General features: G+C 36.0%; 5 protein-coding genes and 1 long non-coding RNA gene across 10 annotated transcripts; 3 read left to right on the forward strand and 3 right to left on the reverse strand.

Moving 5' to 3' along the window:
- Positions 1-4,227: 4,227 nt before the first annotated feature.
- Positions 4,228-5,869, reverse strand: LOC126695293 (uncharacterized). Its single transcript, XR_007646007.1, has 2 exons — positions 5,307-5,869; positions 4,228-4,696 (listed from the first exon to the last, which is right to left on the reverse strand). It is a non-coding gene; the product is annotated as an uncharacterized LOC126695293 (long non-coding RNA).
- Positions 5,870-13,427: 7,558 nt separating this feature from the next.
- LOC126695294 (chromatin remodeling protein EBS-like) lies at positions 13,428-19,597 on the forward strand. 2 transcript variants are annotated; one of them, XR_007646008.1, is made up of 6 exons: positions 13,428-13,770; positions 14,099-14,441; positions 14,558-14,626; positions 16,830-16,963; positions 17,306-17,444; positions 18,606-19,597. XR_007646008.1 is itself a non-coding variant. In XM_050391984.1 (5 exons), the coding sequence occupies exons 1-5, from the start codon at positions 13,698-13,700 to the stop codon at positions 18,630-18,632; spliced, it is 651 nt and encodes a 216-aa protein (XP_050247941.1). In that variant the 5' UTR covers positions 13,430-13,697; the 3' UTR covers positions 18,633-19,597. The 2 variants fall into 2 exon arrangements, 1 of the variants encoding a protein (XP_050247941.1); XM_050391984.1 differs by lacking the exon at positions 16,830-16,963 and having other exon boundaries at positions 13,430-13,770.
- Positions 19,598-26,566: 6,969 nt separating this feature from the next.
- LOC126695297 (serine/threonine protein phosphatase 2A 59 kDa regulatory subunit B' gamma isoform-like) lies at positions 26,567-32,680 on the forward strand. Its single transcript, XM_050391987.1, has 2 exons — positions 26,567-28,297; positions 31,968-32,680. The coding sequence occupies exons 1-2, from the start codon at positions 27,044-27,046 to the stop codon at positions 32,355-32,357; spliced, it is 1,644 nt and encodes a 547-aa protein (XP_050247944.1). The 5' UTR covers positions 26,567-27,043; the 3' UTR covers positions 32,358-32,680.
- Positions 32,681-33,164: 484 nt separating this feature from the next.
- Positions 33,165-36,348, reverse strand: LOC126695299 (uncharacterized). Its single transcript, XM_050391990.1, has 2 exons — positions 36,197-36,348; positions 33,165-33,849 (listed from the first exon to the last, which is right to left on the reverse strand). Exon 2 carries the CDS (start codon positions 33,812-33,814, stop codon positions 33,383-33,385), a length of 432 nt encoding a protein of 143 aa, XP_050247947.1. The 5' UTR covers positions 33,815-33,849; positions 36,197-36,348; the 3' UTR covers positions 33,165-33,382.
- Positions 36,349-36,469: 121 nt separating this feature from the next.
- On the forward strand, positions 36,470-44,440 carry LOC126695295 (uncharacterized). 3 transcript variants are annotated; one of them, XM_050391985.1, is made up of 18 exons: positions 36,473-36,735; positions 36,849-36,966; positions 37,082-37,260; positions 37,363-37,470; positions 38,699-38,763; positions 39,084-39,189; positions 39,614-39,697; positions 40,124-40,270; positions 40,351-40,479; positions 41,205-41,272; positions 42,018-42,051; positions 42,141-42,225; positions 42,563-42,630; positions 42,714-42,827; positions 42,922-42,957; positions 43,089-43,175; positions 43,779-43,870; positions 44,040-44,440. In XM_050391985.1, exons 1-18 carry the CDS (start codon positions 36,601-36,603, stop codon positions 44,134-44,136), a joined length of 1,752 nt encoding a protein of 583 aa, XP_050247942.1. In that variant the 5' UTR covers positions 36,473-36,600; the 3' UTR covers positions 44,137-44,440. The 3 variants fall into 3 exon arrangements, 2 of the variants coding, with proteins under 2 accessions (XP_050247943.1, XP_050247942.1); XM_050391986.1 differs by lacking the exons at positions 38,699-38,763; positions 39,084-39,189 and having other exon boundaries at positions 36,472-36,735; XR_007646009.1 differs by lacking the exons at positions 42,922-42,957; positions 43,089-43,175; positions 43,779-43,870; positions 44,040-44,440 and adding an exon at positions 42,368-42,438 and having other exon boundaries at positions 36,470-36,735; positions 42,714-42,788.
- Positions 44,441-46,205: 1,765 nt separating this feature from the next.
- Positions 46,206-50,457, reverse strand: LOC126695298 (uncharacterized). Of its 2 annotated transcripts, XM_050391988.1 has the most exons (5): positions 49,975-50,452; positions 49,159-49,280; positions 48,185-48,276; positions 46,784-46,870; positions 46,206-46,703 (listed from the first exon to the last, which is right to left on the reverse strand). In XM_050391988.1, exons 1-5 carry the CDS (start codon positions 50,337-50,339, stop codon positions 46,596-46,598), a joined length of 774 nt encoding a protein of 257 aa, XP_050247945.1. In that variant the 5' UTR covers positions 50,340-50,452; the 3' UTR covers positions 46,206-46,595. The 2 variants fall into 2 exon arrangements, with proteins under 2 accessions (XP_050247945.1, XP_050247946.1); XM_050391989.1 differs by lacking the exon at positions 46,784-46,870 and having other exon boundaries at positions 49,975-50,457.
- Positions 50,458-71,145: the final 20,688 nt, after the last annotated feature.

A 71,145-nucleotide genomic window follows, 5' to 3' on the forward strand; every position in this document is an offset into this window, starting at 1 on the left:
CGAGGTTGAAAAGCCCCTTGGTCGCTACAACTCTGCTTCCAATGTTGAAAAGTCCTTTGGTTCCCTTTCTTCAAGATCGAGGTTGAAAAGCCCCTTGGACGCTACAGCTCCGGTTCCAAGGTTGAAAAGCCCCTTGGTTACCTTTCTTTAAGATCGAGGTTGAAATTCCCTTGGTTGCCACAGTTCAAGATCGAGGTTGAAAAGCCCCTTGGTCACTACAAATCCGGTTCCAAGGTTGAAAAGCCCTTTGATTACCTTTCTTCAAGATCGAGGTTGAAAAGCCCCTTGGTCACTACAAATTCAATTCTGAGGTTGAAAAGCCCCTTGTTCCCTTTCTTCAAGATCGAGGTTGAAAAGCCCCTTGGTCGCTACAGCTCCAATTTTGAGGTTAAAAAGCCCCTTGGTTCCCTTTTGTCAAGATTGAGGTTGAAAAGCCCCTTGATCACCACAAATCAGATTGAGGTTGAAAAGCCCCTTGGTCGCCACAGCTCCGGTTTCGAGGTTGAAAAGTCCCTTGGTTCCCTTTTTTCAAGATCGAGGTTGAAAAGCCCGTTGGTCGCTATGAATCCGATTCCAAGGTTGAAAAGCCCCTTAGTTACATTTCTTCAAGATCGAGGTTGAAAAGCCCTTTGGTCGCCATAATTCAAGATCGAGGTTGAAAAGCCCCTTGGTCGTTACAGCTCCGGTTCCAAGGTTGAAAAGCCCCTTGGTTCCCTTTCTTCAAGATCGAGGTTAAAAAGCCCCTTGGTCGTCACAGCTCCGGTTCTAAGGTTGAAAAGCCCCTTGGTTCCCTTTCTTCAAGATTGAGGTTAAAAAGCCCTTTGGTCACTACAAATCTAGTTCCAAGGTTGAAAAGCCCCTTGGTTACCTTTTTTCAAGATCGAGGTTGAAAAGCCCCTTGGTCGCCACAGCTCCAGTTCCGAGGTTGAAAAGTCCTTTGGTTCCCTTTCTTTAAGATCGAGGTTGAAAAGCCCCTTGGTCGCCACAGCTCCGATTCCGAGGTTGAAAAGCCCCTCGGTTCCCTTTCTTCAAGATCGAGGCTGAAAAGCACCTTGGTCACTACAAATCCAGTTCCAAGGTTGAAAAGCCCCTTGGTCACCACAACTTTGGTTCCAAGGTTGAAAAGCCCCTTGGTTGCCCTTTCTTCAAGATCGAGGTTGAAAAGCCCCTTGGTCGCTACAAATTCGGTTCCAAGGTTAAAAAGCCCCTTGGTCATCACAGCTCCGATTCCAAGGTTGAAAAACCCCTTGGTTGCCCTTTCTTCAATATCGAGATTGAAAAGCCCCTTGGTCGTCACAGTTCAAGATCGAGGTTGAAAAGCCTCTTGGTCATATAGCTCTAGTTCCAAGGTTGAAAAGCCCTTTGGTTCCCTTTCTTCAAGATCAAGGTTGAAAAGCCCTTTGGTTACCATCCACATTCAAGATCGAGATTGAAAAGCCTCTTGGTCACCTCAGTTATCAAGAATCATTTCAAAGATCATCAGCTATCAAATAGGTCAAGTATTTACAATTTTCATTTTTCTCAAAAGGTAAAGCATTAGTTCTATGTTCCAAAGTTTTAGGTTCGAGGGCTAGGTAATCTTTGAAAATTCAAACTCAATTAAATCATGGCCACTAAAATCAGTGTCTTTGTTTTACATTGTCTTTGTTTTACATTGACATTCGCTTTCCAAGCTCTATCAATGAGGGGCATTTTGTAGACACTTGATTTTGCATTCATGATTTAATCAAGAAAGATGATTGGGGTGACCAATCATATACCAAAATTCATGATTGCATTATATGTATTAATTCATTCATTGTATATCATAAAAATGATCTTGAGGTTCTAACGGTCACGACGGTATGCTCGATTTCCAAATCGGACCGTCAAATCGAAAGATATCGCAGGATCAAGTTTGCACGGTCAGCATGCATTGTATCTAGGTAGAGTCGACCACACATGATTAATTTAAATTAATTCTAATTGGTTAAAAAATTAAAATTAATTAAATAATTTTGTGATTGGTTGATAGTTAGTGTCAAAAATAGGATTGCTTGCATGAGAATAAAAGGGTAATTGGATAACGATAAAATTGTGGATAATCTAGACTTTATCAAGATCTATTTTAGAGTATTTATCTACAAAATAATTGTTGCTGAAAATACCTGAATTATCCAAAAAATAGTTTAAATTTTAGAATATGGATTAAAAGTGCGTCTAATTGCAAGTCCCGACTTAAGAAACACTAAAAAAGGAGTCCAAAATGCATTCGAACTCGAAAGCAAGATTGGCACCCATTTGGCACTTTTGGAGTGTCGATCGGCACTTTCAAAGTGCCTAATGGCACACATTAGGGTTTTGGACCGAAGGCATTCGGGTGACATTAAAACACATCCTTTTCGATTTTTTAGTGATAAGGACACGTCCTGGTTCGTATTCTAATCATCTAAGCTATTTTTTCGAGTCTCCCAGCCTCTATTTAGACTGGATCTCAAAATTCAACACACTTTTTGATGCTCTCAGATTTCCTCTCTTTCTGACTCCCCTTTCTGATACTCTCTCTTATGTTAAAGAAGTTCTGGAGGCTTTAGTCTTAAGAATTTCTTTTTTTGTAAGCAAGGATTTTTAGGTTTCAAAGATAATTGCATAAATTTCTTTGAACCCTAAAATATTCTCTTAAGAAAAAGAGTACGTCCATGCAAGAGGTAGTTTTTTCTTTACTTTTTCTTCTTCTATCTCTTTCAATTTGGTGATGCATGAATAAATGTTTGTTTAGTTTTGATTTTTAAATGCTCATATCATGTGTTGTCAATATTTTCTCTATTAGAATATGTTTTTGTTGTCAAGATCTATTTTTTTTTTTTGTTTCAAAAATCTGCTTGTTATCATATCTTTTCTCAATCAAAAAACTGATTTGCATCTTCATTATATGCAGATCTTGATTTTTCTCAATCAAAAACTGATTTGCATCTTCATTAGATGCATATTTGAATTTTTCTAAAATAAAAATTTTATTTGCATCTTCATTAGATGCAAATTTGAATTTTTTTTTTTTAAAAAAAAAAAAAAAAAAAAAAAACTAATTTGCATCTTCATTAGATGCAAATCTGAATTTTTCAAAATTAAAAACTGATTTGCATCTTCATTAGATGCAAATCTGAATTTTTTTCAAAACAAAAACTAATTTGTATCTTCCTTATATGCAAATCTAAATTTTTTAAATTAAAAAAACTGATTTACATCTTCTTTAGATATAGATCTGAATTTTTGTTAACATAGCAGATTTTGAAATAAATAAAAAAAGTCATGAATAGTTTTGTTTGTTTTGTCTAATGCATGTAGCATAGGTTTATTTCATGAATATAGTTCTCTTCTAAAAAATCTTTTTCTTAATTTATTTTACATAAAAACATAGATTTGATTTTTTTCTAACTCTCTACAAATCTAAATTTTTTGTTATAAAATATATCTGATTCTTTTTAATACAAACCAAAAACCAATTTTTCTAGTTTTCAAAAACAGATTTTAAAAAACCAAAAGACTTTGTTTTATTTAATAAACACAGATCTGACATTCCTATGCCAAAAACTATTTTTTTTACATGTACAAAAACAGATCTGATTTTTCTAAACCAAATCAATTTATTTTTTATTTTTTATTTTTTTATATCATAACACAGATCTGAATTTTTTAACAAAGAAGAGGATGCATTCATAAATAGACTTATGTGATTAGTTTTTCATGTGTGCAACATACCATTCATGTCATGCATAAAATGGGTACATTGGTCATGAGAGTCTAGAAGACCAGACTCTGTCTAGGCGAAATGGGGGCCTAACACCTTCTCATTCCATAACCTAGCCTCCAAATTTAGTGTCTTTGGATAGGTAAACCTAGGCTTTATCTTTATTTTTATTTTTGGTAGTTTGTAACTAGGACCCAAAGCCATGTAATATTCAATTTACCAGATGTATACTTTTCTATTCAATTAATGAGAATGGAACAATTCAGTCATGTAAATTTGTATTTAATTTTTTCTTTTTTTTATGTATAAAAATAAGTGGCAACTCCACATCACTTACCCAAAAACAGAGGTGCCCTAAAAAAGTACCCAAATCTCTTTTTTGAGAGGCACCTAATTTTCCCAGTCCCTCACAGACTTGTCAAAATAATATAACTTTCCCTAAATCAGCAATATTTTTTTTATTCCATCTACAAGTACGAAATCCATAAATTCACAATTCATTAGCAGAAAGTTGAACACCATATTAGTAACACAAGAAAAACATAGAGTTAGTAAAATACACAACTATATCTATTGGAACTTTGAAAATATGACCATTGTCGACTTTATAAGACTAGCCATAATTGTTGCTGAATATAAGCCATGAGTGTGACAAGGTGACTACAACAGGAAGCAATAAAGATTCCAAATTAAGTTCTCTAGCTCAACCAAACATTAGGCAAAAGTTGTGTTTCCTGCACAATCTCTTGTACCAAATGACCATAGAATGAGCCCCTATCCTCCCCCGTCATGATAGAGTAAATAACGATATTGGAATCACCTTCCTCTATTAGTCGCCTGAAGCTTGGTTCTCTTGCGAACACCAGCCTTGCTTACATCACCATTTCTTCCACCTAAAATATGCCATCTATTATATTGCAAACCAACTTATTTGGAGCTCTAGCCTCCATGGCTGCAGTGCTCCATTGCCTGCATATAGATGATTAAAAATGAAATACACAGACATTAGTTGATGAAACTATATCACCTATTCACCTTTAATGGCTGCCTTATATCAAAATTTCCATAAAGACCAAATAATAGCTATAAAGATTATAGAAAAATATCCAAAGCACATCTTTTAGCAAATTACTAGTTAACCAAGTAGAGACCCAAGCTTTAATGAGTTTAGGAATCAAGTTATCTACTAAGATAATACAGAACAAAACCACACAATATCCTACAATGTATGTTCCCTCTCCAGTTGTTTATATGTTTGCTTTAGCAGATTATACTTAATTTAGTGTTCATTTTGAATGCAGAGGCAAACTTTCTCACTAGTAAAGCAAATCAGTGCTACATAGAACCTGCCTCAACAATTGTTTGTACCTCACCCTCAAATTTTTTTAGGTCTATTGAGTAAACAACCTTTTGTAATATTAGAAGAAAATCATGATATTTGTATCACCTAATGTAAAACTCTAATTTATGTTTGTCTATGTTCTATAAGTGTTATTTGGCTAAAAATGATTTTGATCATGCATGAGTGGTAATAGCAAATGTTTAAATAGTGCATTGGTCAGCTTGTATAAAGGCATACCAAAATTCAGTAGTGGTTTCATTCTTGTAGTTTGTCCCCTTTTCCTTTTGAGAAGTGACTATCTTGTTTGATTTTTTGAGGGGTGCTTCAACACTATACCACGGGCCATTGAGAATATGTATTGTGAAATTGATTAAAATAGGAAAAAAATAATTAATAGAGGAAAAGAGTGGGTTCCATTATGCATAATCTGCAATTTCAGGAGGATGATGAAGGCAGTTTGAAGCTAGTTGCAACACCATCTCATGACTGCTTCTCCTAGTACACAATACCCATCTCATGAAAAATGAAGACAATATCAAATAGAGAGAGAGAGAGCAGTGATGTGATATCCCAATTAAAAGATTTCACAATTTGAAATGAATTAGGGTTTGTCATTTTCATCTTTACCTTCAAGGCTTCAACCACAGGCGAAACAGTTTTTTATCTTTCTCAAAAACCTTTCACCAGTGACTAATGTGACAGGATGCTGAAATGAAATTCATCGAACATAGAAAAACCAAGATGGAAAGCAAGAGAGAGATTATCAGACTTTCGAGAATGGAACGCGAGAGAGAAGAGAAGACTGTTGTGGGCCAGAAAATTCAAGGCCCAAGGCCTGATCTGAGGAGACCTACTGTCAAGAAAGAGTTTAATGCACAGATAGGATAAGTGAAAAGACTACTCATACTGTAAGAGAGAACTCTGTGCCTGACAAGCCCCTATTCTGGACCAAGCTATTCAACCTTTACGTCTACTCCCAGCCACTGGAGATATGGGCTGATAGGACAAGTCTTCTGCCCGAAGAAAAAGCTCACACGTGGACCCTAAAGCGAGGGAGGAATACGGGTATAAAAGGGAACGAAAGCCAGAAGAAAAAGGGGGGGGGGGGGGACGAAGAAGGAGAGCCTCCCATCCCACCTCCAGGAGAAAGACTCCATGGGTGAAAACAACTTAACGATGTATGCACACCACCGATAAAACCCACCGCCGAGTAACCGGGAGAAGACCTTAATGCTCCTCGGACCAAGTTCGAGGAGTCCAATCCCTCAGGATACGACGCTGTAGGGCTTAAATGTTCAAACCCAACCCCTTTTTCTACATGAATTCATCTAAAATCAGGACCGGATCATCGCCCCGTGATCAAAAGCCAGCCTTTTAAGCCCACTCTCTACAAATCATATTGTGAGGGATCTTTCATGTGCGAGCCCAACGTCATTCTTGGGCCGTGAAATAATCGTGTCCCTACAATTGGCGCCGTCTGTGGGAAGGCTTGCGAGTTGGCACAGGTGGCGTTTGAGTCAACTCTCTAGCAAGCAGAGATTCGCGGGTTTTCCCCCATCTCAGGTGACATGCAATTGTTGTTCCGACATAAACTTATGCTAGGGGCTACGTCCTGCAGTGCCAGCGGCCCGGGCAACTCTAGGGGCTTCCGACCTCAAGCCAACTCTCCCCGCCATGGTCAAGGGGCTGACCTGCGAAAAAAGCGAATAAGTACAAAAAAGTACTCAAAAAAAAGTTTTGGACAGAACCAAGGCCTTGCATGGTCCTCGGACTCAAGCCTATGGGGAAACCAAGTACACAAAAGAAAAAATGCAAGTTTTGGACAGAACCAAAGCCTTGCATGGTTCTCGGACTCAAGCCTATGGGGAAACCAAGTACTCAAAAAAAGTTTTGGACAGAACCAAGGCCTTGCATGGTCCTCGGACTCAAGCCTATGGGGAAACCAAGTACACAAAAGAAAAAAACGCAAGTTTTGGACAGAACCAAGGCCTTGCATGGTCCTCGGACTCAAGCCTATGGGGAAACCAAGTACCTAAAAAAGTTTTGGACAGAACCAAGGCCTTGCATGGTCCTCGGACTCAAGCCTATGGGGAAACCAAGTACTCAAAAAAAGTTTTGGACAGAACCAAGGCCTTGCATGGTCCTCGGACTCAAGCCTATGGGGAAACCAAGTACACAAAAGAAAAAACGCAAGTTTTGGACAGAACCAAGGCCTTGCATGGTCCTCGGACTCAAGCCTATGGGGAAACCAAGTACACAAAAGAAAAAATGCAAGTTTTGGACAGAACCAAGGCCTTGCATGGTCCTCGGACTCAAGCCTATGGGGAAACCAAGTACTCAAAAAAAGTTTTGGACAGAACCAAGGCCTTGCATGGTCCTCGGACTCAAGCCTATGGGGAAACCAAGTACACAAAAGAAAAAACGCAAGTTTTGGACAGAACCAAGGCCTTGCATGATCCTCGGACTCAAGCCTATGGGGAAACCAAATACACAAAAGAAAAAACGCAAGTTTTGGACAAAACTCAGGCCTTGCATGGTCCTCGGACTCAAGCCTATGGGGAAACCAAGTACACAAAAGAAAAAACGCAAGTTTTGGATAGAACCAAAGCCTTGCATGGCCCTCGGACTCAAGCCTATGGGGAAACCAAGTACACAAAAGAAAAAACGCAAGTTTTGGACAGAACCAAGGCCTTGCATGGTCCTCGGACTCAAGCCTATGGGGAAACCAAGTACTCAAAAAAAGTTTTGGACAGAACCAAGACTTTGCATGGTCCTCGGACTCAAGCTTATGGGGAAACCAAGTACACGAAAGAAGAAACGTAAGTTTTGGACAGAACCAAGGCCTTGCATGGTCCTCGGACTCAAGCCTATGGGGAAACCAAGTACACAAAAGAAAAAACGCAAGTTTTGGACAGAACCAAGGCCTTGCATGGTCCTCGGACTCAAGCCTATAGGGAAACCAAGTACTCCAAAAAAGTTTTGGACAGAACCAAGGCCTTGCATGGTCCTCGGACTCAAGCCTATGGGGAAACCAAGTACTTAAAAAAGTTTTGGACAGAACCAAGGCCTTGCATGGTCCTCGGACTCAAGCCTATGGGGAAACCAAGTACACAAAAGAAAAAACGCAAGTTTTGGACAGAACCAAGGCCTTGCATGGTCCTCGGACTCAAGCCTATAGGGAAACCAAGTACTCCAAAAAAGTTTTGGACAGAACCAAGGCCTTGCATGGTCCTCGGACTCAAGCCTATGGGGAAACCAAGTACTTAAAAAAGTTTTGGACAGAACCAAGGCCTTGCATGGTCCTCGGACTCAAGCCTATGGGGAAACCAAGTACATAAAAGAAAAAACGCAAGTTTTGGACAGAACCAAGGCCTTGCATGGTCCTCGGACTCAAGCCTATGGGGAAACCAAGTACTTAAAAAAAGTTTTGGACAGAGTCAAGGCCTTGCATGGTCCTCGGACTCAAGCTTATGGGGAAACCAAGTACACGAAAGAAGAAACGCAAGTTTTGGACAGAACCAAGGCCTTGCATGGTCCTCGGACTCAAGCCTATGGGGAAACCAACTACTTAAAAGAAAAACTACATTACATGGACCTTAGAATCTATTCGAGGAGAACTCTCCATTAACAATTGTGTTAATTCCTGAACTGCATGGACTCTCAAGTCTGCCCTCGGATTCTCAGTACCAAAGGGATTGATGCTATATAAGGCAATATGTTACCAGAAACACAATCAGGGTCCCTTGTTGCTCGATTACCCCCTCGGGTGAATTATTTAGAATTTAACGTTCTCGGACGATCTCCTCGCACTAATTACGAAATATTCGGCTGCTATCTTGGTTAGTTTCCTAAGTCTAATTTACTGTGAATTATCGTTATTATGCCTGGTAGTGTCGGTAAATTAAAATTGGTTAGACTATGTTTTGAGGTTTCTTGCTCTAAATATCATTGAAGAAAAACGCACATAGAGCACACCCATTCACCAAGTAGTGTTGCAAAAAAGAAAATTATTTAAAACAAATAAATAAATTTCCCTTTCATTAAAACACTAAGATAGTACAGCGTACAATGAAAAGCTGGAATCAGCTTATAGCTAAGTACATAATCTAAAAGAAAGGTACAAGAGAATAAGATAAGGCCGAGGAGGTAGTCCAGAGGAGAGGTTGGCTACTGCTCAAGACTTTGTCCTTCCTCAACACTTTTACATGCCCATAACTCAGGCAGCAAAAGAACCTGGCGTGGGGCCTGCACCATTGAAGAAAAGGTGCAGAGAGCGCCCCACTTCAGGCTAGCGCAGCTGAAGAAAAGGTGCAGGGAGCCTAACTTGAGGCCCACACCGTTGAAGAGAAGGTGCCGGGAGCCGGAAGTTGAGGAGCCTACACCAAAACTTGTCTGTGACAAGGCAGACGGCGCTGATGGCGGAGAACCTTTCTTCTGACACACCAAAAATCTGGCGTGACCAGAACCTGCTTCGGATTTTGACTAAAAGATGGGAGGGTACCGTCCCCACCATGTCCAAGCGGGAAGACACCTTGAATCTGTGCCTCCCCTGCCCAGACCACACCACTTTACGTCTTGGAAGGGTCCGGTGCCTCTGTGGAGGGTGAAGTTCCTCCATCTCCACCGAAGCCTCAAACATACGGCGCAAAGGGAAGGTGACACCGGAAGAGGGAACTGGGTATGGACAAAGGGTTACGATTCTAAAGAGAGTGAAAGGGTTTATATGCCAGGAAAACAACCGCTTGTCCCACTTATATAAAGGGTAAGGAGGGGCCATTTAGTCTAACTTGAGCAGATTCCCAAGACGCGCTGCAGACAAGGCAGCTCTGGCTCAATTTCCCACATCATCCACAACCGTAGGATCTCAAGATCCTCGGGAAGACGCGCTTCGATTGCTGAAACCTCAGGGTACTCGCGAACAAAGGGATAACTCTTTGACTTGGCACGTCTCCTGAACAGAATTTGAACGAGTCATGATGTAGGCCCAAAGTCACCAAAACCCTCCTCCCCAACTAATAGTCGGGCAGCAGGATTTTGAGGGGCTATTGTGGGCCAGAAAATTCAAGGCCCAAGGCCTGATCTAAGGAGACCTACTGTCAAGAAAGAGTTTAATGCACGGATAGGATAAGTGAAAAGACTACTCATACTGTAAGAGAGAACTCTGTGCCTGACAAGCCCCTATTCTGGACCAAGCTATTCAACCTTTACGTCTACTCCCAGCCACTGGAGATATGGGCAGATAGGACAAGTCTTCTGCCCGAAGAAAAAGCTCACACGTGGACCCTAAAGGGAGGGAGGAATACGGGTATAAAAGCGAACGAAAGCCAGAAGAAAAAGGGGGGGGGGGGAGGAAGAAGGAGAACCTCCCATCCCACCTCCAGGAGAAAGACTCCATGGGTGAAAACAACTTAACGATGTATGCACACCACCGATAAAACCCACCGCCGGGTAACCGGGGGAAGACCTTAATGCTCCTCGAACCAAGTCCGAGGAGTCCAATCCCTCAGGATACGACGCTGTAGGGCTTAAATGTTCAAACCCAACCCCTTTTTCTACATGAATTCATCTAAAATCAGGACCAGATTATCGCCCCGTGATCAAAAACCAGCCTTTTAAGCCCACTCTCTACAAATCATATTGTGAGAGATCTTTCATGTGCGAGCTCAACGTCATTCTTGGGCCGTGAAATAATCGTGTCCCTACAACTGTCTTTTGGTTTTTTTTTTTTTTTTTAATATACGTTACTTGCTTGACCGGTAATTAGTCTCCTATTAAAATTAAATACATGGTCAAGATTATAACAAGCGAAATCTACGGTTCAGATTTAGGTAGGTACTAGGTACCATACCCATTAAAAAAAAAAAAGTAAGGGTACCATAGAATATATTTTTAATATTTAAATATCAGTTTTTTTTTTTTTTTTTGGAAGAGAATATTTAAATATCAGTTAAATATTATTTATTGAACTTTTTATTTATTATTTATTTTAAAGATTGTTTTATGGTTTTTTGTGATGGAAAGTTGCTAATATAGTTTTTGTATTTAGATTTATGATTATGTCATTGTGTCAACAAGGAAGAATATTCTTCGACACATAAAGAACAAAACAAATAAAGAAAAAGAGAAGCAAGTAAATAAATTATTTATGTTTTCCTATTTTTCTTTCTCTTTCATCTAGTCTCTCTTTCAACTGACTTAAAACATTTTGAGCCCTAGACAAATCATTTATGCTTGCTTAATTTTAGTAGATTTTTAATGTTAAATATTAATTAAATATTTTTTTATTGAACTTTTTACTTCATTAATGTCGATATGACAAGGTTCTTGCAAGCAAAACAACCTACTGTTTATGAATAACAATAGAAAAACACATACATACGAACAAACTTGAAGAAATAACCACCAATATTTACAGTAAGAAGAATCCAATCTTGGCTTCAAAACACACCTAGGAAAGTTAGCCTTGGTTTCAATTTTGTTATAAATAAGTTTATGTGGAACTCATCTTTACCTTCTTCTATAAATAAGACTAAGGGCTCTTGCTTTTTTAGGATAAAACATATTCCTCACTATTTTATGATTATTCCAATGTGTCAATAAAGAAAAATATTCTTTAACACAAATGAGAAAAAATCAAATAAAGAAAAAGAGAAACAAATTTATATAATAATAAAAAAAAGAAAAGAAAAAGTGAGAAGCAAGTAGACAACACATTTATTTTTGCTTACTTTTCTTTATATTTTCTCTATTCTCTCTCTTGGGTGACTTAACACATTGTGTGACCTATGGTGATAAATTATAGTGGATTTTTCATATTTAAATTTCTGTTAAATATTATTTATTCAATTTTTATTATTATTTTTTTTTTAAAGATAGTTCTTTGATTTTTTTTTTTTTTTTTTTTGAGATGGAAATTGAATGGGCAGCAAGCCAGAGAAAAGAATGAAGAAAATTTGGAGGTTCTGGTCTAAGTGCTGATCAACACTTTGCCAAGTGACGATCTACTCTTCTTCCAAAGACCTTTCAGATTCTTTCATTTTTGATTTCTCTCTTTTTGGTTTCAATTGTTATATGATTTTCTCCAAATTTCAACTATTTTTTTTTCTGAATTTATTGGTCCTTAGGCATTATAAATCAATTATGAAATTATAAAATTAATTAAATAAATTATTTTAACAATTGATTTTTACCAATTTTGTCGGGAATCAATTAATGCTTTATCTCTGGATTGAATAAGGTGCACGCAATCTTTACATAAATCATATCCTCAACCAATAACGTTATGAACATAATTTAGATTGATGACTAAAAATAGATCAATTATAATTAAGAGTTCATAATCACATGTGGTCAGGACCCAACTCATGCAAGTGCATATTATCGTTGAAACTTTTTTGTTTTTGTTTTTTGTTATCTTTCAATCTGGCGATTTGATTAAGACTTGTGAATCATCTTTTTGATCGTTATGACTTCAAAATTTATATCATACATGAAAATTAAATGATCAAAATTACAGTTTACTCTTGTAATGTGATGTGATGGTGATACGTAATGGGATGCTAGTGAGATGCAAATGTAATGCTAGTGAAGTTAAATGAGATTTGCAAAATAGAGTGTTTATAGCGTGTTGGACGCAATGATCGAATTGCCCTATACAGAAGATCAAGCCACATCAAGATTTAACAAGTAATGTGTATTCTTGCAATATAATATTTAAACCATGTCAAAATTTTATTGGTTTAAATTTTAAGATAAGGAGCATTAGGTAAATTCTAGAGGATAATTATGATTTTTGAATTTTTTTTAATCAACTTGTAAGATAAATGATTAAATTAAATTTAAAATCCACAAATATTCTAGGGTGTACTTTGGTCAATTAATAGTTTAAAAAGTGACTTAAAACATGAAATTTTACTAAAAATAATTAGAAGATATATTAAAAATCATTCAAAAGTTGAAATTGGAACTCAATTTTTTTTTTTTTTAAAGAAGAATTGGAACTCAACTTTAGATTTCATGAAAAGCATATTTTGCAAAATAATTTCACAACATTACTATTTTAGAAAATAATTTTCAGTAATTTATTACAGTATTTAACAAAAATGATTAGGCTAGAAAATATGATTATTATAGAATATCTTATGGTTACTAATATATATATATATATATATATATTATATAAGATAGAAATTCTATTCTAAAAAAATCCAAGTGATTATTATTATTATTATTTGTTGAGTTTGAGTATGACACAAAACGACCACGTTTTCTCATTACCCTGTGGGTCACCATGAGCATGCATGCATGAGTGGATGTTGATGCATGATGATGTGTCCTCCACTTCATCAGTTCTTCACCCTCACATCCCAACAAATCTCTCTCTCTCTCTCTTCACCTTCTAGGGTTTCTCTACCTCCACTCTCCAAAATCCAAAGATTGAATATCTTCACCAAAAACCCCACAAAAACCCTTCAACTTCTACCACAGTCCCATCCATTTCCATCACATTCACATTCTTTGCTAAACTAACTTTCACTTCCACAACACCAAACCAACCCATCCCATCCCCCAACACACAGTTTCCATTTTTAGCTAGCTAAAAGATAAGCCCTCAAACCCCACCCATTCATGGCCAAGACCAAACCTGGCAAAAAGGACCTCGATTCTTACACTATCAAAGGCACCAACAAAATCGTCAGACGTACTCTCTCTCTCTCTCTCTCTGTGAAAAAAAAAAAAAAAAAAAAAAACCCATTATTTATTTTCAAATTTTATCAAGCTAAAAAAATAAAAATAAAAACCCTCCAAAACTCAATCCTAAGCTCAACTCGAGATTCTGTTGTTATGTTTGTTTCTGTTTCTGAAAACCCAGAATTTGTTTTTATTTTTTTATTTTAGACTCTAAAAACCCAAAATTAACCCTTCTTATAATGATTTTCTATTTCCTTTTCTGGAAAACTCAAATCTTTTTGTTTTTAAGCTATGGTTTTGGATTGCATTAAATTTGGGTTAATTTGTGGGTATTGCAGCTGGTGATTGTGTGTTGATGCGACCATCGGACTCCGATAAGCCTCCATATGTGGCGCGTGTGGAGAAGATCGAAGCAGATCACCGCAACAACGTGAAGGTTAGAGTCCGATGGTATTATCGGCCGGAGGAGTCGATCGGAGGGCGGAGACAGTTCCATGGGGCCAAGGAGCTGTTTCTATCAGACCACTATGATGTTCAGAGTGCACACACTATTGAGGGCAAGTGTATAGTACACTCCTTCAAGAACTATACTAAGCTTGAGAATGTTGGAGCTGAGGATTACTTTTGTAGGTTTGAGTACAAGGCTGCTACTGGAGGGTTCACCCCAGACCGTGTGGCTGTGTGAGTTTTCTGGGTTTTGTGTGGTTTTTATTAAATTTTGAATTATTAAGTTTTCTGGGTGAGTTTCTTTGGGGATTGGCATTTCAAGTAATGCTTCTTGGGTTTTGTTTTTGTAGGTATTGCAAGTGTGAGATGCCATATAACCCGGACGACCTAATGGTGCAGTGTGAGGGATGCAAGGACTGGTAAATTAGTTGCATGTTATTCCTTTGTTTTTTACTGAATTATGGCTTCTAGTGTACTTTCCTTTTTGTCCCTTGTCTAAATAAATTAGATTCACTTTTGTTCCTGAATTTATCTCTAATTGAAGGTACTTTTGTACAATAATAACTGAAGTGGTTGCATGTGATTGGTTGCATTTCTGTGGCTTTATCATTGCTTAAAAACTGAAGTGTATGAGTATACATTTACCTATGCTTGAAATGCCTCATCTTGTATTATTCTAGGATCCTGTGATGAGTGTATAACCTACACTATTTCCACTAATTTGCTGATTGACCGAGTAATCTTTTTTAATATGCTGGAAATGCTTATTGCTTCTATTTTTTAAGGCATTCTTGTTTAGGTGGATATATGAATATTGCGATTGAAGACTAAATTTCTAGTGCCATGTTTACCAGTTCGTGGAGAGGTGATGTTTGTTAAAATTTTCTTTTGCTCTTCATCTATTGCAGACAACATATTGGAAATTTGCCCAAAATCTGCATTTGTTTGATAGCGAACACTTTGAGCTCCACATTTATCTGGTAGGGTCAATGAAGCATGTGGAATGTTTCATAATGCAGTTTGAGGTTTATTTGATTGATTGCAAAGTGGTGCTTTTTCTTCTTGCTTTTGCTCTTAATGATGTACTTATGTTATCAGAGCAATTTGTTCAGTCTTCAGTGAAAGTCTAGGTGGATCTCAATTGCACATGCTTTTTACATAGAACTTTACTTCTATAGGAATTAAAAGGTATATAATTAAAAGCTGACCTGCAGATTCTATTAGCCATGTTTAGTCTTCAGAACATACATGCTGACTCAACTTCAGAGTGCCAAAATTCTTCTTCTTTCCCACCCCTCTCCCTGCTTTTTTTTAAAATTACCTTCTGATTGGTATGTCTATATGTGGTGAGCTGTTATATGACTGGGATCTATCTGATTTTTCTTATTTAGTTTTTCCCCTTTATGTAGGTTTATACCGATTTCAATGTCTTAGGACTTCATGTAATCAATTCCTCTGGCACCTCCCCCTTCCCAGTTTACCTGTAACTAATGCTTGAATGGGTTCTTGTGGTTAATATAATATACATCCTTCACATAACTTAGATTTTGCCCTTAGAAGTTGGAAGTATATTGCACATTTTACCTTTCACTTCACTTGGTGAGGAATCATTTTTGGCTAAGAAATTTGTGTCATAACTACCTGCGTTTTATGCTTTCTTCATGGTCTGAGACTCAGATAATGAGCAACATTTGGGAAATATACTAGATTTGTTTTTGGGGGTACATTTAGTTTGTTGTTGATTACTTTAGACCTTTGTAATTTGATATGAGTGGTGAATCATAGGCAAGATTCAATGGTTTGGTTATACTTTTGAAATGAACATAAGCAACTATAAAATCCACCAGATAGAAGTGAAGAAATCATATTGTATTGCATACTTAAAGTTAAAAGAGTTTGTTGCTGGAACAAAACAATTAGAATTAAGCTTCAGGGTAACTGGAATGTGTGTTATCCTTATAGGGAACCGTTCAATTGAGAAGATACGTTGATTTGAAAGATGAAGAGAAAGGCCAATCTGTACTAACACTTGAGTATGTGAGGTATAAGTATGTGGATTATTTTTCCTTTAATGAAAATAAGCGACATTAGGTTTGAGTGGAAATTAGAAATAAAGTCATATAATATTGCAATAAGGATGAAAGCCTTGCAGTATTAATTATACATTGTAACTTGTTACTCATAACATCTTTTGACAAAATGACTTGTTTTCTTGTGTTCATTTGCGATTTTGAAAATGATCCCAAGTGCATTTTTCCCTGTTTGGCATGCACAGAATCAGTCAAATCATAAAAAGAAAATGAAAACCATAAAAAAAAAAATCTATAATCATAATAATAATAAAAGCAATCCAATCAAGAACTGCATATCCAGAAAATATTCATCATCCTATCACTGTCTCTCACTTCCAAACCCTAATATATTTAAAAAGATTAAAAAAAGGGAAAGAAAAAGAGAGAGGAACTCCAGGAAAAAAAAAACTATTAGTAAAATCAAACCCTAACTTATCTGGGAGTGTGGGGGTGAAGGAGAGAGAAAGAGAGGCTTTGATGGGATCTACAACAACAAAGTTGTTGCCTAGATAAATGAGGCTATAGATCTGATGGTGGTGACTCTGTTCAGGGTTATGCCCTTGCCAGAACATTGGCTGGAGACCTGAAGGGCAACATGCAGATTGAGGTCGGAGAGAATGGGAACATTTGCACAAGGGAACAATGTGATAGGAGCTGGAGACGAGCTGGTCAGAGCCATGGCGGGTAGAGAGAGAGGGAGAGAAGCTTATTGTTATAATTTGTTTTTGTTTTTGTTTTGTTTTTCTTTTTCTTTTTTGGTGGGGAAGGGAAGCCTCAAAAAATGATTCAAACTTCTTACAAGCATAAAACATTTTAAGCCTCTTTTGGATTATTTTACATTACTGCAAAAAAGGCTGCCATTGACCAAAATTTTCAGCTGCACCAAGCAATGGAAAATGTTTTATGCTGAAATAAACAGAATGGGTGTTAACTTTCAAACAACACTTTGGGTGTTAACTTGAAATGCAATTTTTTTGCTCATTCTCATCTAATAATAATGATATCTCATGTACTGTTATTTTGCAGGTTTCATCCTTCTTGTATGGGTATGACCATTGAAGAAGCCAAAAAATTGGATCATTTTCTGTGTTCTGACTGTTCATCTGATGATGATGCCAAAAGATCCTTAAATGTTTTCCCTGTATCACCATCTGTTGAGGCTAAGGTGAGAACACTTGCACTTCATTTGTATTTGTGTGTTAATACGTGTGTATGCGTGATCATTTATTGTCATCCTGGTTATTAATCTTGACAATTAGATTCCAAGTTTTATCCCGCTTAATGGTAATCCTGTTATATATTTAAGGAGGTTGGTGTGCATATGCCTTAAGTAAATGCTTGGTTGTTGTATATTAATATTGTCGAGCTTGCTGGTTAGTAAATGCATATACCTAAGTAAATTCTGGACAGAGTTGAGAGATTTGGTTGGTCCACTTTATTGGGAAGTAATCACAAGAAACTTCCATGATAGTTGTTCATTGTTCCTAATTCTCAATGGAGCTCAATGTGAAGTTGAATTACGTTTCAGAAATTGCTACCTTTGAGGATGTTGAGGACATCATATGCCTAAGCATTAATGAAGTTTTGAAATCAGGCAATGCCACAAAGCATTGTTGAGGCTGTGAGGCTTTGGAGGCGTGCATTTTAATGATGTAAATTTGGAAAAAGTTTCAAGCCGAAAATTGAATATAATTTATCTGTAGATCTTAAGGTTGACAGTGGATTGAAAGTATATTGATATATGTAATATCTGTTCCTTCTGTGTCATTGTCCATTTTAGTAGATATAGGGTGGCATGGAAAAGGATTTAATCCAAAATTCTCAATGTCCATTAGGTTTTAAGTTTTCTTAAGTTATGTTTTGACTGTCTTAAGTATCTGTGATAATCAATGCAACTTTGAGTTGAAAATTAAGAAAGTATATTTTTAGATGCTCTTTGAAACACAACGAAATTGTTCTTTTCCTTGAGGCATTGTTGAGAACATTGGTAGAGGAGCCAAGAGCCTTGCAGCTCAACTCATTGGCACCTCCTAATGTTTCCAAAACATTTAGGGTTCAAATTCCCCCTTTCTCATTGTAATTATCAAAAAAAGAAAATTGGTGGAGAGATGGGTGCCACCACCCCCCCCCCCCCCCCCCTTCCTTTGGCATTTAAAAATTTCCCTCCCTCTTATAATTTTGTTATTTATATACAACTTTACTAATTGTCCCTATGAGAAATTTTTTTGGCATTGCCATTGTTTGAGAACATTCATAGCTCTATTAATTCAATGAAGGACCATTTCTTTTTAAATTATAATGAACCTCTTGCCAATGTTTATGCTAGGTGGAGCCAAAGCGCAGGAAGAGATGACTGACTGTGACACATAATGGGGAGGTACTCATTTCTTGCTCGTCTCCAGTATTGTTGTTGTTGTTGTTGTTGTTGTTGTTGTTGTGTGATGTGGAATTGTACAGTGCAGAGAAGATACTGTGCTTGCACAAACCAAAGGCTTTTCTTGTTTTACCATGTTCAAATGTTTGTATGTGTGCTAGACTTAGGAGATGACTTTGTGATCTGTATTTTCCTTGAAGAGCACAATGTGCAAAAAGTGCACGAATCTTAATTAAGCGCAGAACACACAAGAACAAAAAAACCTTAAATTTAGGCAAAACTGTGGGCTCTGTTGTGATGTCCTTGTTGCTTGTGTTATTACTGTACGTGCCACCCCAATTTTACTAGCCTTTTTTATTGTCCCTTTATAACCTTTGTTGAGGGGAAAGGTAGATAGAAGATGAATGGGGTACGGTGTTTTTACCCCAAGATCAATCAAATGTTGAATCCATTGATGGCAACTATATCAGTGGCTCAAGATAAGTGGACTCAGGTTATTGTTGAGTTAGGAGGTTATTGTTGATTCTCATTTGAGCCCACTACTGACATCACTTCATCATCTACCATTAGCAACTTGCCACCTCAACGATTGTGAAATATTTTGTGAGGTTTTGGCGTCTCTAGAGTTTTTGATAATGAAGTGGGTTTGCTCTAGCTATCATCCACATCATGATGCCACTGGGTTGACCCGATTTACTGGTGGAACTCTTTCTTTACTCTGGTTGATTTTTCAAAACTCCAAAGCCCTACTTCCAATGCTTTGAGTTATGAAGAATTGAAGATTCACATAATTGCACCTACTTCCTTTTTCAGCTGGAAGATCATTCCAAGAAAACTAGACTATGATGAATTTTTTTCACTTCCATACAAGCAAACTTGTATCATGCAATTGGCATTTTATATGATGTTATTTGTGTTGTATATTATGGACTTATCAAGGAGGCCGGGGATATCCTGGCAAATCAGAACTGCTACTTATTTGTTTTAATAATTAGATAGATGGGGGTAGGGGTATTTGAACATTGGAGAATGTTTCCATTAAAAACACCAGGATGTGCCAACAAATTAAGCTACAAGGTTCTTGGCATCAGAACTGCTTAAAGTTACCGGTATAAAGTATGCGAATTTATGTAGTCAATCATCCTACAACGTGCCATGCCCGCCACGAGTCAACATGTCCTATCTCCATTTTGTGGCTATAGTAAGGGCCTTAATTACTTTATTAAATAGCGCTTAGGAAACGGCAAATGCCTGGCTATTAACTCATTTTGGCTCACAAAGCACAAACATCAGAGTTTGATAAATCCCTTCTCATAATATTATAGATGTCAAATATACACCTGAATTTAAAGTCAAAGACGGAAGGTCAAATTTTACGAGGTTGTGATTGATATTAATTTTTATTTGCCCTTTGAAGTATACTTGAATTTTAAGATCAGTGTATAAAAAGGGGGGCAATGTTAAAAAAGGAAGGCTAAAGAAAAAAAAATCATTGAAAAGATTAAGAGCCAGCGAAAAAGAAGTCTATTCCTGTATATGGCATTTGTCAGCAAAATCATTGAAATGATTAAGAGCCAGCAAAAGAAAAAAGGAAAAAACAGTTGTAGTAATATTAATGTGCCACTATCAACGGGATCATATTTGGCCCGTGATTCACTGTCCGTACCATCATAAATCTTTCATTCTAGATTTCTAAATTTCAAGCTGTCATGAGTCGTCGGGATCCTTAGGCTTTATTTGGGCGCATGAACGTGCGCAGCTTATGGCCCTGTGTCACTTCTAAAAATTATATAAATTAAGGAATGTGGATGGAAAAGTGATGGATAGAAAATGGGAAGGAAATGAAGATTTAGAGAATTAGATTCTGATTGGTTTAAGGGTGGAGTAGATGGAAAAGTGGTTAATATAAGAGATTTTAGTTCTATTAAATTGTGTGTGAAATCCTATTAAAAAAAAAAATATGTTTGAATTAGCAATTCATTTATTTATTTTTATTTTTTAAGAGCGTTAAAGAACCCAAATTTTTTCTTTAAAAAAAAAAACTAATGATAACATCAAAAAAAGAAAAAAATAAGCAAAGAATAAAAAGACATAAACGTTCAAAAAAAATATGAACATTGTGCTGGGGCCATTGGAAAATTTCATCCAAAACATAGCTCTTCTCGATTTGGGGAGATTGAGTTTTGGTGAGTTTAGGGAGAAAACTATTAGGATCTATCATTTTCTCCTCCTTTCCACACCCAATCAAGACATCTTTTCACATTTTTCCTTCTTTGGTTTTTTATTCTTCCAGTTTTCAGCTTAACCAAATAGACTCTTAGTTTTTTCTCGTGTGTGTGGTTGGGAGAATGTAAAAGTGGAAGGATGAAAAACTCTTTTATTTGGTTGAGAAGGACAATGAAATGATAGAAATATAAGAAATAATTTCTTTGTAATCATTAAACAAAAAAAAATGCTATTATCAATTAAAATTAATAGAATAATATATATATATATATAATTTTGTCAAATGATTTTTTTTAATCAAACGATAGGTTTTTTTTTTCCTTGAATCAACAGTGGCTTAATGGTGGGTTTCAGTTAACTCAATTGGTAAAATCTATAATAATTGAATAAGAGATCTGAGGTTCAATCTCCTCCTATACAAAAAACGGATTGGTGTTTTGGTCTGATGATAAAGAGTTATCATTAGAAGTGGACGTTATATGTTAAAATTCTATATTAAAAAAAAATAGAGGCTTAATGGTTAACCCAAACCCATTTGAGTGTCTAATCCATCAATAATTTGTTATTATGTACTAATTTATTGCTCTTGCCTTTATTGCATAAGTTAAATAATTTCTTTCTATACTCGCTCACACATTGATATTTTGATTATTCTCACTCTTTTTAGAGCTCCATCCATGAATTTGGATAAGATATAGGTTCTAATTTGGGAATCTTTCATTGTTTAGTCATCAAAATCAATTGTTTTATAGATTTCTATGACTGTTTTAAACAATTTATTATTTTCTCAACTCTACAAATATGGTAAGTTTCATTCACAACAAGTATTTTAAAAAAAATAACAATGAGTTAGGTTCAAGTTATACTCTTTGTAACTCTATAAAATGTTACACCATTTCATAAGTTTAATATTTTGACAAATCAACCAATGAATTACATTATCTCCTTATAACTTTCATAGTTGCAAAATATCAAGATTAATAACTATCTCATCATTCAATATCTATATTTCAAGATTTTTTTTTATTTGATATATTTTTTAACTTTAAAATTATACACAAAATATGAATTCATAGATCATAATAAATAACATCCAATTAACACAAGAATTGACATGCATATTAAGAACAACAAAAATATGTAATCCAATAATGAGATTTTAATACGTAATAGAGTGGTGTATCATTGCAAAAAGTTATACCAAACATGACTGTTCCTAACCTTTTATAGATTATACATTGATTAGCCTTATTTCTATACATCCGATGCCAATTTGCCAACAAAGATAGATTGAACTCATTGACTCTTCTAAAACCTAAACACCCTTCAACTTTTGGATTACAAAGTGTCTTCCATGATGTGAGGATCAGCAAGGCATGACTAAATAAATTTTTTTATAAAAAAAATAGAAATAAAAACACCAAAACAAATCGTCCAGGTGGTGTCAAACATCTGGAGAACATCCAAACTTTTATATTTTAGGTGAGAAATGGTATACAAGCAAAGCTAAACAACTTAATTACACATTGAGGTGAGTGATGTTAGATATATTACAAATTTTATAACATAAATCTTACCACTTTATGTGACTCCAATCATAAGAAAATAATTCATGCTATAATTTATTATGTTGTTGAAATCCATTAATCATATTCATTTCCATATCAGTTTGTAAACCATAGTTAAATCTATTGAAACTTTAGCATTTTATTTGTTAAATGGAGCTTAGGGGAATTTTATATTTAAATTAAATTTCACAAATAGGGATGGAATACCATTAACGTTTTATTTGTTTTGATGAAAAACTTTTTTTTTTTTTTTGGTAGGATAGAAATTGCAATTCAACAAGAATGTTTATGCAGCCATTAGAAAATTATCCCAATAGAGTATAAAATGCTTTCCAATTTTCTAATAATGAAAAACATTTTTTGGAACGTCACATACTTCACAAATCATTGTATATAAGTTCCACATTACAATAAGTTGTTCCACTAATCATATTCATTTCCATATCAGTTTGTAAATTGTAGTTAAATCTGTATAAACTTTAGCATTTTATTTGTTAAATGGAGCTTAAGGGAATTTTATATTTATATCAAATTTCACAAATAGGGATGGAATACCATTAACATTCTATTTGTTTTGATGAAAATATTTTCTAGAAAACATTTTTCATATATATATATTTTTTTTGGTAGGATAGAAAATGCAACCCAACAAAAATGTTTAAGTGGCTATTAGAAAATTAGCCCAATAGAGTAAAAAACGCCTTCCATTTTTCTAATAATGAAAAACATTTTTTGGAATGTCATATATTTCACAAATCATTGTAAATAAGTTCCACATTACAATAAGTTGTTCCACTATTAACCAATGTTTTGAAACCTAGATAGGACGTTCTAATCGGGTCAACTGAAAACCAACTTAGTCAACATTGGTTTATGTTCACTCGAGAATAAAAACTTTGTGTTGGTCAGATATAGAAAATTATTATATATAAAAACAATTTATAAATTATATTTATTAAAAAAAAAATGACACATTACGGTTTAATTGCAGTTGAATCCTAGTTTGACCTTAAGAATCTTGAGCCTCCTTCTTTTTTATTTTTTTAATGGTCCTTTAAACCATCGGAGTTTCAAAATCATGCTAATAACCTCGGCGTGTTTCAAGTCAAGTAGTCAACCAAAACTAAATCCCAGTCCTTACTCCGAAGTCACTAGGAAATGGGACCCAAACCCACCTTCATAGTTGGGTCCAATTTTACATCCGTTGAATATTATCGTCACTAGTCTCGCACATAGACATTTCAAAAATGGGGGCATAGAAGGAATTTTTGAGCTCAGGTCATTGGCCGGTGGACTTTTAGACATTGAAACCTCCACTCCAATTTCTGTGTTTATTTTTTATTTTTGAAATCGTGAAAGTGCAAAATAAGTGAGTGCCAAGGTAAGTTATATTGTCGATTCTAATTAAACTGTTTAATTGGTAAAGCTTTTTTGTTTAAAAAAAAAATATTTGAAATTCGAATTTTATCTATATAAAAACTAATTGGCATTTTAAATTTGATTATCTCTATATACTAAAAGGATTCAGAAAATTAGTTATGGCTTTGAAAAATGTCAAAAATACTCCTAATTAAATTAAATAATTCTTATTCTTAAAAAATAAAAAGAGGGTTAAAATTATAAATCAACAAATTAAAAAAAAAACTACCATAAACTTTTTTCCTAAAAATTAGTATTTTCTATTTAAATATATCTCACGCACGTTTGATACATTTTTTTTTCCTAAAACTAGCACACGCTAAACTTAGCTGTATGAGGTCAAAACAGATGACCTGACCCTTGGTATAGGAGTGGGCCTAGATGGAGGCCCGTTACAATTAATTTGTAGAGTTGGATAGCTACGGTCAACCTTTAATGTCTTTGCTAGTTTCGGGTTAGTAATTAATTTGAAGTAAAGAAAGTGAACAACAACATGGTTTAAACTTTAAATGTAAAGATAAAGAGAAAGGTAGGTTTCTTTTCTTTAAGTTTCTTCCTCGGTCAGGCCAAGGAGAATAATTCTATTGAATTATGCTTCTCGATTCTATAGTGATTGCTTTTTTCTCTCTTTCTCTTTGCTTTTTCTAATCTGCGAGCTTGGAGGAGCTTCCTTCCTTTATATCGTTGCTGGGGTTGCATCCTAACCTTCCACTTGGATTGCTATAGATCCTTGTGGGGATGCTTGTCCCGTCATTGTCTTGCTGGTGGTGGTAGAGTAGGTTGCAAGCTGTAAGTACACTATTCAGGGGTCATTCTACCATTAAATGCAGCAGGTTGAGCTGGTGCTGTGTATTTAACATTGTTATTAATTCCGTTCCGTTCTGGCTAGAACAGATGGAAAATTTCGTACCGGTCTACAAACCGGAATGAGATACCCTCTTGTTCCACCTCGGAGAAAATTTTGGCCTATTCCGGTGTGTTTCGGGCGTTTCGGTTGATTTCGGTAAATTTTGGCCGAAATCAAAGATTCAGCCGGCATGCATTTTGGGCTTCTTTCCCTCTTAAAAACTAAAAAGAAAAATCACTGCCGTTGGATCTTCTATAGAGGAGATGAAAAAGAAAAGAAAAAAAAACAAAGAAAAAAGAGAACGGATGAAGGCATGAAGCAGAGCCGGTGTGACAAAGAAAATACAAAAGAAGAAGAAAAGGAAAAAGAGGAGAAAAGATACTGGAGAGCACCTGAGCCACTGAAGATTGAAGAGACGTGGGAAGTGGGAACTTTGGAAATGAGAAGAAGAAGAAAGAGTGGTCAGGTGAGACAAGTAAATAGTGTAGGCCATTTGAGTGGGTTGGGAAATGGGAAAAGTTAGTGGAAGGAAACTTCTTGAAAGTTCCTTCTAATTGCCCAACTTGTTTCTTTTATTTACAAAAAGACCATTACTAATTATATTTTAATAATGATTAGAATAATAAATCATCTGCTTACTTTATCTGAGATTTTTTTATATAAAAAAGTGTATGTATATATATAAAATAGACAACCTGAAACACTTCAAAATGGTACGTCGAAATAAGCTGGTACTGAAATATTTCATTCCAGTAGACAAACTGAAACGGGTTCCGAAACGGTATTCATAACATTGGTATTTAATGCAGATGTGGTGAGTGCTTTATCAGGAAGCTTCCTCCTTCCCCCGCCTACATGTCTCCACCCTCTTTCTCAGCCCTTCATCTTGTTGGTTTTGGGATGGGACCTAAGTCTCTCGAGGGAAGCTTGATCCTCGGACTCCTAGGATTGGATACTCCCCTCGATTTATGGTATTTAGTTGTTTGGTCTGGGCTAGACCTAATTCGATGGACAGCATGGCTCAATTGCCTCCTTGGGATGTTCTAATGCCATGTGCCCTTACTTCTTGGGCTCCTCCCTCCCACACTAGCAGTTTACTTAATTTCAAATCTTAAATTTTAGTTTCTTAAAAATTCATTCATATATAACCTCATTAATAATAGATAAATTTAAATTGAAAAATTACATTAAACTCAAAATAAAAAAAAGACTCTCGTTGCACGTGCAGAGCGTGTGTAATGAGGCTAGTAAAGAATAATTATCATAGAACGAACATTATATATTGAGATTCTATCGTAACTACAAAAATTTGCTAAGCTACATGTTCCACCCCACTAGTTGGATGAGATAGTATCCCCAAAATACTAGAGTGAGGATGGGTGTGTAAAACTCTATTATTTAAGTTTCCAAAAATTTAAAATTATATTCCTAGTTAAAATTTTATTACAATTTTTTTAAATTTAAAATAAAGATTAATATTTATTTTTAATTGTTTTAGTCATTTGCAATAATATTACCATAATTATAGTTTTCACTTCAAATAACTCACTAATTATTATGATAATTTAGTAATAACATTTAAAAAATATTTTTTATTTATTTATATAAACATGCATCCCCAAGGTAGCGTGTTTAGTGCCAAAAAACCTAGACATAAGCCTTACCGTCCATTAATTTGTACAACAAAACATACTACTAATAAAAAATTAGATTTCATTTTTTTTCCTGAATAAAATTATAGTTCATTTTTTTATTATTTATTTATAGAAAAAAAAAAAAGATTTTAGTCAAAAACGTTTGCCGCTTCGCTATAATTGTTAATAAAACTTAAAAAGTATTATCTATTTTTTTTAATTTTTTTTTCTATTGTTGATATTTACCTCTCTCTCTCTCATTCTCTCTCTCAATCCAACTGGCCAAAGCTACACAAAAGAGCTTGAATTAGGGTTTATGAACTGGAAAGATCGTACTTTTCAGTTCAAAATTTCTTGGGTTTTCTCTCGTTTTCTCAGATCCCTTCAACCATGTCATCAATGTAAGTAATTCCCCTTTTTCTTCTCTCGCTCATCAATTCCTTCACAACCCTCTTTCTATTCCTCAATCCTTAATACCCTAACTTTGAATCTACTTTGCAAATTTAAATTCTGAGCCTTAAAATGCAAAGACCCATTTAGGTATTAGGGTTTTGCTTCTTATTTACTTTTTTGGGGGCCCATCTTGTATCCCCTATGTTATATATTCATGACTTTTGAGAATGCCTCTGTTTTGAGCTAATTCTAGGTGGACAGTTTGGTTAGGCAAATTAGAGTTAGGTTTAGGTTTTTGTAGATATGATCAAACAGATATTCGGAAAACTACCTCGAAAACCCTCAAAATCATCGCATTCGCATAATGAGTTGTACAATGATGGAGGGGTCAATGCCAATTCATCATTGAATTCGTTTAGTGGACCCAATTCCTTTAATGGCTCAAAATCCACTTCAGCTTCTTCGAAATCCATGAATCATTCGGGGCGCACGAGCAATGGGACTCTTGCCTCTCAATCCTCGGGTATGAATAAGTTGAATCAAGGGAAAAAATCTGTTAGCGTTGTGGCCCAAGTCAGTCCTGCCTTGTCATCAGCGGTATATGAGGCTTTGCCGAGTTTTCGGGATGTTTCAAGTTCAGAAAAGCAGTCTCTCTTCATTAGGAAACTCAATATGTGTTGTGTTATGTTCGATTTCAATGATTCTGCAAAGAATCTTAGAGAGAAGGATGTTAAGCGGCAAACTTTGCTTGATCTTGTTGATTATATTTCATCGGTAACTTCGAAGTTCAATGAGGTGGCAATGCAGGCGATCACAAAGATGGTGGCGACTAATTTGTTTCGATCACTCCCATCTACAAATCATGATTGTAAGGTTCCGGAAATGTATGACCCAGAAGAGGAGGAACTGGCCATGGAACCCACTTGGCCTCATCTTCAGATTGTGTATGAATTTCTATTGAGATTTGTGGCTTCGCCAGAGACAGATGCCAAGCTTGCTAAAAGATACATTGACCATTCTTTTGTGTTGAAATTGCTTGACTTGTTTGATTCTGAGGACCAGAGAGAGAGAGAATACTTAAAAACGATTCTCCACCGCATTTATGGGAAATTCATGGTGCATCGACCATTCATTAGGAAAGCTATCAACAATATCTTCTATCGTTTCATTTTTGAGACGGAGAAGCACAACGGGATTGCAGAATTACTTGAGATATTGGGCAGTATTATTAATGGGTTTGCTTTGCCTTTGAAGGAAGAGCACAAGCTGTTCCTTGTCCGCGCTTTGATTCCCCTTCATAAGCCAAAGTGCGTATCTATGTACCACCAGCAACTCTCATATTGCATTACACAGTTTGTGGAGAAAGATGCCAAGCTGGCTGATACTGTAATTCGAGGTCTTTTAAAGTATTGGCCCGTAACTAATAGTTCAAAAGAGGTTATGTTCCTTGGTGAATTGGAGGAAGTTCTAGAAGCCACCCAAGGAGCAGAGTTTCAGCGCTGCATGGTCCCTCTATTCCGTCAAATTGGGCGCTGCCTCAACAGTTCACATTTTCAGGTACTTGTTTTAGAATGTTCTTTTTATATTTCTATGGCATTCTTTTCCTAATATGTACTATCACACGGACTTCCTTGGCATTTTCCTTCCATCTCATTCAGGCTTTCTGTCCTTTATTTTCTTTTACAATTTAAACTTCTCATATAACATTATTGGATCCTTATTTTCATGGAACTTTAATTGCTGTCATAATAACACTGAGATTCTAAATTGGGGTTTTGGCTTTTCACTCTTTCAATTGACACCCAATTTGTTGTCCCTTGAATGTGTTGAAGAGTGAGGTTATGATGTTTCCTAATTTTTTTTAGTCTGAATCTTTGGATATTCAATGTCTTAGATGTGTGATAAATTTTTTGTGTACATTATTTTGAGATGATCATTGGCATTGTAATGATCTGGTTGACATGCTAAAGCACTGAAATTGGGTTTAGAAGATGGATAATGAGATTCTTCTGGTGTGTAGAGTATGTTTGAAACCACTGTGGATAAGAATGCTTCTATGGAATCATTATTGGAGAGACATGAGGAGTGGTGTAGGAGGAGTTGGTGTGTGGAATTTATGAGAAATTGATTGGGAGGTTGCTGCGGTGGCTTCATTTTTCCATTATTAGATTCTCATATTCCCATTAGGGAGGGGAGTGATAGGATGAGGTGGAAGTTAAAGAGTAATGGGGAGTTTACTGTACTGTCATTTTATGAGTTTTTACGGGGCTCACCACCTATGTCTTTCCCTTGGAAAGCCATTTGGAGAGACAAGGCTCCTCTGAGGGTTTCGTTCTTTGTGTGGACAGTGGCTTGTGGGAAAATTCTTACCTGCAAGAACCTCACGAAGAGGGGTTACTCAATGGAGAGTTGGTGTTGTATGTGCCGATGTAGTGGAGAGGCCATGGATCACTTCTTGATTCATTTTAATGTGGCCTTTGAGTTGTGGAGTTTGATATTCAGGATGTTTGGGGTTTAGAGGTTGTGATGCCCCAATTTGATTGATTGTGTGATGTGTGTGGGTGTGTGATGAGTCCCACATCGGGTATTTATTAGATAGATCTGGGCTTTATTAACAATTACAAGAAGCCTCAATTGTGACTAGTCCTTTTGAGGTATAGCGCAGATATGGCTAGTGCTTTTTCTTGGGTCGTTACATATGGTACCAGAGCCGGCCCGTAACTTTGTGTGGGCTCAGAGACACTACTCACAAAGTGGGCCCTAACGAGGACGTTATGGATTTAAGTGGGGGAGATTGTGATGACCTAATTTGATTGATTGTGTGATGTGTGTGGGTGTGTGATGAGTCCCACATCGGGTATTTATTGGGTAGATCTGGGCTTTATTAACAATTACAAGAAACCTCAATTGTGACTAGTCCTTTTGAGGTATAGTGTAGATGTGGCTAGTGCTTTTTCTTGGGTCGTTATAGAGGTACTATTGGAGACGGTTCTTAATTTATTATGCGAGTGGCGGAGTTAGGGACCTAACTCCGATATTTGAACCTTACTCCCTTATGTTTGATGTGGACTATATGGAGGGAAAAAAATTGGCGTACCTTTGAATACGTGGAGTGCACATCAACCCAATTACAAGCATCCTTTATTAGTTCTCTTTATGAGTGGTCTTTTGTATCGGGTCTCATGGATAGTAATTCTATTAATTCTTTCATAGATTCGATCCATATGTTGATAGTTTTCCTCTTGTATTTCTTTAGGATACTTTGTGAAAATAGTTTTCCTTTTGTATTTTTTTAGGTTACTTCATGATTATTTTCACGAGGTAGTCTCGTATTAATAAAATTATTTTAGACAAAATTTGGTTACAAAATTGGTTGTGGTATAAGGTTACAATTACCACAAAAAAATTAACATGACTACATATTTTGAAAATCTAATCATTGAATTGTATGTTCTTTATGTTCTTAACATATATGTCAAATTTTTTCCTAATCGGATGTTATTTACTATTTGATCAAGAAACTTAATTTTTATGCATAATTTTGGATTACAAAAACTTGAAATTTAAAACTTTGATTGGTGACGTAGCTATTGATCTTTGATATTTTGAAAATTTTGCAAGCATGAAGGATATAAGAAGAAAATGTAATCTAATAGTAGATCAACCAAGTATGTTGCTAAACTTTGTCCAATTATTTTTACTTATAAAGAAGAAATAGAAATAAAGAAAAAAAGAAGAAGTTAAAGTCTAAATATAATTTTATTCCATGCAAAGAATTAGAATGCAAATTCAATAAAATACGCTAAGAAATTAATGTCTTTATTTTATCGGTATAACCTGATCTCTATGAATATAGATAGGAATTTCATCCCAGATTCCTAGTACATAACTTCAAATGCACACCTAAGTATTCTGTAATGGAGTCCAGCTTTCCCTCCAAGCCTTCAATGTTGTAGGGATTCTGCCCCAAATTCTTGAAGATATCCTTCTCTCTTTAACATATTTTATTTGAGAAATATTTACTATAGCTTCTTCATATTTCCCATAGGGTGCTTCACAGTCCTAATTTTACTTTTCTAAATCCATGGTATTAGTTCTGTTAGGGGAAATGACATATCTGGTGTTCCCCTAATGAGGTACATCCAGATGAAATTTTTTGTTTAGAGAAGGCTTCTCTCTGCTATAGATGCATTGTTGGTGCTTTTCTCTATTTTGAGGTGTTTTCTTATTATGATATAATTCAAAGTTACCTGATTGTAATTCTCCATTCTAGACCATCTTTCCAGGTAGTCTGAAAATAATAATTCAATGGAATTATAGCTATCCTGAGTTATGATTTTCTTCCAAGATTGAGTGCTGTAGAACTGAGGAAATATTGCCAATGAGCTCTAGCTCAAATGGAATTTCCTCCTACCATAATAATGGGATGGAGGGTGGGGTTGTAGATTCAAGATCTATTGGGTGTGTGTATAACTTACCAATAATTATTATAAAAGAATTGAGAAAATATCACTTCAAAATTTAGATGAGGACATCAGCAGGAGTGCAACGAAAATTTTTGTTTGGGGGCCAAACAATGGTATTGATGATAAACCTATTGAGAAAAATTTAAAGCACATACATTCAAAAATACAATGGTAATTATACACTGTACAAAGCTATCAATTTTGATATATATAAATATATATATATATATATATATATTTACAAAAAATAATCTTTCAAGAGGAGTTATCATATCTTGCTAAACTCTAATAAAAATAATTTTTTTTTTTGTTTTTTTTGCTATAAACATGTTAAAAAAAAAAAAAAAAATTCCTAAAAAGACTTAGTATCTCCTTCAAAGTTATGCACAACGGTAATTTTCCATAGAATAAAATCTATCTTTTATCATCTAGTGCAAGTCTTAGCAATTTCCTTTTTAACTGATATGTTATTCACCCAGTGGTTCTTTGATCTCACAACCTCACCTCTATCTCATTATTATGGGAAGAGGAAGCGTTACTTGAGCTGTAGCTCATTGGTAAGTCTTAGTGATTTCTTTTTCAATATAAATTATCAACTTGTCAGCCAGAAACTTATTTTCTATTTGGCTCTGCAAGCATTCAGTGATTTAATTAAAAAAGACAATTGAGATTATTGCATTTCTTGTTCTCTGAAAACATTGCCTCATTCAAAATTTGAGAGCAAATCCCTAAATGCACGTTTTCACTGGTTTTTCTGGCAGGTAGCTGAACGTGCATTGTTCCTGTGGAATAACGATCACATAAGGAATTTAATTACACAGAACTGTAAAGTTGTTCTGCCGATAATTTTCCCAGCTTTGGAGAGAAATACACGGGGTCACTGGAACCAGGCTGTTCAGAGTTTGACGTTGAATGTGAGGAAAATATTCTCAGATGCTGATCAAACACTTTTTGATGAGTGCTTGGTCAAATTCAAAGAAGATGAAGTCAAGGAGAGGGAGACACAGGAGAAACGGGAATCAACCTGGAAGCGCCTGGAAGATGTGGCAGCCGCTAAGGCTGTAAGCAATGAGGCTGTTCTTGTCTCTAGATTTGTCTCTTCTGTTGCCATTGCTACCAGCACAAAGCCTCTGGCTACTGGCAGTAATTAAGCCACAGGACACGCATGTTGCAAGAGTTCACCTTTCTTATATATGATTGAACATAAGTGGTGGAACCCAATCTACACAATTTAGGGATTGTTTGTCCAAAGTTCTCTTGGGTTTCTTATTGTAGTAATATCTGCTGAAAAGGAAAAATTGGTGAGGTGTTGAGGATATTGGTTTGTCCTTGCTTTTTCTTGGCTCATTCCTTTCCTCATCAGCCATGGATTATGTATCATAAGGAATTTGGTTTATAGAGGTAGTTGTTCGGATTTCTACCTGATTAATATTTTATTGTGTAATGATGCAAAAAGATAGTTCCTTTTGTGCTATAGCCTTTGTTTATTTTGTAGCCTTTCTGAGTTGTGTTTATGTCAAACGTGTATATCATTTATTTTCAAAAAATTAAAAACAGTGTCCTACGGTTGGCAGACCAAATAGTTGGCTGATTGATTCAAAATTTCAAGGGCATGGCCTAGTTGTTTTTGTTTTTGGGTAACTTGGATTTATTTTTTTGGTCCTGTGCTTTTCGGTTTGAAGAAATTGCTCCTGAATGGGCTCTCTGTAATATACGTGCCACATTCCAGAATTCATGTAATGTCCTTATTGAATGATTAGTGGTACAACCTAGAAAGCTTGCGCTTGGTATGCTGCAATGCTAGAATAATCATAATTAGGCTGTACTGTATAGTTATACGACCTCCTGTGCTGCCTTTACTTCTTTTGCAGAATTTTATGCCTTTTTTGCTATGGAAAACCAAATAGAAGTTCACCAAAAGCTTGTATTATGGGTAATTTGAACTTGAGGCAGTGTCATTAGCATTTGACTGATTTCTATTCACGTGGACAATTGGTTGCCATTAGTCATTATGTTTTCTGATGGGATACTTGACACATTCAGAACCATATAGTAGATTGATCTAAAACCAATCTTTTGATTCTGGTATACGTTAGTTCAACTACGTGCTGGGAATAGACAATAAAAAACATATGGAAGGGAAAACTAACTCCATATGACTTGACATAATGAGTTCTCAATCATCACCGTATGCTCTAAAACTGTAACGTTCTTGGTATGGACCATTGAACCAGAGGTCTGCCTCAAACCACTTGGGGTAACGAACAAGATCTCCAGCAACAAATTGCATGAACCGCTGGCTGCCTTCAGGCACTACTCTCACCTCCCCTTCCTCGATGTAAACCAATTGGTCCACCTGCCAGTCCCAGGGCAGCTTGCACTTGCCAGTCTTCCATACTGACCATCTTGAAACCCCAAGCTCTGCCAGTCGCTCTGGTGATACTTTCCGTTCCACGCTCACATTGTATAATTCCTCCAGAGATTTCTCTATCCGCATTGCCTTTATACCATGACTTCGCCCGATATTAATGTTTAACTTTCTGAAGTCTCTGCTTCTACTGTTGATGGAGAAGGAACTGAAGGTTGGGGCCATGATCAAGCTTGCCATGCCTATATACAAAATTTGCCTCTATTTTGCTCAACCTGCGTATGAAGGCCAAATTGCATTCAAAATATTAGAGAAGTTTCAGAGTGGTTAATAACATTGTGCTTTAATAAACTTCCCAAGGATAGACACCATTGGCATGTGTATTTTCTTTTTGTGCCAGCTGCCAAGGAAGTAATAATGAAACATATGCTGTTCCTTCAGCACGATGCAACATTGCATCATTGCATGTATATACTTGCTTAGAATAGCTTTACTTGGCTGATGCAGGAAAGTATAGGAAAATAGGATAAACAAGGAACAAACGAGATAAACAGGACAAACCTTAGGCTTCACCATTTAAAATATTCCTGGAAACCTTAGGCATTACCACCTATAGGGTTTTTGGCATCACCACCAAACAAAAGAGGAACATATTCTCAACTCATAAAATAGAAGATAAACAGAACAAACCCTAGGCTTCTTCACTTATGATTAATCCTTGGCATCACCACCTAAGGGTGTTTGACATCACCGCCAAACAAAAGAGGTGTACATATTCTCAATTCATTATATTCTTATTTCAAATCATATGTCTTTCACGATTACAAGAGCACTAGTTTAATAGAGTTTAGGGATTACACCAATATGAAAAATACCTAATTAAATCTCTTAAAATCTAGGAAGTACGAACACTCCATTTGGAGTGCCGTACTCATGTCATTAACGGGACAGGTCTAGGACACTTCTACATGCATGTCCTAGCCGTGCCTTTTTTTTCTTTGGTGGAAAAATTGCGGGACATGAGAGAGACACTAATCTTTTATGGGTCATGCTAACGAGTGCCCTTAGGGCATTGGTTAATAATCCATTTTAGTAAAATTTTGACATCACTTTTATGGGTCATGTTAACGAGTGCCCTTAGGGCATTGGTTAACAATCCATTTTAGTAAAGTTTTGACATCACTTTTATGGGAAATGAAAAAAACTGTTAAAACATTAATTTTTTTTTTTTTTTTTTTTTTTCATAAAAACTTTCTTTAAATAGATTTTTAACCAATGCTCTAAGGGTATTCGTTAGCATTTCCCATCTTTTATTTCTTTTTAGTTTCAACCTTGAACACTTATCTAGTTATCTTTATTTACTCTTTTAGATCTTATTTGTAGTTTGTATTCAAATTCTAAACATCATTTATTACTCATGAGTTCACTTTATTATTCATCATTGTTGTTAAATAGATATATGTTTAACATTATATGAAAAAATAAATATTTAACAATATTTAAAAATATAAATAAAATTAGATTTAATAATTAATTATCATGGGTATCCTTGTTGTGTCGTGTCCTAATTTTAAAAAAATTGTCGTGTCGTACCCGTACTCGTGTCCATGCCTGTGTTTGTGCTTCGTAGCTTAAAATCCTTAACATTGAAAACTAATTCAAAAAAAAAAATCTTAGATGACTTTGGTGCCCCTTACATCATTGGCCAATAATAAAAGTTATGGCATTGATAGCAAAGCACTCCTTTCTACTTCAGCATTTTCCCTATGCATCCCAACTCCCAACTGGTGGTATTTTGTGTAATGGTTGTATATAACTAAGATGTGAGAGAGGGATGATGTATGCTACATCTGTTAAAAAAAATAATAAATGGCTAACTACAGATCTATGCTATTCATTGTATCTTGAAATTTGTATAGCATAGACGGTGATTAAATAATTGATGGTGGAAAAGTGTCAATATCCTCAACCTCATTTCATTCATATCTTCAAAGAATATAATATGGAACGGCCATAAAAAATGCATATAAGATTATTATAGGTACACCTCAAACAACCAAGTTTTCCACAAAAATACAGTGCATATACATATACACATATATAATATATTCTCTGGCTTATGCCTATAATTGAATCCAAAAATCAGTGTTGCCATTTATGAAAATTCAGAAAAATAACAGTATATCCGGCACAGTTGTCGACACAAGTGTTCTTAAAAGTATAACGATTTATCATTACTCAAGCATCATTTTACACGATCTAGTAGAGGATTCAAAGTTCAAGAAGATTCTCACAGTACATTACTACCTACTTTTAATATCAGATTAGAAGAGGAAAATCATCAAGGGACAAGAAAAAAAGGAAGACTTGAGTTCAAAAATCTCAACCACCCTTTGGTTGCTAAAACTCTGACCCAAGTGAGCTTAAAAGAACCATTTTTTGGGTTCAGATTCTCCAATTCTTAAAACCCAATTCAGAGATTTAATATACAAATTTTGATTTCATTTCCATTTTCCCAGCAACCAACCAGAAGGTCAAAGAAAACAGAAATACTATAATTGTAGCAAGGATTATCAATAAAACTAAACAAAACAAAGAAGAAGAAATTTGTGGATATTTTACCTGTTGAATATAATCTGCAGAGTCCAAGACGAAAGAGCAAGCCTTGAGTAGCAGTGGCTCTAAAATCTGAAAGTAAAACCCTATTGTTAAGACAAGGTTTATCCTTATCCAATTCTCCACGTGAGCTATTATTGTTAAGTCACCTAGCAGTGACCTATTACTTCTCACCCGCATGTAACTTTGGACTGGGAACCGGTCCTTTCAGTTTCAGTGGCCTTTTCACTTTATTGAATTAGAAAAATCCTTCTAGGAATAGAAAAGACAAAACAGTTTTGGTCGTTAACGTGTCGAGTTGTTGTACGCATACAACTTCAGCTTCAAATGATAAACTGAGTCCAGAGGAAAGTGTGGGAAACTCGTTAAAAGAAAGAGTGGAATTGCTTTGGACAATAATTTTAGAACTCATGGTGTTGCTTCACCTTGGATTCATTAATGGGGTCTCTCAGTGTCCATTAGTGTCTCCATTGGTTCAAAGACGAAGCCACAAAGCTTCAAGACACCTGAGATTCATAGCACAATCTATTCCCTCCAGAACCCAGGTACCCATTACCAGATTTCTTTGTTGCCTCTTAAGCTTATCTTTTGTGTCTGTGTGTTTTTCCTTTTGCCACAAAGAATGGTCCAATTAGTGTTTGAATTTTAATTTATGTAGAGGATAATGGAGGGTATTTCAGTGAGTGGTGAAGTTGGTGGTGCTGGTGGGGCATACTCATATAATGCCTTAAAAAGGTTGGACCAGCTTTGGTCTGGTATTTGCTCTGCTCAAACAGGTGGACTTCGTTTCTTATCATAGACTTTCTCCCCTCTTGTTTACTGCGGATTCCTCTGAATGTTGTGCAGTCAATCCTTTGAATATTAGGAAATTTTTTCACATGTGTTTTGCAGTTGTGCAAGAACCCCAGCAAATTGTTTCGAGTATTCGTGGTATATTTGATTCAGATGACAAAGCAGTAGATACATTTGATGTATTAGTTTGTGGAGGCACTTTGGGAATCTTCATTGCCACAGCCTTGAGTTCCAAAGGTCTTCGAGTAGGCATTGTGGAAAGAAATATTCTAAAAGGGGTATATACTGTACTGTGGAGTTCATCATAAAAATAATTCGTGATTTTGAGAATTGCTTTTCTATGATCAGTTGTGGTAAATAATATTTTGATGTTCAATCAGAGGGAACAAGAATGGAATATCTCGAGGAAGGAGCTCTTTGAGCTTGTAGAAGCTGGAGTTCTTGTAGAGGAAGACATTGAAGAAGCTACTGCCATGAAATTTAATCCTGTATGTTTTTAAGCTTCAGAAATTGATGAATTTGAAGACTTTTTCTAGTTTCTCCATATGAATTCTTCAATTGGCACCAACATTTAGTGTTTTCTTTGAATTCTTCACCTAATTATGAATTTTGTTAACAAGATGATCCTAGGGCCATGCTCATCTTAATGATACCCTAAAAGCAAAGAGGTTTTATGGAAGTAAAGGGATTTTGTAAATGAAAGACAGGTTAAAGAGAAATTTACTAGTATAGCTCACTGCACCAGCTGTGTATTCAACAGATATTCTATACTGATGTTACAACAAATGGATTTCCCTTATCTCATAATGAAGAAATCCAAAGTTCAAATTTTAAAAATAATACATTCTATATGGATGTACATTCTACATGCAGTTTAACTGACTTTCCCACTTGGTTTTTGAATTAACTTTGTCATCCTCTGAATCAACCTTATCATCCTTGGGCCTATCTGGGATTCTCTGTGGCTTATCCTTAATAGGAAGCAGCACTATGTGTTAGGTGAATTTTATCTATCTAGTGGCTTTATGCATAATATTTGATTTTTAGGGGACTCTTGCCTTCCTGCAGTTGGTATGTCAGACACTCCTCAACACGACAAATATTCATATGCTTATAAAAGATCCTTCATTTACTTTAGAAGGTCTTAAACAATGAACATAATTTGACATTTTTGCTATGCAGCCTATTAGAATAATGAATCTTATCATTATGATTCTATGCTTTGTCATCATACAGAACAAACTCAATCAAAGACAGTTAGTCCTGAAAAAACAGATGCAAATGCTTTTGGATGCTTAATTTAGGTGTTTGTAGCTTTCTACTAGGTACACTAGCACTAACTCATGAGTAATACACTTACAAACATCTATGTCCATGTTTACTGGTCATGGTGCATAACTGGAAGTTTGAGTGAGATGATTTATCATTTAAGTGGCATTAAAATCTTGAATAATAAATATAAGTATTTTAAAAATTTAACTTCTAATGCCAGGACATGTTAATGTTCCTTAAATCATGATACAAGAAGGACCCTTACTTTTTCAACAGCCTGCTTGACTTGTGTTACTCATTTTCCTAAAGGATTTTCGTATGTTTATAGCAATATGAATAGGCCAAATGCTATTCAACTGCCAACACTGTCTGGTGTCATCTCTTTGGTCATGATGCTATCTTAATTACTTATAACATTTCTTTTGGCATTCAATGAATGCACAGAACAGATGTGGATTTGAGGGAAAAGGTGAGATCTGGGTTGAAGACATTCTTAATCTTGGTGTCTCGTGAGTTATCTTATTTTCTTTTCTACTTTGTCTTTAACTATTTATTGTTTTTTAAAAGCTAAGTGCAATATTTTGTCTATCTTTTGAATTTATTTCCTAATGTTCCAATGCTCCAATCTGACACTCAGTTTGATTTATGTTATACACTTATCTCCAATTTAAGGAAATTGGCATTTCTTTTTGTGTGTGTGTGTGTGTGTGGGGGGGGGGGGGGGTGTTGGGCGGGAGAGCTGGGGGGGCTCAATGGAAATTGGTAGTGCTATAACAAGAGGAATGAGCCTTCTCTCAGCAACTGATTTTCAGCTTTTACGTCATTACAGACCTGCAAAGCTTATAGAGATTGTGAAGAAACGTTTTATTTCCCTTGGTGGAGTCATATTTGAAGGTTACAGTGTCTCTAGTATTTGCATATACGAGGATGCAGCAGTAAGTTTTCTGACAGTTCAAAGTGATTTATTTAAGTGACATTTTTTTTTTATTTGATGATGCCTCATTAACATTTCGTTGTGATAAGAAGCTGCTACATGACATGTGGGTAAGCAGCAGCATGATTTTATACCATGACATGTCACAACTTTAGTGTTGTGAGATGAGGATGTTTACATAGAAGACTGGGAAGACTATAGTCTAGAACTAATATATTAGTCCAGGTTTGAGGATGATCAAAGAAGGCCAATTATGGTGATGTTTGAGTTTTGCTAGTTTAAAGTGTTTGAATTCCATGAATGTAAAGTTGTATGGGTTTTTATCTCATCCATCAACTGAGAAACGTCACAAGGAAATGGAATTTAATATTCTTTTTCAATGAAGTATTACATAACATAATTTCTTCCACCACTTTTCTCCATAGGTTTTGCAACTTGCAGAAGGAGACATTTTGTCATCTCGTCTCATCATTGATGCAATGGGGAACTTTTCCCCTGTGGTAAAACAGGTCTGGTTTCCCTTCTATTTCGTGAATGATGTGCTTTTATAGGAGTATAATATTCTTCCACTTCCAAGCATATATTGGCCTAAATAAAGAATATTTTCACCTATATGTGTCTATGAAACCATGCATACATTTGTTTGTTTGTGTTTGTGCATTTGTTGAATAAGTGGCTATTCCTTACAACTAAAGATCGTAAGAGGTCAACTATCCAACTGGCTCTGATTTATCCTGTTCAAACTAATCATAATTTTACCCTTTAGACCATAATTTCCCTTGATTTTTCAAATCATTGGTTATTAGTGAGAGGAATTCCAATACATTTTATATATGATGTTGTTTAGATTATTACCAACTTAGGTTGTTCACGTATTATGCATGCCCACAATTTGACTGAAACTACCACTCGGGGTTGTGTATTATGATTTACAGATAAGATGTGGAAGGAAGCCAGATGGTGTGTGCCTTGTTGTTGGATCTTGTGCTCGTGGTTTTAAGGATAACTCTACTAGTGATGTCATATATAGTAGTTCATCAGTGAAGAAGGTTGGAACCTCAGAAGCTCAATACTTCTGGGAGGTAAGTTGACTTTCTGGTATATCAGTAATGTCAGCTTTTTTTTTCCCCTGAGGTTCAAGCTTTCTCTGAATGTTCCTCAGGCATTTCCTGCTGGCTCTGGTCCCATGGATCGTACTACCTATATGTTCACATATGTTAATCCTCAACCAGGATCCCCAAAATTGGAAGAACTATTAGAAGAATATTGGGATCTAATGCCACATTATCAGGTTAGATTTCTGATCTGTAGACAACAATCTTGCATATCATGATTCCCCATGTTTATTTTGTATCCCAATAGGAGTTGGATTTTTTAGAACAAAAAATTATATTTTAAAGAGAGTTATGTCTTATAAAAATCAGACTTGTTCAACTTTCATTTCTTATTTAGTTTGCCCCAACTCTCCCACTGACCGTTACACTTTCAAGGCTGTTTCTCTGTTGGTTATTCTGATCAAGTTCCACTAGATTTACATTACAGCCCAAGGTCTTGCTATTTGCATGATGCAAGCTGATTGATGCATTATTAGCATAATCAGTTCTAAATTTTCATTCCATATGTGCAGCTTTATTCATAATCAGTCCTGAATATGTCTACGTGCACTTGCATGCATATGTGATGAGTGGTCTGCTATTCAGTTGGCACACACTTGAGGATTTAGGAGTATTTTTTTAATATGTTTTCTAAATGCTGTGCAAACATAACATGGAAGAGATGGCCATGGATTATATTTTATCTTTGTTAGCCAATTCTAGGGAATTCTTTCTGACTAAAAGTTCATACTTTTCCACTCCTTTTCCCTAAAATTGCATCTTGATTATTTTAACAAGTTTGTAATTCCACATAATCAATGCTTATATAAGTCAGCAGCTTGTATAATTTAATATCCCCTCCTTTTCTTTCTTTGATGCCCTCTCATCTGTTAACAATACAATTGGAATGTGTACTTAATAGGGAGTCTCTCTTGAGAATCTGGAGATATTGAGAGTTATATATGGCATTTTCCCTACGTATCGTGACAGGTAATGAAGCAAGTATTGCATGAGTTGCAATAAGGTTTACTTTACTTCTGGGATATCAATTAAGGACATACTCTTGTCAAAACTCAAAATTCTTTGAAAAAAGAAAAAATTCAGATCTTATATATTAATAAGTTCAGAACGAATTTCTGTTTGTATTCTTTTGGATGGGAGGCTAAAGCGATTATAGATTATATTATATATCAATTGAAATGAGTGTATTCTTTGTTTTAGTAAAATCCAATGTTTGGACTCATAATGCATGTAATTTGCAACTTGGAACTTTTTCCTCTGATAGTATGGTACCATAGTAATTTTGGAGCACACTTAATCGTATACATTATGCAGCAATGTTGAACTTTGATTTGTTGAATTTTTCATATGGTGGATAATAGATTTGTCTTGCAATGCTTTTGTACTAACCTGTTAACTTTTCAAGTTTTGAATCAAAATCATTGGATGGAAATAGATGTAAGGCTTCTCTCTTTCTGAACTAGAATCATGACATGTATTGCTGCTCCTACGGTCATAACATGTCACTTGAGGATATTGTTTTTCACTTCTGTTGTTGAATGAGTGGAAAACTATGTCTTAGATTAAATACACCACTTCATAATTTTTGTTTATGCCTGCGTCTTTTGCCTGTATTAATGAATGCAAAATTCTTCTCCTGTTTCTCTTAACTTTCCCATGGTTTCTTAAAATCTGATGCCTTTTAATTCTTGATGGTGGTGGATCGACTTGACAGCCCATTGCCAGCAGCTTTTAATCGTGTTTTACAGGTGGTGTATGCTATAAACTTCTAAAGCCCCCAATATATTATGATCTTGTACCAAATGGAATGCAAGTGTCACAAAATCATTCTCTGCAGTTTGGTGATGCTAGTGGCATACAATCACCAGTTTCATTTGGTGGCTTTGGGAGCTTGACTAGGCACCTTCAGAGGCTGGTTACAGGTATATAGTTTATGTGCAATTCTTCAGTATATTATTTTGCCTAATTACAAGGTTCTAGGATCAATGGGGAGTTCACACACTAAAGTTGAATCTCTTCAGTGGGTTTAAATAGTATCTAAATAAGTTTTATTACATTGCACAGAAGTTCAATACATATGATTACAATGGGTAATTGTAATGATTGGAACTGGATCTCCTTTTTCTGACACTCAGGTAGAAAAATGAAATGGAATTATTTTTCAAGGTGTCCAGACATTGATCAAACATTAATGACATGTAGAAATGTTTTTATAAGGATGAGGTTTACTAATATTCTTTTTCCTTCCTGTGAACAAAGGAATATACGAAGCAATCAATGAAGATTTTCTTGACTCTTACAACTTATCCCTGCTGAATCCATACATGGTTGGTGACTTGCTGTTTTCTTGCTTTGTGGTTACCAGCTGTCATGGTTATCTGAAATCTAAATATATATTTATGCACTGCAGCCCAACTTAAGTGCTTCATGGTTGTTTCAAAGAGCAATGTCAGCTAGACAACAGTCTAATGTCTCACCAGATTTTATTACCGAGCTCCTTTATGTTAATTTTCAGAGTATGCAGGTAGCATTGTGTTTCCATATAACAAAGCCAGAGTTTTGTTTCTCTCTCAGGATCCTTCCGTATTCTATAATATATTTGTTTCTCTCTTCTTCAGAGGCTAGGTGATCCAGTTCTAAGACCATTTCTTCAGGTTCTTTTCTTGTTTATCTTTTTGGCATATTTCCAATTTCCATATGAGTAATAATATTAAATTTTTGATCAAATAAAAATTATTAAGTCTTTTTTTCTTTTCTATTTTTTCCTGAAACACTACTTTGACAGGATGTTGTACAGTTCGTGCCTCTTGCCAAGACATTAGGCCTAGTCATGTTAACTAAACCTCAACTTCTTCCATCAATATTCAAGCAGGTAATTAATAAGTAGATATCCCTTTTTTTCTTTGAATTTTTCTCTTCCACATTTTCTGTCCAACTTGAGTGAGTCTATGACTTACTGCAAGGTAGCGTTCCAATATGTTTTGAGATCTGTGTACTATTTTTATAGCCAGGTCTCCCATTTACTTTCATCTTCTAACAGCTGATATTTTTATTTCATAATTTGAATAGATGAAATTAATAAGAGCTTTAGTTGATTGAAATATATTCTCAGATAACATATCCTCTAAGCAAACACATGCCCTCTTTTAATTGGGATTGACAATGAAGAAATGGAGAGATATAAAAGTAGAATTTAGCAAAGTTCTTTTCCGTAGTTGGCCTGATATATGACCCACCATCATCTAATCCAGGCTTAGGATCGGCAGTGTAGCAGTAGTGAAACAGTTCCCAAAATGAATAATGTTTGCTACAGTAGTGTGCAGGTATTGGATTCTTTGAAAAATAGTGCCTAAACAGACAGAATTTTAGTCAGTAAATCTTGGTATTGCGTACAAGTGTTATATTTCCTTGATGAATATGTGTATAATAGCTATCCATATTCAGTTCTCGTCAAATTAATTTGGTCGTGTTTCAGGTTGGTATTCCTGTGCTTCTTGACTGGTCTGGACATTTTTTTATGCTGGGTTACTATACATTTCTGTCAACCTTTGCTGACCCTGTCATAAGGTAATTGTTCTTCCATCCTCTTGTTTCTCTCTCAGTTTAATCAAAGCACAACAATTAAGGATTACAGCAGTATTCCCAACCATATTGTTAGTTAAAGACACTTTCTTAAGTTTGCATTCTTCCTTTATGTTCTAGAGAATAGACTCTTATTAGTTTCATGTCTTGCAAGGCCATTGCTAAGCTCTTTTCCATCCAAGATGAAGTATGAGTGGAAGCGGCGCCTCGAGGCTTGGAAATATGGAGCTGGTTTAGATTACAAGCGGTAAGGAGTCACCTAACAATGACCGGAATAGTGGTAGGGTAATGAAGACAGAGGACTGGTCTACTTGGTTTACAAGTTCTTGGATGGCAAATTCATTGATTTTTACCAATCTTGTCCTAATTTGATCTTGAGGGGTGGTTAGGCCTTGGAGATCAGTTAAAGATTTCGTAGTACTTCACGCAGACATGGTTACAAATTTTGGCATTATTGTCTGATGATAATTCATATGCCTTTTAATTGTGCAACAAATTTCACTGATAATTTGTTAGTGGTATAAATTTAAGGCAATTTTGTATCCACAAACTCAATTAGGGGCTGAATGGGTAAGATTTCATATCCCTGAATTAAACATCTAGATATCATTAGAAGAGGTTTTAGGAATGCAGATTGTGAATGGTCAATCTAAATCACCTTTCAGAGTCCAAATAGTAAAGAATCGCCTAACAGCCAATTTCCCTTAACGTGGTGAATGTGCTAAAATTTATAGACGTTTGCTATGGTGAATTGGCAATTATGTTTCGGAGAAAGGACGGATCCACCACAGGAGCAAGCCCCACGACGGGAGAATGAACGCCCTAGACCCCCCAATTGGAGATATAAGAATGATAGTAGGGGGCATAGCCGAAACTGGGTCGTCCAAAAAAGCCCATAAGACCTACCTTAGAATGGTCCAGAACGTCCAATTTACAGGCTCCGTACCTAAAATGACATGGATTGACAACCCTGTAATCGGATTCTCGGAAGAAGTCGCTCGAAGACTCCACCTCCCGCATGATGATGCACTTGTGGTCAGCCTACGAGTAGGAGATTATAACATGCACTGGGTTCTGATCGACAATGGCAGCTCAGCAGACATCCTGTATTACCCGGCCTTCTAGCAGATGAGGATTGACTGAGAACAACTGGTCCCGATAAATGCCCCTCTCGTTGGTTTCGAAGGGACAAGAGTATTCCCCCTTGGCGCCGTCACATTGTCAGTAATGGTAGGCGACTACCCGTAGTAGATCACCAAGGACGTAACATTCCTCGTGGTCGACTGCTCATCTGCTTACAACGCCATTCTCGGACGACCAACCCTCAACTCATGGAAGGCTGCAACTTCAACCTACCACCTAATGATCAAGTTCCCTACAGATTATGGAGTGGGAGAGCTGCGGGGAAATCAAGTGGCTGCACGCGAATGTTACATTGCCATACTAGAAATGGATGATCACCAACAAACATTGTGCATAGATGAACAAAGGGCACTAGCAAAGCCGGTTGGGGAGCTAGAAGAAATAAGACTTGATGAATTAAAGCCCAAACGGACGACTAGGATGGGGACATTATCAAGTCGAATGGTTCGACAAGCGCTCACGACCTTCCTAAAGGACAACTAAGATGTGTTCGCCTGGAGTCATGAGGACATGCCAGGGATCGACCCTTCAATTATAGTACACAAGTTGAATGTGTCGCCCTCATCGCCTCCCATCCGACAAAGAAAACGAGTGTTCGCTCAAGAAAGAGACAAAGCTATAGTTGAAGAAGTTCAAAAGTTGCTTGATGCAAATTTCATTCGGGAGGTATATTACCCCGATTGGTTGGCAAATGTGGTTATGGTTAAAAAGGCCAATGGAAAATGGAGAATGTGCGTTGATTTCACAGATCTCAATAGAGCCTGCCTAAAGGACAGTTACCCATTCCTACGGATAAGATACTTTGGTAGACTCAACCGCAGGACATGAACTTCTAAGTTTTATGGATGCTTTTTCTGTTTACAACCAAATCAGAATGGAGGAAACGGATTAGGAAAAAACTTCCTTTATTATGAGTCGGGGACTTTTCTGCTACAAAGTTATGCCATTTGGACTAAAAAACGCAGGAGCAATGTACCAGAGATTGATGGATAAAATGTTCGTCCACTAGATTGGGAGGAATGTGCAAGTTTAGGTAGACGACATCAATAGAAGTGCGTTATTGTCATTAAGCTCTATTTTGCATAGAAGTATAGGCAATCATTTCAAGTAGGCTAATCTTTTGGCACACAAACACTTTACTTACTCATATCCCTTGTGCATGACTCAGCAGGTCATCTATTCATACAACATAAATTTTTTATTGCATAACTCTACAAGCAATTTTTATTATGTCAACGGATATATCACATGAGGGATGTGGTACATCCGGGTAATACCAAATTACTTTTCCTCTACAAGGCACTTAGACAACTTTGTACGTACAATACCCCTCCTCTCTCTCTTTCCCAAAGAAAATAAATATATAAATAAACAAGGGCAAGACTTAGGTACAGTACTTAGGTGCTGTTTCTCAGGTTCCTCTCTTAAGATTCTACTATGTGGGATTTTCCTCATAAGGTTGAAGTGTATTTTTTAGTTAAGTAGCCACATGGCTCAATCTTAAGTGAGGAACTTTAGAAACAACACTTAAAGTATTGTATCTAAATTTTGTCCAATAAATAAAATATCAGTTGGATGTCTTTGCACTCCACATTTTGGAAAGCTCCTTCACCATAGGCCTCTCTTTAACTTCCACCTGCCTCTCCAAATGCCATTTCTTTGACGTATTATCAGCCTACAAAACAAAAGTTCTAGAGTTAGTTTGTGACAAAGGTAAACTAAGTGAAAAAATACAGAACTTCTAACTAGACATACCCAGGTTTTTAAGGGAACTAGTTGCTCTTTAATCATCTCAAATTTTGGCTCTACCAGGTCTCTTCCTTTAGTCCGAAATTCATGAGTCTGTAAAAATTAAATAATAACTTCATGTAATCTTGTCACCTAGTTTCAAAGACAATCTTAATTTTAATGCAATATAATGGCTGGCAACTGAAAGGTAACATCTTCTAGAAGGGATGAAGCACGGACAAACAAAATACCGCATATTGCAAGCAACTGAGAATTAAATCTCTGATTGCTACAGCAGGATGACATTGAAAAACTTAACAGTACAAACCCAAAAACAAAAGATAAAAGTAATAAGTCATTAAAAAAAAAAAAAAAAAACGTAATAAGTTTCAGTGATAAAAAAATGCAAAGATAAATAAACGAACATGTTACGTGGAAATGATCTAAAAAAAAATTATAGAATCTCAATAACAGGTCAGAACATATATCATTGTGTTTGTCTGTGTATACTTGATAAACATTTCAATTATAGTCACAACCAAAAAGAGGCAAACACAGCAGGGTTCCCCAGCTGAATGAATAAAAAAAAATGGTTAAAATTTACCGAGTTCATTTTAGAAGCATTTAATCGCTAAAGCCAAATTTGGAACTTATATAGACAGATCTAGAGTCTGTTATGGAAAATGCCATTCATAGATACCTCTAAAAGACTAAAAATTTCAACTTTCTCTATGACCTAATTAAATACAGAGATTGTCTTTCATACTAAACCAATGCACAAGACAGAGAACACTAGAACTAATACATGGCAATAAATATATAAATTTAGGTTCAGCTCCTCTCTCATTTAAAACCCCCTCCAATTCTCTTCCATTTTTAGCCAGCTGTAAGACACTTGGTGAGGTTGGAGTGTGGTTTGGAGGTTCTTGATGTTAGGTGGCAGGAACGGTGAGGTTGGCCATGGGTGGTGACTGGGCTGTTTGTGATGAAGGGGCTGTCGAGGGAGTGGCCAACAAAATTTTTCCTTTTTATCTTTTAGGAGTTTTAGGGTGATCAGAGATGGGATTGAGGGTGATCTTGGGCTCGGGCTGCTGAGTGTGGTGGTTTTTTTGGTGGTTGTGATTCGGGGTTGGATGGAGGCAGGTAAATCGTCACTTTTATCCCTATATTTTTAACATTAGGCTGATAAGGCGGTTTACTTAACAGAATAAACCATGAAAGGGAAAAGTGCTACTTTTAAAACCATGTGGTAGGCAAAGTGAAACCACCCAAAACCACAAGTGGATAAACTATAATCAACCCTACTCTTAAAATATAATAAAAAAGGATAATATATATATATATATATATCCCAGTTTTCAGTAATTCATTATGAGGACACCCACTCAATTAATTTTAGGATTTAAGGCATGGCAAATATATACTTACATTCTGCATCTCTAGTTTTGAGACTGCCAGTCCAAATATCAAGGTGCCACCTCCAAATATAATTGCAGTAGCAACAGCAAATGCCTTCCCAACTGTGGAGGAAAAAAAAAAAAAAAAAACCAGGCTTGTTGATGTTGAGTTGGATAGATACAAAAAACAACCAAAGCTCGAGTCTTTTTTTCCCCCATAAATTATAAAAAGTTTAATATTGTCATCGAGAAAAAACATTTAAAGCTCATAAGAGTTTTACTGCAGGACAAATATATGGCAAGTGCATGCAAACAATACCAACACTGATCTATACTGATAGATTTCTGAGCAACAACTGATCAGACAAGAAAGTGACTGCCCCAAATCAATGGTAAAGTCCTTGTGAAAAATTGGGGGTTCCACCAACCCAAATATCTGAATGCTGCCGAGTTTCGATATGATTTCTGATGATACATAATATTGACACCTCTTTTTTCCCCTCTCCACCTTCATGTTTAACTTTTATTCTTTATGCTATGATTCAGAAGTAGATCCCTACTTTGTTAATGGCCCGGTACCATGTGATCTCCAGTTCAAACATGAAATATAGAATAGGATTAAGACCACGGATAAATCCAGTGAGAACTATTTTTGCACTAAACAACCATATGCTGTTGAATCGTATATCACATATCTGACAGATTGGTTTTAAATAGTTTAAGTGACATTCATAACATCTCTAAGCCAGTTGTTGTGTGAAAGTAGTATTCTTTCTTAGTTGTATTAAGATCTCAATGATCAAAAAACCTCATCTGCAGCATATTAGACTCCATTTTGCTGATTTTCTTTTTTCTCCATTGAAAGTACCAAACTTTTGTTAATTCTGTTTTCTGTTTTGAGAAGAGTTACTTTGACCAATGTTAAATAAAGGGATAATAGCAACTGTATCTGCTAAATGAAAAGAATTTTCCAACAGCAAGAGAGACAGAGAGAGTAGAACCTACTTTGAGCAAACCCTTCAGCTGCAGCCTTCAACTTCTCAGGATTAATGTGGACATGCCTATCTTGACGCAATTCATTTGCTGTGGAGGCTGAAACCGAGTGTTCTACTTGGGGAAGTTCCCACCTGCAGTTAATAAGATAGGAGATAGAATAACTAGCAGTATAAAGAAAAAGCATCTTCTCAATTTTAAACACATAGCTTAGTTTCTTCGGTAAATTACATTTTCCAAACCTCTCTATTTGTCATATAAGAATTGAACAAAGAAAAACTCAAAGCATATTTGATATAACAGGTGGAGAAATAAAAATTCAACAACTGCTTCCTGTTTCCCCAAAATCGAGATAAACATACCAAAGAGTTGAATTCTCATGTACCGATTCAGTGGATTGTCATACAATTCAAAGCAATTTCTTCACATACCAAAGAAATAAAAGAAGTTTTTGCCTTCTGGACGATAGTTAAGATTCAAAATTCAAATTCTACAATCTCTATGAGGTACCGACAGTTAGATGTTTCATTTCTAAACATTTCTCACATTTTCTCTGCAACCAAAGAAAAGCAAAAGATTTCCTTTTATAAGGTACCAACATCAATAAACTTTGAATTGCACAGCCTAACAATTAGAAACTCAGATGAATGGACCTCTTTATATATCTGTGTAAGCCTCAAAAGTTAAAAAGAAAAGAAAAGAAAAAACCCAGTTGTAGAAAGCCCTCAATCATAGTTCTTAAGCCTCAAAATTTCAACTATTTTCTCTTGCACACATATTCTCAACTACCAAACGAAACCAAAACGGGGAGAGAGAGAGAGAGAGGACCTTTTGGGGCCAAAGGTGACCTGGGGCATAGAGAGATAATCCCTGAGAGGATTGAGAGCCTTGGCAGACGAAGAAGAGGCATTGTTGGGATCAGATTGGAGAACCCATTTGGAGGTGGATATGGACGAAGAAGAAGAAGAAGAAGAAGAATTCAAGGGTTGGTAATAAATCTTGGCGGGCAGAGAGTGCCTCAAAACCTCAGGAAGGACGTCTGCTTTTGCTTCTTCCTGTGAAGAAGAAGGACCAGACAGAGAAGAAGGCTTCTGGGTTGATTTTTTCTGGGCAAGTCTGCCTACGGCTTGTTTGGTTTCCTGGAAAAAATAGGCACCTTCTTTTCCTGCTAATCTTCCCGCAAGAAAACTCATCTCTCTTTCTAGAATTCAATTTAGCTTTGTATGAATGAAAGGTGTGACCCAGCAGATTTCAAACGAGACATTTATATAGTTGTGATGGGTGGACGTTTGGATTTGGCTGATTAGTTATTAAACATCTCATAATGATTAAAATCTTTTCATTTCCATTTTGTATTGGGTTAAAAAAATAGTTTTTTTATTTTTTATTTTTTTAAACTTTTTTTTGCTACTATTCTTAGGTTTTATTGTACTTTTTGATACTATTTATGAGTCTCACTGTATTATTCCAGTCACCTTTTAGCTTTATTTATCGTACATTTAGTAAAAAGTTTTCAGTTTCAACTAAATAAGTTATTTTTAAGTATACACTTAATTTGACTTTTATTATTTCTTTTTATAAAAAAATTTATTTTATTTTAGAATCTATCTTAAGTTGACTTGGAGGAAGCTTTTTGAACAAGAAATAAGGGGCAAAGGTTTTTTTTTTTTTTTTGTTTGGGTTGATAATTGGGGAGGAGGGTTTAATTCTTGAGTTCGAAACCGCTTCATTGGAAGCATCATAAATTTTTAATTGAGTTAGAAGATTCTTATTTAGTTGAGACATGGTGTGATAAATATTGAATTGGGTAAAAACACTTTTTTGATTTCTATATTTGACTATATTTTCAATTTGATTATCAACTTTTCATAGTTTTTATTTTGGTCTATGTTTTTAAATTTACGGGTAGTTTGGTCTATGCGGTCATCCTAATTACGAAAAACCTCCCCTAAATAATGGATTGCAATACTAGTTTAAAAGTAGCATGTTATGTAAGTGAGATAATGACAAGACCAAAATGATAGTAAGTTAAAAATATAAAGACCAAAGTAAAAGTAAAATTAGTGAAAATTTGAGAACCAGATTAAATGGGGCCAAAATATGGGTTTAGAATGATTAAAAGGAGGGTTTTTTTTTTTTCTTCATAATTTTGAGTAATTAGATGTTTGGACTTTGGACTAAGAATGTGGCTTCTTACTCACATCCTAATGATAAAAATTCTTTGTTTTTTCAATAGACTTCACGCTTGCTTGCAACTATTGAATTATATATATATATATATATATATATAAGAAATTTATTTGGCTCGGAGACTTTTTATTTTGTATTTAATTTTTTGCTTTGCACACAAAACAGATCAAGGGAAAAAAGAGAGTCAGTTTTGGTCTATTTGGATGCCATGGATTTTGATATGGATTTGGATTTGAGGGGGCCCAAATCCAAATTCTTTGTTTGGGTAAGTTAAAAGAAATGAATTTGGATTTGACCTCAAATCCAACAAGAATTTAGTAGGCCCAAATCCATGGATTTCAAATACCCTCTCACACGGTAGAATTTGGAAATCTCAAATGATGAATTTAGGTATCCAAACAATGGAATTTTAAATGACGAATTTCAAATCTTTCTTTGTTTAAAAAGACCCAAACAAGGAATTTTAAAATCAAGGGATTTCAAATCAAGACATTTTAAATCAATGGATTTCAAATCCAAATCCAAATCCAAATGTTGCCATTCAAACATTCAAACACAATTTAAGGAAATTGTGGTTATTATATAATTTAATTTAAAGAGAATATATTAAGGGTGCATTTAGTGTAATTAATTCAACTTTCAACCATACTATGAGACCCACATGCTTGTGAGAGGCTTGTTATGAAGCAAATGCACAAGCAGAGGCAGAGCCACGTTGCCCCTTGGGGGGGCCGTGGCCCCTGCAAAAAAAAGAAGAAGTCCACCAGCCTATATAGAAATTTTAATTGGGCCCCCCCAATGATGTACATCCGCCCCCCCCCCCCCCTCCCATTTCTGTTCAATTCACTCCCAGCCCCAGCATGCTCCAGTTTCAATTGTAGGCCTCTTTTATCTTCTAATAAAACAAAACATGGCCCCCTTATATTTAAATACCCAAAGGCACTACCCAACAAAATAACATTTTATCATCCATTCTCAATCTCAAAATCAAAACCCTTTCTTTTGCTATTCTTTTTAGAGAGGTGCTACGTCTACAAAATTTTTATTGTAATTTTACAAATCATAAGTGGTTAGTTGTTATTGGTTCAAATTTGAACCTAACACTAAGATTACTTTTTTGCTCCAACAATAACAATCAGTAACAACTTGCCACTTAAGATTTGTTATAAAAATGTTGTGAAAATATTATAGACATATCATTTCTCTTCTTTTTATTCTCTTCTTGTCTTCTGTGTACACGCCACCGCCCACTCTACTGGTACCAGCAACCCCCAAACAAAACAAAACTTCAGCTTAGCCCTCCTTTAAAACTTAGTCCTCACGATCCCAAAAAAAAAAAACCTGACCATTATTTTCTTTCTTTTTGCTTTCTTAAAATAAATCATTCAGAGGGTGAGTTTTCAGTTTTCTTTTCTTTCTTCAGCACTACACCTTCATCTCTTTTTTTAGTGTTTTTTTTTTCTTCTTCTCAACTATATACGCTTACTTAAATATTTACATGCACTTTAATTTTTCATAGATTTTTAGAGAAATATATGATTGAAGGCATGGAGAGGTATGAATAACATCCATATAATTAATAATAGGAATGATGATAGGTTGACTGTTTAAATTACAATGGAAATTTTGTTTTTTTCTTAAATACGAATAATATCCATATAATTAAGTAGAAATTTCTAATTAAGAGTTTATTTTTTAAGTTCTTTTCAGGTTAGTTTTTGAGTCATATTCTTAAAACTTAAAGAATTATGAGCAAACGAAAAACAATTGATGCATTCTTTAAGAAAAAAGATGTTAGCAATTTAGAATTTAGGACACCTATGGTTGTAGAAACAAATGTGGCTGTAGAAATAAATGTTGATACTTCAATGCCTAATAAACACCCTTCCAAATGTTCAAGAATTCAATCTGAAGAGATAGATCATGATTCAGGATCACGTAAACAAATATGTGAATTTCCTATCAACAAACAAGATGAATCCAACGAGCTTATCTCAAAGAAGGTCCATATCAATCTAAAAATATAGACTGTCCATACAACAATGATAATCATCGTCGTCAAAAATCGGCCCCCCCATGTAAAAAATCCTAGCTACGCCCTTGCGCACAAGATACTTTCTTGATTGGAAATATGAGATTTTTCTGGCTACCTTTTGGTTGTTAGGCTTAAAAAACAATAATAAATTTAGAGATACATCTTTTTCACAATTGTTGTATTGGTAAATTCTGATTCAAGAACAACTAAAATGATGTTAGTGGTAGTTATATTGAAAGATATGTTATAGTAATCATAATTAGTTACCTCAACAATTTATTAAAAATATTGTGAAATTATTTGTATTTGTAGTATTGTTAAACAACTAATTGTAACTATATTTGGATTAAATATTTTTGTTACTTTTTAATATACATACCAAATTTTGTATTAATAAGTGTTAATTATTATATGACTCTCAAACACATGTTCTATGTATAATTTTAAAATGAAATAAACTTGACATTTAAACATTTAGGATAAAAAACTTATTGATATCATATCATTTTGATATTTTGTAAGTACGAAAGATATAAGAATATAATAAAATTATGTAATCCAACAATTAATTTGGCAGAATATAGTTTCAATAAAAAGTTTTGGAGTGGTGTACCTTAACCTAATACACACAAGGGGAAACAATTTATTCAGCAAAAACAAAATATTAAGAATAAAAAACAATTCATTCAATAAAATTAAGAGTCAAGCATCGCGGTTATTTTTAATTAATGTCTGCAGTCCAGCAATCTTTTTCTTGGGGACCAAGCAGTGAGGCACAATGTCTATTTTATTTTGTATGCCCAGACTAGAGCAATCTTTTTCTTGGGAACCAAAGCAGTGAGGCACACAACAATGTCTATTCTATTTTGAAAAAAAAAAAAAAAAAAAAAGACTCCGAAGCATGTTCAAAGATAATCGTCCAAAAAAAAAAAAAAAAAGAAAAAGAAAAGAAAATTAGCGACGATAACGAACAAAATTTAGTCACAAAATTGGTTGTAGCTTTAGGTTACAACTTTACACAATATCTTTTTACTGAAGGTGAATTTTGACAAATCCACTGTTGGATTACATTTTTTTTTATATATTCTCCATACTTACTAATTTTTAAAAAATTAAAAATCAATAGCTATGTCATCAATAAATTCTTTAAATTGCAAGTTTTTGTAGTTTATAATTATGCATAAGTTATAAGATAATAGATCATATAGTAAATAATATCCGATTGACACAAAATTTGACATGTGTATTAAGAGCGTAAAGAACATGCAATTTAACGGTTAGATTTTCAAAATATGTAGTATTGTTTATTTTATTGAATAAGATTGTAGCCTTTGGCTACAATCAATTTTCTAGCTAAATTTTGTCCAATGACAATATTCTTTTTGGCTTTGAAATGCAACTTTCATAAATGTAAGTCCACAACATTTTCACAACAAATTTTAGGTGGTAGGTTGTTACTAGCTATTACTAGTGGGTAAAAAAATAATTTTAATGGTAGGTTCAAATTAGAACTAGTAACAAATTGACCACTTAACCTTTATTGTAAAAGCGTTGTGACGTATCATTTCTCATTTTTTAAATTTATGCAAGTGGTGTGCTGTCGAAAGCAACCAAAAATAAAACCTATACTCCTAAAAATATATGTAGTAATGCGAGTAAGGATCGTTCCCATGGAGAGTATCTAGCCTAGTTTTATGCTACGTGAACAAAGAGAGGGGGGGGGGGGGTTGGAGTATAATGAAAACAATTTTAAGGAAAAAAAAAAAAAAAAAACAACAACAACAACTAAGGAACAGTTCAAATTAAAGTATCGAAATTAATCAAAAGAACAAACCTTGGTCTAAGTCAACATCCACCATCGGAATTTTACAACTAATTATCGATGCAAGTATATATCAATTCACACTTTAAATATTCACCATCGGAACAATTTTCTTATCTCTCCTTAGTCGTAGTTAATTAGAAAATAAGCGATCTAATAAACCCTAACTACTAAACAACCCAAGACAAGTGCTAAATGTTTAATCTAGTAGTAGCCTTAAGAATTAGAGAGATCAATGAAACTAAACAACACAAGCACAAGCGGTTGCATTTAATTTAGTCGAGCATTCTTCCTAAGATCTAGTAATTTCTGATGCAGCAAATCATTTAATCTTGGTTGCTTCACAAGTTAGAGAGATCAAACAATTACGGATTTGATATCTAACCTAGTAGTAGATTGCAACGAACAATAAACTAGTAGGCCTCCTAGTAATTAAACGAGACAATCATGAAAACAGGCAAAGAAGAACATCTGATATTCAAAACATAAATTGAACAATAAAAACAAATTAGATCTTACAGTTTTATTGATTCCCAGACTTCAGTTTCCTTCGACTAAGTATAAAAGTTTAGCCACACAAGGCCATGAAGAAAACTCAAAGGAGAAAATCAGAGAAGAGGGGAGAGAGAGGCGTGTTTGTCTAATTCTGATTTCCCCTCCCCTTTTACACGTTAATTCCCCCTTTCCCAAGCCTACAAAATCTCTTAAAAATATTATAAATAATAATATCCAAATTTGACTAATTAGGGAAAAATATTAAAAATAAAACAAAGTTCTAATATAACTAGGAAAGTGGTGTTTTTCAGCTGGAATTTTCGTGCATCAGATCTGGAAGCTTCCAAATATAAACCGCATCAGATCTGCGTATTGCAGGCAAAGGAACATTCCAGAACGTCAACAGTGCAGGTGCAGCAACTTCAAGCCTGATTTCGATCTTGATGCAGCCCGTATCTCTCAAAACTCAAAATATGAAAGTTGTAGAGCTTTGTCTTGGAGTTCCATAGCATCTTGAATCATCTCAATCGGAGCTCGGATGAGAGAGTTAGGCCCAGATTATGAAGCGATGTCACAGCTGTCCAGAATCGCCCAATTAGCTACGTTTTGCACTTAATGCCTCCATTTGCATCCTAAATCAAAATATAAGAATAATGAGTACATTTAGGCACCAAATAAATATAAAAGACTAAACATTAAGGGAGAAAAATATGATATTTTGCATTCTCATCAGCAAGTAAAAATTCATTTATAAGAGATAAGTACAACAATCTTGAGATTATTAGCCAAAGAAGCAGCTATATAAGTCTCCTATCAAAAGGTGGAAGAGTGCTTATTGGAGAGGTTAATCCAGACCTCCCTCTCTCTCTCCTAAATGGTGAGCTTGTGGACCCTAGTTAGCCCAAGCTTCCTCAAATGTGACCTAATTGGAGGCTTGCCTATGACCGATTTTTAGAAGATGAAAATTTTTAGATTTGATAGTTCAATTCTACTTGATAGTTCAAAAAAAAAAAAAAAAAATCTACTTGAATATTTTCCTTATACAAAAAAAGAAAAAGAAAAAGAAAAAGAATTGAATATTTTAAATGTCATGATACTTAATATACTTAAATTTATAACATTAACTACGAAATAAATCAATTTGGACTGGTGAAAATTCTTTTCTAGTTGGATTATCTGTTAGCATTTTGAAATTGTAGTATATTGAGGACTTTTCTTGCCTTTGTCCACGTGAAACTACATGATTTGCTCACTATTGCTAACTTGGTGTCACATTAGCATAGCACAAAGAGTCACATTAGCACAATATTAAAAATGGGGTTAAATAATTGCAAGATCTTAACTAATTTACACAACTTGGGTTTATGTCCACATCTTCATTGTACAATTTGGGCCCATTTGAATGTTTATTCAACAAATGGACAAGGGTCATATAGGATAAGGTGAGGTGATAATCCTATATTTTGACAAAAGTAAGCCTGTTGCATGTTTTTGTTATTCTTATTATTATTATTACTACTGTGTAGCCTTTGCATATCCACGAGTACAATTAAAAATAATTATAATTATACGGTTTAAATTATACATTTTTTTTGAGAAGAAGTTCAAATTATACATGGTATTTGTTTACATTTAAAAAAAAAAAAAAATCATACATTTCTAATATATCTAATGGTTTCTCATTATATATATGATTTAGAATTTAATTAGTTTTATACTTTTTGGGTTTTACACCCAATAATTTACTTGCCACAAAAATAAAAATTTTAGATGGACACGTGGTGGAAAATTGGACTCCAATTGAAATCCTAATTAGAATCTAATTGGATTTGGAATCTTTGATTTTTACACTCAATAATTCACTTGGCACAAAATAAAAAATTAAATGGGACACGTGGCGCAAAATTGAAAACACAATTAAAATCTAATTGGATTTTCTTTGGGTCTTGACTATTAATATGTGTATGTGTGTGTCTATATATATATATATATATATATATGTCTACAACCATGAAAAGGGGCTTTCCAGGTTTCGTAACTAATTGAATTGTGAGAATATGATAATCTCTTTCATGAATTATTAGAACCCAACAGGTCGGACTCATACTTTACTAGATCTTCTGTTTACAAGAGAGGAATTTTCTATTGAATGGCACATGGTTCTGCATTGACAAGTAACAAGAAAGGAAGAAAGAAATATTATATCACTTCTTTTCTATACTGATTGAAATTGCGTTGTTGTGTCAAAAGAAGGATAGCTATATGAATTCGGTATACTCTAAAGAGACCCTCGGTACCATTATTGAAGATCTCACAAAGATGAAATCTCAGTGAATTTCCATTTACTGATCCTATCTTTCACAGAATCAATCTCCCCTTTTACTGCACATGAATATGTGGAGCTCGGCATGTCTAGAAGCATGGGACAACGTTCTTTTGCTGATATTATTACCAGTATTCGATACTGGGTCATTCATAGCAAACCTATACCTTCCCTATTTACTTGACGAATTAAGGGGGTTGGTTTACAGGTACAACCTTTGTAACTTCATGGTATACACAAGGATTGGCGAGTTCCTATTTGGAAGGCTGCAACTTCTTTCTTCACCTCGGCAGTTTCGACTCCTGCTAATAGTTTAGCACACTCTTTGTTGTTACTATGGAGTCCAAAAGCATAAGGAGATTTTACTCATTGGTGTCAATTAGGTGGTCTGTGGACTTTTGTTGCTTTCCACGGCACTTTCGGACTAATAGGTTTCATGTTACGTCAATTTGAACTTGCTCGATCTGTTCAATTGTGACCTTATAATACAATCGCATTCTCTGCTCCAATTGCTATTTTTATTTTTGTATTCCTGAGTTATCCACTAGGTTAGTCTAGTTGGTTCTTTGTGCCCAGTTTTGGTGTTGCAGCTATATTTCGATTCATCCTCTTTTTCCAAGGGTTTCATAATTGGACATTGAACCCATTTCATATGATGGGGGTTGTCGGTGTATTGGGCGTTACTCTTCTATGCGCTATTCATGGTGCTATCGTAGAAAATACTTTATTTGAAGATGGTGATAGCGCAAATATATTTCGTGCTTTTAACCTAACTCAAGCGAAAGAAACTTATTCAATGGTCACCGCTAACCGCTTTTGGTCCCAAATCTTTGGGGTTGCTTTTTCGAATAAATGTTGGTTACATTTCTTTATGCTATTTGTACAAGTAACCGGTTTATGGATGAGTGCTCTTGGAGTAGTTGGCTTGGCTTTGAACCTATGTGCCTATGACTTCGTTTCTCAGAAAATTTGTGCAGCGAAAGATCTTGAATTTGAGACGTTCTACACCAAAAATATTCTTTTAAATGAAGGCATTTGTGCTTCAATGGCAACTCAGGATCAGCCTTATGAAAACCTTATATTCCCTGAGGAGGTTCTACCTCATGGAAACACTCTTTAATGGAACTTTAGCCTTAGCTGGTCGTGACCAAGAAACCACAGGTTTTTCTTGGTGGGTCGGGAGTGCCCGACTTATCTATTTATCTAGTAAATTACTAGGAGCTCATGTAGCCCTTAATCATATTCTGGGCCGAAGCAATGAACCTATTTGACGTGGCTCATTTCGTACCAGAAAAGCCCATGTATGAACAAGGATTCATTTTACTTCCCCACCTAGCTACTCTAGGTTAGGGGGTAGGTCTTGGTGGGGAAGTTATAGATACCTTTCCATACTTTGTGTCTGGAGTACTTCACTTAATTTCCTTTGCAGTATTTGGCTTTGGCGGTATTTATCATGCACTTTTGGGACCCGAGACTCTTGAAAAGTCTTTTCCATTTTTCGGTTATGTATGGAAAGATAGAAATAAAATGACTACAATTTTGGGTATTTACTTCATTTTGTTAGGTATAGGTGCTTTTCTTCTATTATTCAAAACTATTTATTTTGGAGGTGTATATAATACCTGGGCCCTAGGAGGGGGAGATGTAAGAAAAATTACCAACTTGACCCTTAGCCCAAGCGTCATATTTGGTTATTTACTAAAATCTCCTTTTGGAGGAGGGGGATGGATTGTTAGTGTGGACGATTTGGGAGATATAATTGGAGGGCATGTATGGTTGAGTTCCATTTGTATACTTGGTGGAATCTAGCATATCTTAACCAAACCTTTTGCATGGGCGTGCTGTGCGCTTGTATGGGCTGGGGAGGTTTACTTGTCTTATAGTTTAGGTGCTTTAGCTGTTTTTGGTTTTATTGCTTGTTGCTTTGTTTGGTTCAATAATACTGCTTATCCTAGTGAGTTTACTGGCCCATTAGACCAAAAGCTTCTTAAGCTCAAGCATTTACTTTTCTCGTTTATATTTTGGATTGGGTTCCTCCTTGTAGTAATTGGATGAACTGGGTTGTACCTGTTCCGATTCAAAAAGACAAAAGAACCTGGCAGCAGTAGAAGCCCTAAAGAGGAAAGGGGTAGGAGCACTCGACCCTTGAGAAATGAACAAATTCTTTTGTCTTATTTTTATTAAAACCTTAGGAAGAAGTTTCAAATAGGTGCCAAAAGGCGTGAGTGCAGTAGACGTTTGAAAGACTATATGGAATTTCAATCTTTCATCCCTTCATCCTAGTTTTGAAATAGGTTGTGTTGAGATTGCAATTATTGCTTTCGAGTTCTTTCCCCAGCTAGTCACCCCTATGAAGGAGGGGACAAGCTTGGAGACTTCTTATTCGTGGGGAATAAAATTATCACGCACCTTGCATTCCGGTTTTACATATCAAATTAGGGAGTTTTAGTTTTCTAAGGATTCCTTATTGCTGGCATAGCAGGGACTAAAGAAACCATAGTTGCACGAAAATTGTCTGTCGGACAGAAGGCTGTTGGCCTAATTAATTACACAATTTTTTATTAACATTAACGATATGGCTATAAAAAATTCTCCTATCTTTTTTCAGCCCTATCTATGCCTTCAACAATGAGATTTCAAAAGATGATTCTTTCTTCCACTACTTCCTAATGAACTCCTCTATCTACCCTAGAAATGGGTTGGATCTATTGAATGAGATCTTGGAGACAGGGCTGGGTTGGCTATAAGTCAATCGGATGCATGGAAGCCTAACCCTCCCTCTAGGATCTCATTCAATAGATCCAACCAATTTCTAAGGTAGATAGAGGAGTTCGTCCCCCACTTCCTTTGCTCCACTAGCACCAAAGATCAAGAATTTGAGATAGAAAAAAAATATTTGTTGGTGGGCTATTAGCTCCTCTATCACTTAAAGGCATATAGCAGGAAAGGTGAGCAACTATAGCTTCATTGTTCATCTTCCCTTACTATCGGATGAGTGAACTCTATCTGTTTGTGCTTGGTGGGATTGGATTCAATCAACGGACTCCCCTTGCCTCTTGGATCCACTAGACGAGTGGAAAACATTGAGAAGGGCTTCACATCCCTTGCAGGGCTTTGAGCTTTGAAACTTGGTTGCGCTCCTACGATTGATAGATTCTTGGAAAAAAAGAACGCCTTGAGGTAAAGGATTGTATCTGGAAATGGAAGCTTTATCCCCCTCACACTATATTTTGAATTAGGGGCTTGCCTCTCTTTCTCTTTCTATTACCTGTGTCTATCTCTTGTCAAGTGTGCTTGTTCTCCCTGCCATGCTACTCCCACAGCAATAGAAACTATGGGACTAATAACAACAGTACCAGTTTGTGCATCAGTGGTTCAAGTGTAGTGCCCAAAAACTGTTCAAAGATCTATGGCGACATAAATTTCCCAACAAATCTATGGGAAATATATTAAAAATAATAATCAAGTGGCATTAGTTTCATAACCCAAAGCACCAGTCTTCTTATCAATAGCAGAAGCAACCCTATGGGAGTCTTTTGGGTTCTCCTCTATGATTCACTTGGGTATGTATACTTCTTTTTTTCCTTTCTAGAGACATGGCTATCATATGTCCACAACATTACAACTCGAGTTTTGCTATGCATTGAACAACTCATCACGTGGGTATTATGTATTCATCTTCCAAGCTAGATTAGAAATTGTTTTTTACATTTACACTGGGGCTACCCATCATATGACTAGCAATCTGGCTGCATTTGTCTCATCCTCGTCATACCACAGCAAAAGTGTCATCTTCATTGGTGACCACACCCCACTCTCTATTTCAGACATTGGTACGATCTCTTCATCATCTTGTTCTGGCAATGTTCCTCATCTCAATGATGCTATGTTGCTTCCTAAAGTTAGTCTCTCAAAAGATTTGATCTGTTGGACAACTTTTTAATGATCACCAAAGCTATGCCATCTTTACTCCGACTTCCTCTGTGTTGTCAAGGATCTACACACACATAATGCATAGCTATAGGGTGCCACCTGTAGCCAACCCATATATGCTTTATACCTTGATTTTCCTCTGATTTATTTGTGTGGCTTCTTCATAACAAAGAGCTTCCTGAACTTAGGCAACTAAGGGCTTTTAGAGGTCTTCTTGTTGGCTGTTAGGTCTTTGACTACATGGAACACAAACAAGAATGCTTTCAATTACTTATTGCATCGGCTAGTTCCTTATTCTCTTCTTGGTTTAGCTGCTAGCTGGCCAAACATGGGCAACACCTACGAATTCCACTCTTTTGATTATTTCAATTCCATTAGCCCTTTTGCATTATGATGTATGGGCCCATCGCCCTTTTCTTCTTTCTTTGGTTATCTCCTTCCTTTCTTAGAGCTAATTCATAAGAGGTTTGTTCAAAGCTCGTTTATGGATGATATATTTCGTTATAAAAAAAATTCAGTAAGCATAAACCTTACTAGATAGGGGGTACTTTACTGCTTTCAGCTTTTTAAAGCTAAGGTTGAGAATTTCTTCTTTTGTCATTGGTGTCGATGCCTTGCAGGGTTGTTACCTTTGGTGTGTGACTGGAATCTGAGTCAATTTTTAAGGAATTACCAAGGGTAAGTGAAGTCACTACCAATCATTGGGTTTTTCTAAGGTGTGATTGGTCACCTGACTTTATTTGATTTTATTACCAATCCTGGACTAAGAAAAAGGTCGTTTTTCTTAATCTAATATGGATGGATAAAAAATCTTGATTCTTGAGTTCGAAAGTCTGGTTACGTGTGGGGAAGGTGTTAGGCACCCCACAGCGCCTATCCAAGGACAATCCTTTGTTTTGGTAAAATCGTAATTTTTAGACATTGGCAATTGAAAATAAGCTATTGGCATTAGCTTACGGGGCTTTAAACATGTTGGGCTCTGAGGTTTGATTTTGGAATGGGTATGGTCCCAGTCGATGCTTTCTCAGTGTGTTTGGAATCGAAGCTAAATTTCCACGGCGAAAATCTGGCAGCATTTCGCCTTATTTTCGTGATGGAAATTTGGCAGCGCTTCACCTTAGGTGCAACACAGCACACAAAACACTATTCTCACCAAGCTTTCGCTGTAAGAATACGACAATAGGGTGCCTCATTTTCATGGTGAAAATCCTGTAGAGTTTCGCATTTGGTGCGCTATGGCGCATTGGTAGGGTTTCGCGTTTATGTATACGGCGCGTATCGACATGCTCATACTAAGACGAGCCGAAGCCTTTCAAAGTATCAAGTGTGTTGATTCGTGTTGCATGCACAGGGAAACCAGTGTCACTAGGTGACATGGATCAGGACAATCACACCGCAATGATTGTGCACACAATATAGTATGAATAAGCACCTATAGCAATCGCCTTAAGCACATACCCACATTACAAGGTCAAGAGCTCTCATGACTAGAGAGGGTCACTCATGTAGTCACGAGAATTCATCATACATAGTGCACAATCACCCATATACAAGCAAATATAGATATACATACATAATGCACAATGCAACCACACAGAGTGGAAAAGTAAATCAGACATTGCCAACGTTCCAAGGGTATGCCCAACAAAGAGAGAGATAGAAGAACATAACCACTCAAGGAGGCTAGGCCTCCAATCTACTGAACATTGCCCTTGTTAGGACATATGTGTTTCACATGTTAAGAACATATGTCATGATTTTATGTAATTGGCTTATCCTTTGACAAAATGCACTTTACTTGTATTTGGGTAGATTTAGGATGTGTTTAAATACTTCAAGAAATCATGTTTCAAGATCAAGTGTTGAAGTCTTCAAGTCTGTTTAAGAAAACAAGCTGAAAGTGCAGAATTACTAAAGCTCGACAGCTAGCATGTGTCGAGATTTAAGGAAGCTATTCAGCCCATGTGCTCAACACCTGCTCGACACCTCCTATCTGTCGAGGTTTAAGAATTTTAGAATTCTGATATGATTTTCTTGGGATCCATGATTATGTCTTTGGGCCTTCTTTTCTCCTAACCCTAGACATATAAAATGATTGTTTTAAAGGCCGTCAAATAGTTCACAAGTTGCACAAGTATTGAGCAAACTGTTCAAGCAAATTGTGACTGAAGATGAAGTTCTTGCCCTAGTTTATCTCTTTCTCTTGAAGAAGTTGCTGTGTATGTGCACCGTAGGGTTTTGTGACAAAGCATCTTCTTGATCTTCATCGTGTGGATGAACTGAAGAACTTTGCAGCCAGCAACCTTCTTAGTTGATGATTGAAGTTGCGTACTGGGATCCGCGCAATTGGTTAGTCTCGTATTTGGGAGCCGTGCATCGAAAGGGGAACTGTCACTACAGAACAAGTCCAATTGGGTATTAGGGTAAGGGTTCAACTGTAGGTTGGTAAGGTACATGAGATTCCTTTACTTGTAACCGCTTGTTGTGATAATAGTGGAGTTTTGGGAGTGGTGAACTGAAAATCACCCGGTGGGGTTTTCGCTGTGTAGGTTTTCCCCATTCGTAAACAAATCACCGTGTCATTTAATTTCCGCTGCATATTTAGTTGTTTGGTGATTAGTTTGTGTTACCACGCGCTTTGCATGTTAATTTGATTAATTAATAAACTTGGTTAATTAATTAATTAATTTATCACAAGGGGTCAATTCGTTTTTGGCCTATCAGCCCTTTGTGGGCTTGCGTCTTCTTACTTGCATTTTTGCCCTTTTTGCTCGTGCCTAGGAGGTCGTGCCCTCGTTCCAAGCGTCCTTGCTCCATGCGTGTACATGTAACAAATAAGGAAATAAGCCAGCAGACAAGCAAAGAAAGAGACAAAGGAGATAGGGATAGCATGCAAAGAACATACTAACAAAGAGAGCCAAACGGAGGTGAAGAAAGCATGCTAAGCATATGAAAGGGCAAACAAGCATGTTATCAAACAAAAGAGGGTGTCCTAGGAGGACAAATGTAGGTTTGGATTGACTGTCCATAGTTCCATTAGATTGGAGTATGGATGACATATGTGCCGTCAAGCACAATTCCTAAAAGGGACTCAGGGTCTCGGTGTGAACCCGCACGAGATAGTAGGAGTTAGGCTTGATGACACAAGCAAGCAAAGACTCATGCATGAACACGTAAGCAAGCGTGAAAAAATAATGCATAGAAGCAAAGAAAGCCAAATGGGTGGCACAAAGCAAGCATGGCAAGCAACATTGCATAGGGTAGAGAAAGGGTATGCATCGAGCAAACTGACATCAAGGGGATGCATCTCACAAGTGGTTACACCCCAATAGGCCACGAGGGGGATGGATGTAACCACATAAGAACAAGCCCATGGGAGGCACAAAGCATGGCAAAGCCTAGATCTGGAGAGGAAACCATATAAATAAAGCATAGAAGCAAACAAAGATACACTTGCATATAGGGAAATGATCCAAATCCTTTGATATAGGCCTAAGTGTGTGGATGTTGGCCTAGACCATGGGATCTAGATCTACATCCCACCAATAAGGGCCAAAACATAAGAAAGAGAGATATCAAGGAACAAAAGGGCTGTAAAAGCACATGGCATTAGTAACCAACATATAACTTCACCCTAAAAATCATCAGAGAGAGTCTCCCATCCATCCCCAGATACAAAAAAGAACCTTGATTTCCAATATCGGAAGGACGATGGAAGATCAGTGACGATCCTAGCCTTCCTGACCCAGGGCATGAGTTTGTAATACCTGTACTCCTTAGACTGCTTCAGATGATACAGGTGAACAAACTCATCCAGCCTGACCATGTCCCCCTTGGTGACGATCATCCAAATCTCCATACAGCTAACCACTATCCTCCATGAGTTCGGCATAAATTGCCTAGGAGCCATGTTGAAATGAGATAGAAGCTCCATGATAAAAGGATGGACGGGAAACCTAAGGCCGCATAGGAAAGCAGCCTCGTAAAAGCACACCTCCCCAGGCGAGAAATGGTAGGCCTTTTCCCTTTCACAGGGAAGACTAACCCTAACCCCCTTGGGGAATTGGAATCTATCTCTGAACCTAAAAAGGGTATCGGTATCCAGAGCACACTCCTCCCTGAAGGCATGGAAAGCTCTAATCTCTCTTCGACTAGAAGCAGCAATATCCACCTTCGCCTCAACGTGGTCATCACTAGACGACAACCCCGTTTCTAGTTCGCTAGACCTCACCTCAGACATAAGTCCTTGCTCACCCACCAATTCCTCGAACCAATTTACAGACTGATGCAGCAAAGGGAACAAATTGGCCAACACAAACCTAAACCGTTGTCCCTAGATACAAACCCTTCAATTGGGGGGCAATGGGTACAGAAAGAACCTAAAGATGCCCCTAAGTGTGCAAAGAGAAATGAGATAGAAGGACAATGTTGCCTAACCTTAGAGTTTTCAAACATGAATTGAAGGAGAAAAAAGGGTACGGATTTCTATCCTTAAACAAAATAAGAAAGGCAAACGAATGTTGCTACAAAAAGAAAAAGGAAAGGGAAAGAAGATCGTACCTCAAAGTTTCAAGCTCAGAAAGGAAAGAAATATCAAAGGTTGAAAAGCTCAAAAAAAAAACGCAAAAGTGAGAAAATGGTGAAAGGTGAAGAAGAAGAACGAAGAAGTGAGAAGTTTTTAAGAAAACCGAGCTTGGAAAACTAAAAACCAGTGGGAAAACTGAAAGGTCCTCAAACCAAATAAAGACATCCACCACTAGGAGCATGCCATGTGGCCACGACACGTATGGCGCCGCCACTACGCATTAAATGCGAAGGAAACGAAATCCCAAGGGTCACGTTTGAACAAAAGACCTTCCATATTCTTGCGATCGTCATCACACGTAAGGACGACCTCAGAATAGGGGGGCAACTGATGGACCCAATAAATGTCATTGTCCAGATGAACCTAATAAAGATCATCGTCCACGCGATCCCAGCCCGGACAAAGGAAGAAAGTCATAAAGAAGGCATTCAATATCCCGACGGTTACTTATCAGCCAGGAGACCGTTGGGATCCCCATCAAAATCCACATCGAATGGGCCAAAAAGCATTACAAAGAAGACACTTAATCCACTATTAAAGGAGAGCAACGACTAGAAGAAAAATGGCGAGCACCGCACCAGTGACCAACCTGAGAGGGTCCCTTTCTTCTTTCTAAACTTTGCAGGAACTTGGACGAGCCCGTGCTGATTCATCTGGATGATTCTACTCACTGCATCATTAGCAACGTTTTTGTTTTCTTAAAACTTCCGTGACATCAGTTTAACAACTTCCTAATTAATCTTGCCCAAGGTCAAGCCAATTTTGCGAAATCTACACCCGAAAGTAGTTAAGGAGCGGATATTTCCACGACCGTTTTAATCAATTCACTTCGTCCAAGAGTTGAAATCTCAATCTCGATTTGAAGGTGAAGAAATATTCTATTGCTAATGACATATGGGTATCAACTATCAAGCAAGAGTTCTAAGGAAAACGTGAAGTGATTTGATTCGTTGTCAAGACGACACCTACAGAGCGACCCTTTGGACCCACTACTAAATATATTTCTCATCAAATGACTAACACATTTTTTATTTTATTTTTTTCCCTTTTCTTTCTTTCGTTCTTTTTGGCTTTAAAAGGGCTAGCAATAACATCTTATTTTTCTTTCAACTTAGTAATAATTTGTTCAACTAAGTTCAAATATGACACGCGCACACATAAAGGAAGGTGGGGTACTGTAGCCAGTGTGTGCACTAATACTCTATGGACCACCCACCTTGACAACCAATTACCAGCTAGTTTTCCTCTACACTTAATGCAACATATGCTGGGAGTCGCCTGCTTTCATATTTGTACCTTTGGTTTATAAATTACCCTCTTATTCCGGAGAAAGCTGGTGGGATTTTATCATTTGAGTAGTGATAATTACATACCATGCGAACGAGACAGATAGCTAAAATTGTGTTTCTAAAATACTATTTCAAAATTATAAATGAAATTGTGTTTTTTGCGGACTGTAGATAACTAGGTGTGTACAATAATAATTAGGATTATCATTTATCATCTAGTAGTAGTACAACAATGGGAGGCTGTAATTGCAGCATTCCATGATGCGCTAGCTTTTGTTGCGGAGAGAGTGCATGTTGAACCCTACAACCAACATATATTCCCTTTTGTACCAGGGGTTTCCTAAATCCTAATGAATGGCATATGCGGTTGTTGTATGAAATAATGGGTATTTACACTATGCATTCAAACAAGGGGGGCCTATATCCTAGATGTGCGTGAACTGTGTTACTCAGTGTAACTGATTCAGTATCAGAAACTCTCAGACCTAAAATAAAAAAATAAAAAATAAAACAGTGCCAGAAACATAAATTCCCAATTGGGTCATCTGTCACCCGAGCGATGATGTGATAAACCTAAAATCTGTAACTTTTGATCGATACTAGACAGTCTAGACTAGCTACTAATGCACGTAGCTGTTTTATGATCTTATCCAGTTGTGATAAAATTAATATTCAATACCAATCATTAATACATATGGCAGAATTTTCTTAGGGTGTAGTTACCAAGAAAACATTTGTACAGGAAAAATTTAGGATTCATATAATTAATTATAGTAACAAACAATCATAGTTGGTATTGCATTCTTGGAAACTAATTAAACCGAGGCCATCAGACCACTTTTTGGTCTCAGTTGATGCATCTTAATTCGAAAATGGACCTTACCGAAGAATACAACCAATCCAATGAAAGCTCGCTCCATTAGGTTTTGCATATATATGAATCTTTTCACAATAAGAATACAAAGCCTACAAATAATAACAATAGCAATAAAACAAAGCTATATAATTCAAAAATATATATGGGTTTTACAAACATTCCTGTTTACCTTCTGTACAACATCTCTACCAACCAAATAACTAGGTATTCTAGAAGCTTAATATGGGATAGAATAGTTACTTCAAATTCGCTAGAATTAACAAAATAAGATGTTGTAAATCCTATATAGAAGAAGATGTATTATCTGAACATAGGTTAATTTATTTTCCCAAAACTTCACAACAATCGCTTGTTGTGTAATGGGTTCGAACCTGTAGGCACCTTTCGCTTCTCTGACTCGAATTCTCCGGCCTGGTTGGCAAAGGGTGCGTTAGTCTTGGGACGAAAAGTTTGTTGTCTTGCGGTGGAGGGGCTTGGAAAGCTTGACCGAGCTGCGTAAAACCTTGGAGTAAATAGAAGGAGAAGAGCAACTAGGAGGCTGAGCTGAAAGCGGTTCATTTTTTGAAGAATATGTGTGAGAGAGATAGAGATCGAAATAGAAAGCAAGGGTAATTAACCAAAGTAGTGTTGTTATTTATGGACGTTACGGCTTGTTCATTTAATTTTTAGTACTATATATATATATATATATGTGTGTTTATGCAAGCACCTTAAAAATGTTCATTTTTGAATTTTGATACATGTTGGTAGCGGTTATAGCTTTGTTATCGTTTGATGATGATCAAATGGTGATGGATGAGTGTGATGTGAATTTTGTATGGTCAGATTCAAGCATGGGATCATTAGCCTAGAATGGCGGTTGGGGGAGGTGGTGGTGGGGTGGCAATTCAATTGGGATAGTGACATGAGAATTATTCACTAATTCATATGTGAACTTGGAAGGGAAGAGTTTGAGCTGTGACTTTTGAGTGCTTCAAGGACCAAAGTGCCCACTGATTTCTGTCTGAATCTTACTTAATTGCCAATCCAAAGACAGTGGAAACAGCTTTGATGACTAGCATGGGAATGGGTATTTTGGCAATAAAAAAAAAGTCAAAGGTTCCATGCCGACGCACTCAATTACACACGCGTATGGTTGCATTACATACATACATACATTAATATTAGTCAAATACAACATCAAATATGATAATAGATTACAAGGAAATCGTCAAATTAATGGTAGGCTGCGTAGGTATATGGTCATTCTTGAGGGTACAATTACAAACACGTGGAGTGGGAACATTGGATAATTTATGCCAACAGTCTACAAAAACACATTGCATCTTGAAGAAATCTGCTGCCAAGCCAATGGGACTGTGGTCTGTGGGAGACTTTTCCCACACAACAAGCCAATTCTATAGTATAGTAGTACTAGTATATATATATAATCGGTGATAAGTGGATCTTTCTTTCTTTCATTGTGATAGGAAAAATTCATGTCCAACATGATTGTGTCATATACAAGATAACTCGCTTTATTTTTTATTTTTTAAATAATTAATAAAAGTAATGATTTTTTAATCTTGTGTCGCCAGAAAGTTAATACTACTTTTCTCAAATTCTCCTTTTGGTCGCTACTCTGAATTCTATTATTGTCCGATGTATATTATAGTTTCCTAGACCAACATTTTGCAATTCCATTTTCAGAAAAAGGCGAAGTTCAAACCTATTAGATTAGAGGGGCTACACGATAAAAAAAAAAAACCAAGCAATGTGGTGTAATATAAATCAAGGTTTAACGAAGTAGTCAATAATTTCCAAAACAATGACCTAACTAAACAAAAATCATCAGACTTCCCACCTTTGAGCAAACCAGGAAATAATATTTAGAGCGTGGAGGAGAAGAAATGTTTGACGGAAAGTTAAATGAGCAGTACTTTCAACACCTAACAATGATCAAATATGCAAATCTTCAAAACCATCATAGCTAATAACTTTAACGTAACCCATTTTGTTAAAGTGGAGAAAATCTATTACAATATTCATAATAACAAAGATTGAAATAATATAGTATAGGTCAATGGGTCACTTTTCCAATTTGTACGGCAAGTTTTGAGGCTATCAGTTTCTCATCTAACTAAAAGAAAATTATGGGTATTATCATAATTTTCTGTGGTCCGCCAACATCTATTATATAACTTTCACAGTCGTGTTCATTGCCAAATTATATTAACATTCACCGACTCTTATTAGCAAAAGAGGAAAAATTATTGTATATTCCCGGAGTACCATAAATGCTTACTCCCTCCTCTCACATGAATGGTGAGTCCCACCATGAATTTAATTAGTAGGATCCACTATTCATGTGAGAGGAGGAAGTACGCATTTATGATACTTCGAGAGTTTCTAATAATTTTCCGAAAAAAAGAGATGATGTGGTGATCATCAATACTAGTTAGCATATTAAA

Source organism: Quercus robur, chromosome 8 (assembly GCF_932294415.1).
Source record: "Quercus robur chromosome 8, dhQueRobu3.1, whole genome shotgun sequence".
Taxonomy (NCBI): domain Eukaryota; kingdom Viridiplantae; phylum Streptophyta; class Magnoliopsida; order Fagales; family Fagaceae; genus Quercus; species Quercus robur.

Bases quoted from the DNA above. Each gene is read 5' to 3' on its own strand.
- LOC126695294 (XM_050391984.1), top strand. From the start codon at position 13,698: ATGGCCAAGACCAAACCTGGCAAAAAGGACCTCGATTCTTACACTATC. The intron at 13,771-14,098 runs GTACTCTCTCTC...TGGGTATTGCAG, and splicing joins CACCAACAAAATCGTCAGAC to CTGGTGATTGTGTGTTGATG. The intron at 17,445-18,605 runs GTGAGAACACTT...TGTTTATGCTAG, and splicing joins CACCATCTGTTGAGGCTAAG to GTGGAGCCAAAGCGCAGGAA.
- LOC126695297 (XM_050391987.1), top strand. From the start codon at position 27,044: ATGATCAAACAGATATTCGGAAAACTACCTCGAAAACCCTCAAAATCA. The intron at 28,298-31,967 runs GTACTTGTTTTA...TTTTTCTGGCAG, and splicing joins TCAACAGTTCACATTTTCAG to GTAGCTGAACGTGCATTGTT.
- LOC126695299 (XM_050391990.1), bottom strand. From the start codon at position 33,814: ATGGCAAGCTTGATCATGGCCCCAACCTTCAGTTCCTTCTCCATCAAC.
- LOC126695295 (XM_050391985.1), top strand. From the start codon at position 36,601: ATGGTGTTGCTTCACCTTGGATTCATTAATGGGGTCTCTCAGTGTCCA. The intron at 42,226-42,562 runs GTATATAGTTTA...CTGTGAACAAAG, and splicing joins CCTTCAGAGGCTGGTTACAG to GAATATACGAAGCAATCAAT. The intron at 43,176-43,778 runs GTAATTAATAAG...GTCGTGTTTCAG, and splicing joins TTCCATCAATATTCAAGCAG to GTTGGTATTCCTGTGCTTCT.
- LOC126695298 (XM_050391988.1), bottom strand. From the start codon at position 50,339: ATGAGTTTTCTTGCGGGAAGATTAGCAGGAAAAGAAGGTGCCTATTTT. The intron at 48,277-49,158 runs GTAGGTTCTACT...TTTCCTCCACAG, and splicing joins AGCTGAAGGGTTTGCTCAAA to TTGGGAAGGCATTTGCTGTT. The intron at 46,704-46,783 runs GTATGTCTAGTT...TTTGTTTTGTAG, and splicing joins TAGTTCCCTTAAAAACCTGG to GCTGATAATACGTCAAAGAA.